The sequence below is a fragment of the Camellia sinensis genome, chromosome 4 (genome assembly GCF_055761805.1).
Source record: "Camellia sinensis isolate YWXY chromosome 4, ASM5576180v1, whole genome shotgun sequence".
Classification (NCBI taxonomy): Eukaryota; Viridiplantae; Streptophyta; class Magnoliopsida; order Ericales; family Theaceae; genus Camellia; species Camellia sinensis.
The window spans coordinates 15,264,949-15,337,037 of record NC_138964.1 but is presented as its reverse complement, the minus strand read 5'-3'; the positions used below and the strand labels follow the sequence as shown (position 1 = coordinate 15,337,037).

General features: G+C 36.6%; 1 protein-coding gene, 2 long non-coding RNA genes and 1 other non-coding gene across 4 annotated transcripts in view; 1 reads left to right on the top strand and 3 right to left on the bottom strand.

Moving 5' to 3' along the window:
* Nucleotides 1–8,112, bottom strand: part of LOC145824499 (uncharacterized) — a 13,069-nt gene extending 4,957 nt beyond the window's left edge. Inside the window, exon 1 of the long non-coding RNA XR_014366063.1 lies at nt 7,641–8,112. This is a non-coding gene — a long non-coding RNA (uncharacterized LOC145824499). The remainder of the gene's footprint in view (nt 1–7,640) is intronic.
* A 3,074-nt stretch (nt 8,113–11,186) lies between these two features.
* Nucleotides 11,187–13,967, top strand: LOC114315201 (uncharacterized). The gene is made up of 3 exons (XR_003647694.2): nt 11,187–11,514; nt 13,081–13,116; nt 13,698–13,967. It is a non-coding gene; the product is annotated as an uncharacterized LOC114315201 (long non-coding RNA).
* Nucleotides 13,968–27,651: 13,684 nt separating this feature from the next.
* LOC114317291 (protein PSK SIMULATOR 1) lies at nt 27,652–36,078 on the bottom strand. Its single transcript, XR_014366062.1, has 13 exons — nt 35,763–36,078; nt 34,983–35,432; nt 33,919–34,244; nt 33,704–33,796; nt 33,523–33,613; nt 32,997–33,093; nt 31,259–31,356; nt 30,458–30,527; nt 29,467–29,570; nt 29,072–29,188; nt 28,743–28,819; nt 28,558–28,602; nt 27,652–28,451 (listed from the first exon to the last, which is right to left on the bottom strand). It is a non-coding gene; the product is annotated as a protein PSK SIMULATOR 1 (transcript).
* Nucleotides 36,079–44,209: 8,131 nt separating this feature from the next.
* On the bottom strand, nt 44,210–45,439 carry LOC114317311 (F-box protein At5g07610-like). The gene has a single exon (XM_028264017.2). It carries the CDS (start codon nt 45,437–45,439, stop codon nt 44,210–44,212), a length of 1,230 nt encoding a protein of 409 aa, XP_028119818.2.
* Nucleotides 45,440–72,089: the final 26,650 nt, after the last annotated feature.

Below are 72,089 nucleotides of genomic sequence, written 5' to 3'. Positions count from 1 at the left end.
TGGGCATCAATTCGGCGTCACCACTATTTCAGAATTACAAGTTTCCCTTCAAAGCTTACGACGCCAAAAAAATCGACGACGAAGAGAATGCTGAGCCAAAAAAGACTTAGATATTAAAAATCATATTATTATACTTTTGAATTTGTCCAAAGCTAGTGCTTCGAATTCGGAGTCTTTGAGTTGGCCAATCGTGATATCAACGAAGGGCGCTCTGAATTCGGAGGTTTATTCGGCCCAAACATAGTATCCACGAAGGGCGCTCTAAATTTAGAGTCTTCAAGTTGGCCAATCGTGATATCCACAAAGGGCACTCCGAGTTCGGAGGCTTATTCGGCCTAAACATGATATCCACGAAGGGCGCTCCGAATTCAGAGTCTTTGAGTTGGCTAATCGTGATATTTACGAAGGGCACTTCGAATTCGTAGGCTTATTCGACCCAAACATGATATCTACAAAGGGCGATTTGAATTCGGAGTCTGTGTTAGCCAATCGTGATATCCACAAAGGGTGCTCCGAATTTGAAGGCTTTTTCAGCCCAAACGTGATATCCATGAAGGGCACTCCAAATTTGGAGTCTGTGTTGGCCAATCGTGATATTCACGAAGGGCACTCCGAATTTGAAGGCTTTTTCGGCCCAAACGTGATATCCACAAAGGGCGCTCCAAATTCGGAGTCTTTGAGTTGGCCAATTGTGATATCCACGAAGGGTGCTCCGAATTCGGAGGCTTATTCGGCCCAAACGTGATATCCACGGAGGGTGCTCCGAATTTGGAGTCTTTGTGTTGGCCAACCGTGATATCCACGAAGGGCGCTCCAAATTCGGAAGTTTTTTCATTATTCAACCATTATTAACAAGACGACAATAAAAAGAAGAATGCATTATGAAATTTGTAGATGGGTACATGTTAGCATAACAACAAAAACTAGAAACAACTAGCACGTCGTACAGGTTGGCTTAATGATAAAATTTACGCAAATGTGTGAAATCTCAGGGTCGTAGTAAACTTTTGCCAACCATGTCTGAAAGCTGATACGCTCCTATTCCGACAATTGAATCAATCTGATAAGGGTCATCCCAATTGGGGCCTAATTTACCGTCTGCCAAATTTTTAGTAAAATGAAGCACTTTTTGAGGACCAATCCTCCAGGTGTATAACGACACAATTGTATGCGCTGGTTATATGACTTGGCAAGCTGCTGCTGATACCACGCCATGCACGCAAGAGCACGATCTCGGTGTTCTTCAATCAAATTCAGATCTAGGGCCAACATCATGTCATTACGGCCTGTGTCAAAAACCTTGGATTTCAGTGTGGGCAGGCCGATTTCAAGAGGGATAATTGCCTGTGTCTCAAAACACAGAGCAAACGGCGTTTCCCCAGTAGATCGCCTCGGAGTAGTGTGATGAGCCCACAATACACTCAGCAATTCTTCAACCCACCTGCCTTTAGCTTTTTCCAATCGTTTCTTGATGTTGTCCAGGATCACTTTATTGGAGGCCTCAGCCTGACCGTTGCTTTGTGGGTATGCCGATGAGGAAAAGTAAGGCCGGATACCATACGTGTTGCATAATTCCCGATAGACGCCGTAATCGAATTGGGTGCCGTTATCGGAGACAAGAGCTCTCGGTATGCCGAATTGTGTTATGATGTTTTTCCATACAAAACATTTAACATCGACATCTCGAATATGTGTTAATGCCTTTGCTTCAACCCACTTTGTAAAATAATCTGTTACGATGATCAGGAATTGCTTGTTCCCTAGAGCCTGCGGCAATGGTCTGACGATATCGAGTCCGTATTGAGCGAACGGCCAAGGACTAGTAATGGAGTTTAATTCTTCGGCTGGTAAATGAGTTAAAGAGGAAAACTTTTGGCATTGTTCGCACTTCTTTACATAGTTTTCAGCATCTGATCGCATGGTCAGCCAATAATACCCATGCGTTACGGTTCGGTGGGCCAATGAGCACCCTCCAGAATAGGCACCGCAGCTACCTTCATGTATTTTGACTAAAAGTTCCTCAACTTATCTGGGTGGACACATTCCAGGTACGGCCCAGAGAGAGATTTTTTGTGAAGCTTTCCCTGCAGGTCCAGATAGTATCGCAAGGCTTTGTTTCGCAGCTTGTGGGCTTTCTTCTTGTCCATTGAGAGCTGTTCTGAGGAAAGAAATACAATGATAAGGTCCATTCAACTTGGTCCTGGTTCAATGATGTTAATCTGAGCTGGTTCCGAAGAGATGATGCTCGGCTCTGGGATGAATCCTATCTCGATTGTTTGTTTAATTTCTAAGTTAATAGCGGAGGCTAGGCAAATAAGGGCATCTACATGCGTATTTTGATCCCGGGTTATTTGATTTAACTCGTGGTGGTCGAATCTTGTGAGCAAGGAATTTTCTGTTTTTACATAGACAGCCATGCGGTCATTTTTAGCTGCATACTCCCCTTTCAATTGGTTGATGACTAATTTTGAGTCACAGAAAACAAGCAACCGCTGTGCACCAAGGTGAAGTGTGTTACGAAGGCCGGTTAGCAATGCTTTGTATTCGGCCTCATTATTTGATGCATTAAAGCCCTGTTTGATCGCCTGCTCGATTATTGCCCTTTAAGGAGTCATGATTACTACGCCTGCCCCACTGCCACATTGGTTGGATGATCCGTCACAGTATATCTACCAAATGTCTACAATATATATTCGCCAGTTGGGTTTTGGTTGCACTTGATCGGGCTTGAGGTCGGTATGGCATCCCGTGAACTTGGCTACAAAGTCGGCGAGTACTTGCCCCTTGATGGCAGTCTTAGGAAAAATTGGATATCATATTGGCCGAGTTTCAGAGCCCATTTCGAGACTCGCCTCGATGCTTCTGTGCTACGGAGTGCTGACCGGAAGGGATAGTCAGTTAATACCCTTATGGTGTGAGCCTGAAAATAGTGTATCAATTTTTTTACAGCCACCACGAAAACAAGAATGACCTTTTCCATTAGTAGATATCGCGTTTCGACGTCGACCATGGCCTTGCTTACATAGTAAATTGGTCGCTATTCTCTGAGTTTTTCTTTTAGTAGCACGACGCTGACTGTCGGGTCAGATACCGCCAAATACAAGATAAGCGGATCGCTTGCCGATAGAGTTACCAAGAGTGGTACTGATTAGAGATAAGTTTTCAAGCCGTCCAGCATGACTTGGTACTTGGGAGTCCATTCAAATGCTTTGCCCTGCCAAAGTGTATGAAAAAATTGTCGGTAGTGATCTGAGGAACGGCTGATAAACCTATTTAGGACAGCGGCCATCCCCATTAACTTCTAAACTTCTTTGACCGACCGAGGGGAGCCGAGTTCTAGAATTGCTGTGATCTGCCTCGGATTGGCCTCTATTCTGCGATGGTTGACAATATAGCCAAGGAATTTGCCGGATCCGATGTTGAATACGGATTTCGAGGCGTTCAGTTTCATCTTGTACTTTCAGAGAATACCGAAGGTCTTTGCTAAATCAGCTAGATGGGCATTCTTTTCCTTGGATTTCACCACCATGTCATCGATGTATACTTTCATGGTACGGCCGAGTTATTCCTTGAACATAGTGGTAACCAGTCTTTGGTAAGTTGCCCCCACATTCTTTAGTCCGAAGGACATGACCTTGTAGCAATAGGTTTCCCTTGGAGTGAGGAATGCAGTCTTTTCTTGATCTTTCGGATGCATGGCAATTTGGTGATAACCCCTGTAGGCATCCAAGAAGCTCATGTGCTGATGATGTGTTATTGCGTCCACAAGTTGGTCGATTCCTGGAAGAGGAAAACAATCCTTTGGACAAGCCCTATTCAAATCTGCGAAATAGATACAAATGCGCCAAGATCCATTTTTTTTCTTTATAACCACGGTATTGGACAGCCATGTGCGATAAGTGACTTCACGAATTGTCTCGGCATCAAGCAATCTGTCAACTTCATCAACAACGGCCGATGCATGCTTCGCGGCTAACCGCCGAATTTTCTGAATGATTGGTTTGACTTTTGGGTCAACACTTAAACGATACTAGGCCACGATTGGATCCACCCTCGGCATCTCATACGGTGTCCACGCAAACACGTCAAGGTTGCCGAGTAAGAAGGATACCAGCTCACGTCTATCAACTTCGCTCAAATAGGTGTCGATCATGAAGAATTTGTCAGGACTTCCCTTGATTTTGATCCGATCGAGGTCTTCGACTGCCTTTTCGATGGGGATTTTCCCAATGTCCTCGAGGCTCTCTCGATCTGGTATTTCAATCAAGTTTACTTCCAGTTCCTTTGGCCTCTTTGTAGCAACAATAAGATAGTTTGCCTGTGCCGATTTCTGAGAACTCTGAATTTGCTCGATGCCATACTCAGTTGGAAAGTGGAGTAGTTGATGGTAGCTGCTCGGCACAGCCTGCATGGTATGCAACCAAGTCTTTCCCATGATAAGATTATATGGTGATAGGAGTTTGACGACTAGAAATTCTACGTCTATTGATCTGGTACCCGCTCGTACTGGTAGTGTGATCTTACCCAAGGGATACTCAGGCTTGGCGTTGAAGCCGAACAATAGGTAATCGGCCGGCAAAAAATCCGAATCAATGTAGCCGAGTTTAACAAACTTCTTGTAATACATTATTTCTGAAGTGCTTCCCTGATCGATGAGAACATGCTCAACTGCGAATCTGTTCACGCATAGCTCGACGGCGAGGGGATCGACGTGCAAGAGAGTTACTCCATCTTGGTCAGCGTCATCGAAGCTAATCCTCCCAGTTTCATGGGGCCGTTTGGCTGGTGTGATCAACCTAGGCAGGCTATGTTACAACTGAACTGTATGTACCTCAGCTGACGATGGTAGGTTGTTTATCATGTGAATTACGCCAAGTGGAGGTGAATCTAGCCGTAGGGCTAGCGTGTTCGATGGATTGTTCTTCGGACGTGTTACGCCAGCTGACTGTCTTGTACCAACTCTTCTAGGTGGTCCTTCAGTGCCTAACAGCTGTCGGTATCATAGCCATAGTCCTTGTGATATTCGCACCGCTTATCCCTTCTCCTTGTATCAGGAGGCCCCATCATTTTGGACGGCCTTTTAAAGAATGAGAGACATTGGACTTTGGATAAGATCTTGCTGATTAGCTCTGCCAATTCCGTATACTTCTTGTCTGAACATCTTGTGCGCTTGCTATCCACTTGATATTGTTCGTTTGATCAGTGCGAACACTAATCGCTTGAACGGCGCGAATCACGCCTTTTGTCTCGTATAGCCTGAGTCCGAGGTTCGAGGCTCCTTAATGGCACGACGCTTATCGGCTGAACAAGACTAGATAGAGCCGACTTAACAACTTTTTGTCCGGTTTTGACCCGTAGGGCATTGTCTTTCACCTTACAATATTCTTCAACTTTCTTCATTAACGCCCAAACTGTTTTGGGGGGCCGTCTGGCCAATGAACTGCGAAGAGGACTTTTAGGATGTAATCCCATCTTAAAGGCGGTAATGGCCATGCAATCATTGCAGGTATCATCCACCAGGTTGAAACATTTCCAATAGCGCACCGAATACTCATGGAGGGCCTCTTCTGGTTTAATTTGCATTGCCCAGAGTGAGTCGACTTGCTTTAACTGAACTTCGTTGGTGATGAATCTCACCCTGAAGGATTTTTGGAGTTGATGAAAGCTTTTTATTGACACCGGCTCCAGTTTATAGTATCATCTGACAGCCAACGATCCCAGGCTACCTAGAAATATTCGACACATAACGGCTTCATCATCAGCATGCAACGTCATCGCTTGTTTATAATGATGAATATGGTCAGTGGGATATGATTTTCTGTCATATAGGGTGAACGTCGGTGCTTTGAACTTTTTAGGCAACACAGCCCTTGCGATGTGTCGCACGAAAGGGTCATGCCTGTCTTCTTCATCCAAATCATCATTTTTTTGCCCTTACATGTGCCGTACGTATGGACTTCTTTTGGATGAGCTGGATACATCGACTTGTCCCTTCTTTCTGGGTTCCTAGGATGGTGAGTCAAAATCACTGCCATTATCATGTTTCTGAAGTCAACGTCATCGATCATCCTTTTTTTCTGGGGATCGACCCCGGTCATGGCATGCGGTCTACTGAGATTTTGCTAGCTCCAGGGCCAATTCCTGGCGCAGGTGCTCATTCTCAGCCATCATATCTTCTAGACGCTGTTCATTTCGCTTTGCTTGATCCATGATTATCTGCATAGTCTCTTGTACAAAAGTTGAGGGTGATGTCTGAGCTACTGGGTCGAAGTTCAGGGCCTGTCGCGCGGTGATATTCTCCGGTCCAAGCATGTTTCTTGGAGTGATGTCATCTTTTGGCGTAACATCGTCAGCAACTACCGAAGGATCATCTGTTACGCCCGCTATGGATGCACTTGAGTATTCCTACAAACGGCGCCAATTGTGGAGAAGTGGTTTGGAAATACTCTAGAATCTAGTCAGACGTCTTTGATCTTCTGATTGTTAGCTAAAATAAGGATGAACACTCCGGTCGGGGTTGCCGGAATTAGCACTTCGACGGACAAGTTAGTATTCTCTCTAGTTTACTTCTATTTCAAGTTACTTCCTCTATTCTTACATACCTACTTTAGTTGACATCCCCCTCTTTTTATATTAGCACTGGGCCCGAGGGTCGGGCCCACTCTTGATCTCGCACGTAGTTACCTAGTTGGCCTTCCAGTTGAGTGTTGGCTTCTGTTCAGCTCCTTATACGGCCGATTCGTTTATTCAACTTTATCAGCCCTTGGTCAAGGCTGAATTACTTTGGTCGGATGTCGATCAAATGCCTTGGCCTCTTCCTAACTGATTTTATTCAGCCTCTACGATTGTCATAATCCAAAGGGAGTAACTCCAAATTGCAAACCTTCCTAAAACTCCTATCCTTGAACTTATCTGATATGACTTTACCGGGTATGTATAAGATCAAGCATGAGTCCCTTTCAACTTCTCCTCCAACCAAGCAAAGCACATCCACTACCTAATCCGGAGTAAACCTATCAGGGTACATACAAAACATCTCTGAAAATGCTGACACACCTAAGTAAAGATCGACAATGTATTTCACAAACCACTTAGAATAATCACTATCCATTTCATACACACCAAATTGGGGACACCATTGTCCATAATCCCTAATATAATGTAGATGACCTCCAAACTCTCCAAAATAGAGTATTTTGCCTATGTGAAAACGACAAGACATTGGCATTGACAACAATTTCTCTCGATTCAAATCATAGTATATCGAAGTTTCTGAGTTTTGAGAGGGCCAATGAATCCTACCATTCAAGAACACACCATTTTCAAAGACAATAGTATGAGTGTCGGCAAATCGTTCCCCAGACCCCATCCAAACCCTAGTTTCCGACGAATAGACATCAATTCGACAAAAAGGACCACGACAATCGAACTAACAGCAAGTACTTGATAGTGAATTGACACAAATGGATCAAAAGCCAAGTTCATGTAAACTGTAACATGTTTAGCATAACTTTGAGGTCTAGAAATGGTGGAAAATTGATTTGTAGTTGGATTATGAACATAGAAAAAAATATATTCGAAAAACATACTAGAAGAAGAACAAAGTAGCAAGCCATTACAGGACAGAGAGATTTTGATACCTGAGGGGTCGTTGACGAAATTGAGCGATTTCAGAGATTTCAAATTCTTCTTTTTGGTGCCATTTTTGGGGATTAGGGTTATGAAATTGAATTTGAAATAGGAGTGTCTGCGGAGGAAGAGAGAGGAAGCGGATTTTGGGGGAATCCATTAGAGATGGAATTGATGATTGGAGATGAGAGAACACCCTCTCTTGGAGATTGATTTGAATCGGAAGAGAGGTTTTGTTGGTAGATGAATGAGGATTTGTTTCAAGAGATCGTCGTCACCGATGACTTGTTTGGTGCTTAGAGTTGAGTTGTTCATTGCGGAAGACAAGTGTCGGTGTAGAGATGGCGGTGTCTCTTGCTGGCACCGTCGAAGGAAGCTATTCTGGGTGCAACGGTGCGGCGGTTGGTGCTCTTGCTTGTGGTAGAGAAAGCCATGGTGGTGTCGGAGGGTTTGAGGTTTGCACTTTTTTTTTTAAATATATATTTTTTTTCATTTTATTTTTTAATGAATTTTTTATAAAAATTTTCAAAAACTTTTTTTAGGTTTTTGAATTTACTCCAAACTTAATTTTTTTAATTCAAAAAATATTTTTTTAAAAAAATCCAAAACAATTAGGACTGTTTTGTTTCATTTTTAGAATTCTTTTAAAAGATGAAAAATTAATTTGATAAAAAAATTTAAAAAAATAAGAGCACTCGTCATTTTTATGTTATCTTTTTGAGAAAAAAAATTATTTTTAAAAAGTCAAAAATATAAATTTTATGTTTATATTTTTATTTTAAAAAAAATTATTTTATGTTCATTTTTATTTTTTCAAAAATTAGATTTTTTTCAAAAATTTGAAAATATAAATTTTATGTTTATTTTTTAAATTCAAATGACAGATTCAAAAATTTTTAAAAAATTGATACAATTGAAAAACAATTTACTAAAGACAACAATTCAAAAAAAAAAAAATCGTAAATTATTTAAGGAGCATTTACTAATAAATTATATATTCATGGCTTGTACATCATTTAGTCCTATACATATTGGTATGAACTTATAAGGTTATGTTTAGTTTATGGATTTGAAGAGAGATTTAGAAATAGAAATGAAAAAGATGTGTAAAACATAGGTAGAATGTAATTATATTTCATTTATATTTCACTTACTTTTTCTCATTCTTTTTCCAAATTTCCCTCTAAATCCATAAACTAAATACAGTCTAAGTCTCATCTCCCGTTAAAATCTCCCAAATAAAATATACATACATTTGGAAACATAATAAAATAAAGTAATATTAGAAACCCATACATTTGTCCAATAAATTCAATCACAATGATGTGACAATGGAATTGGACCCTCAATAATGGGATGTGTAATAAATCAAAAGTTGACACCTATCCTGACATATCCTTGTGGGTAGAATTGTGAAAATTTTTTAAGGCATCTCAAACATTTTCTAATAAGATAATAGTGCACACATTATAATGATGTCCCATTGTCCGATTGTCACATTTTAAGAATGACACATTTTACAAAAAAAATTAATAAGATAATAGTGCACAAATTAAAATGATGTCACATTATCACATTTTAAAAATAATATATTCATCAAAAGTTTAATAAGACAATAATACACAAATATGTCATTGTCATATTTTAAAAAGAATAAAAGGACCTCACAGTGTATCTTTCCAAATTCAATAGGACTTAATAATTTAAAAGAAAAAAAAAAAATCATATGACTTTCCAAAATATACTTTTTTGGGGGACTTTTGAATAAATTTTCCGAATGAACCCAAACACCCAAAAGCCTTGAAGTTGGGCTGAGAATTATCTAATTAATTCTACAGTTATGCTAATAAATCCTCAAGTTGTTGTATGGCTAGTTGTAAGGCTTCTTGTTTTATAGTTATAAGTCTATTTATTTTGTGGTTTTCAAACTATAATGTATTAGAGATATACCGGAGGCTAATGATAACAGAAATTGATATCTTAATATCGGATCTTCTAATTCTTGTATAAGCTCAGTACTGGATCTAATTTTAATTCTAAGTTTTTCTTCTAAAAGCATAAAATTTTGATTTTAAAATTTTTATATGAAAAATATTTCCTTGATATTTCTACTCAGGTTGCTCTTCTTATATTCTAAAATTCTTTTTTCTTATTTGGTAAAACTATTTTTAGGCAATGTTTGCTTTCATTACATGTACTCCCACCTTGAAACTAAGCCTCGTTTAATATAGTATATATTTATTTTTCATTCCTTACCTTTTCCTTTCTGCCTACACTTTACTCTCAATGCCAAACCACGGCTCACATGAGTTCTTCAGCTAAGGTCACTCAGTAATGAAATAGAAAACAATAGGTACTATGAAGGTTCAAAGCATGTAATATTAATGAGCAAGCAAAATTCTATAAACTTAGTTTTTTTCCAAAAAGAAAATAAATTTTAGAACAAAAGAGTTACTCTTTTGAAATATTTAGGGAAAAAGAGAGACTACTCACACTTCATATTAATATGTAATATACTTACAAAGATTATGTTACAGACTTTGAGATTCTAAAAGACTTAAACACTTAGAATTTTTGAGAGTCTAAGAAGTTGGAGAAAATTTTTGCAAAGAAGAGTGAAGGGAAATTTTTCATTGCTTTTTCCGTTGGCATGAATACCAATTTTTACAATATAATAGAAGGATAAAAACAAAAACCCAAAACCTAGACTTAATGCCTATTTCAAACTTATGGCTAAACTTTTTACAAAAGTCTAAAAACCTAGTCAAGCCTAGTCATAGGCTTTTCAAAAATTTCTACATATAATGACATATATTAAATACAAGGACTTTGTGCACAATTATATTGTGACGACCCTATCATGTATAGTAATTAGCACTTAATTAATTAAGGAAATTTGAATTTTAATTGTCAATTATTCGAATTTAATTTGAAATTTATGAAAACTTTGGAGACTGGTTCATATATAATTTTATTGAGGATTTATTTTGGAATTAGAAGTTGAAAGCCTACATGGCTTAAGAAAATATAATTGGTGAATTGAATTATTTTTAATTTCGAGTATCGGACCGTATGGTAGTTTTATTAAATATTCAATTCATATTTATAAAACTGAGATTTGATTAATTGGGTTCGAATTGGAATTAATTAAGTTATGAAAATTGGGAATTAAGGTCATTATGAATTAAATTTCTTTATGAGGCATTCAATTAAGGTATTCATTGAGTATCTAATTTATTGGCGAAGATTTTAAAGTTTAATTTGAAATTGAAGACCTTAATGATTCAAGAAACCAAAATTTAGGATGGAAATAAAATTAATGATTCAAGAAACCAAAATTTAGGATGGAAATAAAATTAATTTAATAATTGGAGCATTTTGGGATATTGATTAAAATCTAACTCGGATTGATAAATTTAGTTATGATTGATTGGAACTTAATTGAAGTCAATTAGACTAATTAAGCTATGTAGAAAATTTATCGATCACGATTAAGTATGGTTAATTGTGGTTTAATTGAGTTAAAGTGTAATTGGTGTGCCAAACTAATCCTAATTAATTAAGTTGATGTACAATTAGTAAATTAAGTTAATTCTAAATAATTACATAATTAAGAAGAAGTGTTAGGACAATGGAGAAGAATATAGAATTCTTTTGCTAGAGGGTGCGTTTGGCTATATGTGAGGAGAGAGAGAGAGAGAGTGAGTGCTCAATTTGTCGTTGGTTGGAACTTTATAGAGAGAGAAAACCGTACGGAGAGAGGAAGAAGGAGATTCTGGAGAAGTGAAATCAAGAAGAAGAGAAGGAAGATAGGAAGAACAAAGAAGAAGGTGGTTTTGTGGGATACTAAAATTGAAGTTAAAAATTATAAAAATTCATTCTAAGGTAAGAAATTTCATCCCCTTTCTAGTGTTGTTTACTTAATCTAGACAAAAATTTATTCAAGGTAGATTTTGAGAAGATTAAAAATAAAGATTTGGGGATTAATCATAAATTCATAGAAATTGGATTTGTATGTTAAATCAAGTTAGGTTGAAAAACATCAGTTGTGATTCTTTTAATTTGTTAAATTTGGGTTCAATTTAGAGAATTATTCTTGAATTAAGTTCTATAAATTACATGTAACAAGGGATTATTAAAAATTTGACCCATGCAAATGAGTTAGTTAATGATTATGGAAATCAACTTAGAAATTAGTTATTTTGGGTTTGATTTTGCATATCTTATATGAATTTGAGTCTTATTTTTACATGCATGTAATTTGGAGAAATTAAAGAATTAATTCATGAACATGGTTAAGGTTAATCAATATGGAAATAATTATAGTTCTTCAATTGAGTTTGGGTTTGGAAATCTTGATATATATGAGATGTAAATTTACATGCATCATAGATTTCTTGGAATTGATTTCATGTTTTGGTGAAATAAGAACTAAGCTTTGGAAAATTATGAATTTATAAACAAATGAGTTCAATTTTTAAATTAAAGGAGTTTTGATGTAAATGATTTAAAATTGATCATATTTCTTGATTATTTAAGAGTTGTATGTTTTTAGATAAGTCATGTATGAACCCAAGTCATGAAATTATTTTGAAAGCTCAATTCAAGTTTTAGAATTTGTGAGCTTGGAATTGGGCTTGATATGAAGAGCATGAATTGAGTTGAATTTGATGGATTTGAAGTTTGTATGTACATGCATGTAAAAGATTGTCATGAGTTTGCATATTTGATTACAAACATGCATTTTATGATGAATTGAAGGTTATTTGGCACACACAAGCATGATAATGTTGAATTTCATGAAGTTGATCATCAATTGTACTATTTAAATTGAAAATAAAGCCTACATTTTACATGCATGTATATTTCAAAATGATATGGAAATTAATCTGCATAAGCTTTGAAGTTATGAAGTGAGTTTGATATGATTCAAGTTTATGAGATGGATTTATGTAAATTTGATATTCAAATCTTGTAAAATTGACCCTTATATTCATGTTACAAGTTATATGGTAGAAATATGAGTCTCATGGTATTAATTACATTGGTTGGAACCAAGTTTTGAAGCTCAAACATAATTTGGAAAACCCAGAATTCGATATGTCCACTCGAGCATGGAGAGTCCCACTAGAGCGTTCCCTATTTTACTAGACTCCTCGCTCGAGCATCAAAAGTCTCGCTCAAGTGTAATTTGCAAGTAATTAGTACTTTTGCAGACCAAAGGGGTCCGCTCGAGCGGCCGAAGTTACGCTCGAGCAGAGAGTCCTGTTTTAGAAATTTTGAAAAGATGTTTTATGCTTCATTTTATGTTCTCTTTCATTTCAATGCACTCTTAGGCATGCACTAAACATTGTAAATGAATTAAAGAACATGAAAGGAGCCTAAGAATGTTAAACAAGTTAAAGAATAGAATGAATTATAATATGACCCAATGTGTTATGAATTATGTAGGGTCAAGTGCAGGGACGAATCAAGCACCAGAAAAATGTGAGTAATAACTCTGTATAGTTATGTTTAATTACACGTATTTTCTGACTGATATGATATGATCTGTTTTCTAAAATGCTATTTAATGAATTAAGAATGAATGTCCATTTTTTTGAAATGCATTTGTGGCATCCTTAGTTCACGTGGCCCTCGCCCAGGGGTAACAATACTGTGGCTTATATTCACGTGGCCTTTGCCCAGGGGTAACAATACCGAGGCCTATATTCACGTGGCCCTTGCCCGGGGGAAACAATACCATGGCTACTTGCGCACAAGATATGGACTTTTATGGTCGTCAGTACCGACTATACATGTAGGTCTCAGGACCAAGTTGATATGATTGCTAATGGGTATACCACGTATGATCTTATGCAAAATCTGAATATGAATATGAATATGAACATGTATCTGAATCTATTTCTGATTTGAAATCTGAATATGCATCAGACTCTGTTTTCGATAAGAATATGTTTCTGATATAAACTCTGATTTCTTGCTCTGTGATGGACATCATTCACTAAAACCCTTTACTCTGTTATTATTCACTGGGCTCTAGCTCACTGTATTATTTATGTATGTAGGTGATCAGGCACGTGATCAGGCTTAGAGGCACCTGCCTGGAATCTGTTTTTGTCAGCCAACCTATGTGCCTCCCGTGGAGGTTCCGGATATGTCAAATGGCTATGGCTATGTGATTTAAAGTTTAAGTTTTGTTTTCTTGTTTGGTTAAACAAGTCTTTGTTTATTTTGTAAATAGGGCTATGTCCCTTTTTGTCTAATCTGTATATATATGATGACGTAAGAATGATGTGTAAATACGTATATAAAAAGTTTCAAATTTTTATGTCTCATATAAGTCTGCACAGCTCAATGGATGTTGTATTCTTGTTATTTGCTACTGCTAGCCCCTAAAAATATGTTAATATGTCTTAGAGGCCTTTGGTAATCTCAAGATTACTGGTCGGTTATGATGCTAAACTTATAGGGGCGGGTTTGGGTCGTGACATATATGCATATTTTTGACAAACTTACTACTACTCTAAACATAGATAAAAACAAATAAAGGGTTAGGATAATGATGTTGGGTACTGCTTTGGGCCCCATCGCACATCATTCAATTCTCTCATCTTGATAAAATTCTGATACCATAATTTGTTACAAGACACGTGTAAGGATTCTTACAGCTTTTCTTTAATGGAGCAGGGTAGGGGTCATCTGCTCTATTAAAGTAGTAAGTGAAGGAGAAGCCTTACTATTGACAGACTCAAATAATTACAGACACAAATAATTACAATAGTTGTTGTCGTTTTTTGGAGTGAATTTTGCTGATCGTTGAAGAGAGGCCTTATCTTCTATAGATTTTGTCTTTTTCTTCCGAGTATCTTGAAGCCAATAATTGATGTAGACATATGGATACTTGGATGATAGAGTGAACCTTCAAGGCTGATCTTCTGTAGAAAAAATTACAAAAATTCAAGGCTGATTTTATTTTCTCTTTTTTTTTTCACCCATACATTCTATCTGAAAGATCTTCAAGATCTGTTGTTGAGAGTTCCTATTAACTGGTTTATTCTCCTATTGGTTACCTTCTTCTTCCATTACTGGTGAATCATGAGAGACACTATGCTGATAGTTAGGGTACTAGCTTTCATCCACAAATGTTTCTTTGCTGAAAGGAAAACTTGGAATAGCTAAGTTACAGTATATCTTCTGATTTCTATCTTCGCAGACGAGATTACCATAGCTTCCATTATATGCTAATAAAGTATTACTAGCAAATTTCATCCATTATTGAGTTGATCTCTGAGTGAACTTTCTGCATAGTGTAGACACCCCATTTTTGACCGTCCTCAAGACTTGGACGTCACCGTTTGAACACTCGGTGATCATCCATGTTTGTGTTCGTTTGGAGTTCCTGGAGGTCTCGGCTACGCGCGCCTTGCCTCAGGATCTCCGAACTCGACTGTTTAGTGTCTGGTTTTGCACCAAACACTTGTGTTTTGCCTTGGAGGGGCAGGGAATGCCTTGTGAGGCATCCCCACACACCACCGGCCATGGCCAGAGGCCACCGGCTGGTTTTTGTTTCCATTGGCAATCTATTTTGCCGGTCGGCACTTTTTGTTGCCGGTCGGCACTCACTTTTGCCAAAATGGCATCTTTGGCCGGCCGACTACTGTGCATCTGCTTTTGCAAATATTTTATCATAGCTGTCTTGCTTTTGGCTCCCCTCCATACACGTGTATGGAGGGATCTCTCTCTTTAGAAGCTTGTCTTGTAAGCTTTACAAGACAAAAGGCTCTATAAGAGAGAGCCTTCTCTCTTGCCTTAAGGGTTAGACACTTGAAACACCTTAGATATTTTTTAGACAGCCATTTTTAGGGTTTTGAGTTCTAGGGTTAGAATCCATACACTTTCTATCTCTATATCTCCCTCTTGTGTGTGTTAAATTGTGTTTGTGTCTTACTATTGCACACAAACACATAGTGTTTCACCTTCACTTAGCTACTGAGGTTCTAAGAGGTTGGTTTTGAAGTTTTGGAGCTGTTTTCAAGCCAAGGAGGGCTGTTGGAGCATCATTTGTGAAGGTGGTCTACAAGGGTGAGAAACTTCCCTTATATTCCCCATTTTTGCATTGCTTTTCTACCTGTCTTAAAATCGTTTTTGAACTTAGTGTATAATATAAAAAAGTTCTATTTTTTAGCCCTCTTGACTGTTTATTAAGAGTGTTTTGTGGTTTGGAGGTGTTTGACCCCTCTTAGGCCTTGAAAGGCCCCATTTTGTGCTATTTTGAGCAAGCTTTGAGACTTTGGTGTTTGGGCCTCTTCACCATTGAAATCTTGAGGGATTTCAGTGGTGGACATGGTACCTTGAAGTCTCCAAAAGGGGAGGGCCACCCCCTCTGCTTGTTGTCCTTGAAAGGGACCCTTTTTGGCCTCTTGAGAGAGCATCATGTTAGAGTGTGTATTGATCATGTCTTGGTTGTTTTCCATGCTTATTATACCATGATATAACCTTGTTGTGTGTTGGTTTTGGTACACCATGCATGCTTAGCATACCTACCATGTAATGCCATGTTATTGCCTTAATATGCCTTAGGTTGTTAGCCTTTGTTCTAGCATGTTTTAGGCTTAGCCTTGTGAAGGTTTTGTACTCATTTTGCCATGTTTAAGGTCTGTCCTAGGTTGTTTGGGTCGGATTTGGCATGCTTAGTATAGCTCCTTTGCATTCCGGCTTGTTGGCCTTAAGTGTATGAATGTATAGCATGACATTCTTGCATTGATTTAGTGGTTTGGAACTATCCACCATGTCATTTCAGTCCCCTTTGCATGCCTATATGTTTGCCTTGGATGTCTCCTTAATGCTTTGAAAACTTGTGTAGCATGTTCCATGTTTTGGCCATTGTACATGCCTTTGAATTTGAGCCACTTAGATGCCATCTAGAGGGTCCCCTTTGCATGGTCTAGGTCTGCCTTAAACCTATTTTAAGTCCCCTTAGCCTTGTGAGGCTTGGTTGGCTTGGTCATGGTTCAAGCCCCTTTGACTTGCTTCAAGCACTTGGGCCATTTGTCGCATGTTTAGCTTGACTTGTTGCTTGGTTTGGCACCATATTTTAACATGATTTTCAATGCTTCCCTTGCATGCCATATGTCCATGATTACCTTCTTTCAAATGTGTTTGAGAGTTGTCCCATTTGTGCCTAAGTTTTGGCTCCTTTAACATGTGCATGTGTGTATGTGTTTAGTCCTTTATTTTGGTCACTTTGGCCACTGTTTTAGGCCTATTTAGAGTTGCCTAAATCATGTATAAGTCCACCTTTCCATCAATTTGCATTGCCTCATGTTTGCTTGTATGCTTGCATAAGTGTCTTGCCATGCCATGTTGCATCCTTAGCTTGTATGCCTAGGTTGCATTGCATCTTGCATGCATGCCTTATTCCTTGACTTGGTGATAGGAATTGGGCCTTGGTTTGTTTGTTTGGTTTGCATTTCATTTGACATGAAAGTTGCACACTTGATTCTTTGGGCCGTCATGCATGGAAATGCGTGATTGGCGGTCCGAGAATCGAGACACATGCCCCTTTGAGTCACAAACATGATAGGGGACATGATTGGTGCATACATTGCTTGAATTGTATTGCCATGCAAGTTCTGTCCTCTGCTGCTGTGAGTTGCAGGTTCTGCAGGCACTCTTTGCCGACCGGCAGTGTACATTGCCGACCGGCAGTAATTCACCAGCCGATGGATTAATTTTGTGCCGGTGACCACCATTCACTGCCGGTGGTAATTCTACTCAGCCGGTGGTGATTCCCAGTATCCAGAGAAACATCTCTGAGGTTTTGGTAGCCTCCAGAGGAGCAGAACAGAGAAAACAGAGGCAGACTATGCATGGCCGTGCACTTCCGAGTGGAGTGCGCTGCATCTGGCTCTCCTCCCGAGGCGGTTTACTGCTTTTCCTAGCTTAATTAGTTTGTTAGCTGATTAGGAAATTTGTAATATTTAATTAGCTTGCGTAGTTAATTAATTTGTATTATTTATTTGGTCCCTCCGGGCGAGGGCAAATCTATAATAAGTGTGTGTGAGTGGTGTGTATGTCTTCCAATCCCCACTTTTTTCTTCCCTTTTATTTACCTGCTTTGATGATTAGTATTAGGGCATGTTTAAATTAGTATACCTCATGCAATGCATGCGTGCATTCATACATCTGTCCTGCATACACCAGGCTCGGTACATCATGCTAACTGCATTTGTATTTCAAATTCCAAATTGAATACGTGCATCAATTGGTTGCATTTCACATGCCATGTTTAGGTTAGCCGAGCCTACTCTAATTGCATCTTGCATGTGTTGCATTAGTCAACTTGACATGAACTAGGACATGCATGTTTGCTAACTAGTTTGTTGTTTTGGCACGGAGTACGATGTAAGTATTTTCGCTTTAGCATATTGCATGCGTGTGAATGTTGCCATGATAATGTGCTTACCATGTGGCTAAGTGCTTATATGAGATAAACTGTTTGAATGCCCGTGGGTGAAGGTTGGATTGTTTGAATTGGAAAAACTCGTTGAAATCCGTGTTTTAGCCTACTTGCGAGTAGCAAATTCCAAAGCACTTTTCAAAACAAACGGATATGCAATGTTTGTTTCCAAATTAGGCAATCTAATCTATATTTGTTTGCTGTGTGCATAACATAGTAATTCTAGGCTAACAAATGGAATAAGAACATATAACGTTTTCAAAAAAAAGATATCACGGTTAGTAGAGGCCGATCTTCGGATCGGGCGAGAGGGGGTGCTCATAGCTGACCTTCCCCAATCGTACCCTAGCTCCCGAGCCGAGGCAACTCTGGTGATGACGGACATGTGGCCTTCGGCACCGAGTCAGGGTTTCCTAAATTCCCCCATTAAAAATATTTAGGTGGCGACTCTGTATCTGGAAAAATAGTCCATGTTTGGCACTTCTTTCCTAAAATTTGTTTTCTCAAAACGATTTGTCAGATTTGGACTCTTTGGTTCAAGATTAAGAACCGTGACACAAATCGAGTCCGAACTGTAGTTGAATCGAGTTTTTTCTGCAAATTTGATTACACAAGAGATCTCAACTAAATTTGGCTTGGGTATGACAGGGTAATTGAATGGTAAATATGTATTGTCAGATTGTGCTTGGCAATATTGACTAAAAGGTTGAGAATCAACTAGGTTGACTAATTCTAAAGAGTTCATATCTTCTTCAACAAGTTTATCTTTTAAGGGGTATTTAGTATGAAATTGTTCTAACTGCTGTGTAAGCTGTTTATTTTCTGCTTCTAAACATTTTATGTCAAAATTAGCCTTAGTTTCTGTCTCACGTATTTGTAGTTTAAGATCTAATAGTTAAGTGTAATTCTTTGTTTTCTATACTATAATCTTCTCGCATTTCATCGTTACTTTCTAATGTTATCTTGTGTGCCATATTCAATTTTTCTAGACAAACTATACAATATGTTATACTGCATAATAAACATTGAGCTCTCTTACTTTTAGCGGGAAATCAATTATAATAACTGCATCTAGTAGTATCAAATCCTAGTCCTATCTGAAAATTATGCTGGCATTCAGTATCTACATTACATTCTATCATAAAGAAATTATCTTATGAAGGAGGTATTCCTATTTCTTAGTTAAGTTCTTCTAAAAGATTGTCTATGTCTGTATCAATTTCTAAATCACTATCTGAACTTATGGCTTCTATTTGGTATCCATAATCACTGACTATGCTATAGACTTCTGAATCATCACTGTTTATGCTAACTATATATTCTTCTAAATCTTCTATAATGTGTAGTCTTTCAATCTGTTTATTAGTATTAGGCCTTTGTCTTTTTGGGCAGTTTTTTACAAAATGATTGGGTTCTCCACATATAAAACAATTGCATTTTTTACTATTAGGTTTTCTAACATATCTCTGTTTTCTTTTATCTTTCTCTTCTTTAGGTAGTCACTTATAATTTAGCCTATTAAAAGTTTTACTTTTTCTAATCAATTTTTGTTTTCTCCATGGTTTTCTATATTTTTTCTTCCAATATTTTTCTTTTCTATATTTTTCATATTTTTTTTTATATTTTTTCTTATTATATTTTTCTTCATATTGCTAAGAAGTATATATTATGCTGCTACAAAAACTATAGTTTTGTTTTTTTAAATCTTTCTGTATTTTAACTTCTATACATTTTTCTCTAAGTTTTCAAAATGTGAAAACTATTCTAGATCCTATCCCTAAAGCTACTCTTATGCTTACTTCTCCTGATGCTAATCTTGCTGGTAAGTTTGCATAATAAATTGACCATTTATTTTCTCTCTCTCTCTCTCTCTCTCTCTCTCTCTCTCTCTCTTCCTAACTCTCCTGGTAATTTCCTAAAATATTTATTTCCTATTTCTTCATCAAAACTTTTTCCAGTTCTAGCTGCTATGGCTAAATATTCATTGCTAACGGGTATAACATATTTCCAACTTCCTAATGTTACCTGATCTAACTCGGTTAATGCTATGCTTTGAGTGTAATCATTTCTTCTAGAAAGGTCGTATCCTATAATCATTTCTTTTATAAAACTAGTAAAATTCCATGGATTATCTCCTAGCCCTTTAAGCTGTCTAATTGTCTCTTCATATTTTCTTTTAAAAGTTAAATATATATTAAAAGCTGAATCTCCTAAAAGTGTTTTCATATATTCCCACATATCAGTTGATTCAAAGGGATTATTCATCCATGCCTTTACCACATCTTTTTTCCATTTTTCTATCACTTCTTGCCATATCTGATGATCGAATCTAGCTAGGTCTAAAAAGGTTCCTTGGTTGGTTACTGGTTGTAATTGTATTCTCATATCTGGTTGTCTATGCTTTCCATGAAACCTATACGTTTTATTCGGATCTACTTTACTACGTCCTGTATTGCTTAATGGTCTTCTTCCTCCTACTTCATAATGCATTGGTTTTACTGGATCTTCTACCGTATGTTGTGGGTTGCTAGTTCCTATGCTTTCCATTGTTTGAGTGTTCATATAAAAAGTGTCTTCTAGGTTAGTTTGTTTTGGTATTTTAAATATTTTGCTAGGATGTATTTTGTCTTCTAAAAGATCATCTACATATTCGGTATGGAACTCTTGATCTAAAAATGACACTGCTTCATCATGGGTATCTTCCCTAGCTATATATTCATAGTATCTAGTATCTAATATCTTATTCATATCACTTAGGGTGAAATTTTCCAAATCTATCTCATCAATATTATATATCTTATTTTGTGATATTGATTTTTCTTCTGTTATTACATAAAGCTGATTTATATCACTATGATTATCTTGATTTTCTTCCCTATCTATACTACTAAATTCATTATCTTCAGATTTTTCTGGTGCTACATATGTGTATTGAGTAAATCTTACTGCATGGCTTCCATCTGTTTTTTAATATAATAAATTATCTTGAGGGACTAACCTATTTTGTCCTAGAAAATCTCCTAAATTCCAATCTAGTGCTGTATTATCTTCAGAATTATATTTTTTAGCTGATAGTACCTTTATTCCTTTTGCGCCTAACATCTTAACTATTTGATCATTTGTAAGTCTATAATGGGTATTGCTTTCTGAGACTGCTAAGCCTAAAATCATGTGCAAACTAATAAATTCTTTTCTCCCTTTTTCATTTTATATCCTCTGCTTTTTATTCCTATTTTTATCTTCTTATGAAAGGTCAAAGTTGGTAAAAGGAAATATGGTGTAAAATAAACTATTCCTTCCTTCGAATTCATATCTAATTCATAGCTGCCTAAAATACTTTGTCCTCTATCATTAAATCTATCATCATAAAGACATACAAAAACTTTAGCTCCTAAATTTTCTCTAGTTAAAGCCCTATCACAACTAATCCTAAGTGAGTCATTTTGAGGTGTTCATTTACAACATATTTATAACTTTCTCTATTTATTAAATTTAGCTCTATTTTTTCATCTTCTTGCGTTACACTAATCATTTGTTCACCATAATATTTAAATAAATATTGTTTTTTATGAATTTTTCCTAGCTTATATACATATTTAGCTGGAATTAATTCTACTTTTTCATTTTTAAATTTTTCTATTTACTGTTCTACATCTATAAATTCTTCTACTTTAACATCTTCATTCTCACTACCCTTTTTACTGCTACTTCATTTTACTAGATGTTTAAACATTTTTATTTTCTATAAGTTCTACAAACAATTTTCTTTGGTAATTTAAGCTTTTCAAAATATTTAGTTATATCTTTTTCGTTTATCCAAGATTGGGCTTTACTTGCTTGTCGTTCTATTCCTTTTCCTTTTTGAAGTATTAGTCTTTCTTACAAAGCTAAACGATTTTCTAAACTATGTAGTTATTCTGATAATTCTTCAAATGTTTCACACAACCGAATAAGAAATAAGATTTCTATATTATTTTGTCTTACAAATATTTTATCTGACTGATTTATTCCTTAATAGCTACTAATTCCCTTTGTGTTATTATGAAAGTCTTCTGCTTGTTTTAAAATAATCTGGTAGTCTCTATTAGCCTTTTTATTACTACTCATAAATTAAGATCTTATTAGTTGTTCTAAAATTTCTAATTTCTGTTTTAAATTATCTTTAATTTGATTGATCTGTTCTATTTGTCTAGCTATTTGATTTATCTGATTATGAATTTTATTTCAATTAATTGCTTAAATTCTAATTCTATTTGCTTTGAGCTATTAACATTTATGGCTGAAATTAGAGTTTCTATTTCTAGCTTGGTTGGGAATTTTTATAAATTTAAATCTATTCATTTTTGTAGGATTGAACAACACTGATCTTGGATTTAATCTAATTTTTTGTCTTGATCTTTAATTATACTGCGAGTATTACGAAGATGATCTATAGATGAAGTAAAAAGATTACTGATTTTATCTACGTCCTTTTTAATATTTTTTTGCAAAATTAATCTGATGATCTATAATACTATTTAGCTGAGAATTATGTTCACTACGGAGTGATGTGTAAAAGTACCTTCAAAATTACAACGAAATTTATTTTTATCAATATTAAGACGATGGTTATGATTGCTAAGTTCTAAATCTAAATATTCTACTCTTTTCAAACATAAAATTAAATCCGACTTTAAAATTATTAAAAGCTACTATGAAATTTATAACTAAATTGTTCAAAAATAAAAACTACTCTATTTCCGTAAGCAAATGCATAAACTAACTTAAACTGTCCTAAAATCGAGCACTGCTCTGATACTTTTTTTTGGGGGGGGGGGGAGTTAGTGGTTTACCACTATTTTGAAGTTGGGCTGAGAATTATCTAATTAATTCTACAGTTATGCTAATAAATCCTCAAGCTGTTTTATGGCTAACTGTAAAGCTTCTTGTTTTATTGTTATTTGTCTATTTATTTGTGTGGTTTTCAAACTATAATGTACTAGAGATTTATTGGAGGCTAATGATAACAGAAATTGATATCTTAGTTTTTGATCTTCTAATTCTTGTAAAAACTCAGTACTGGATCTGATTTTAATTCTAAGTTTTTCTTCTAAAAGTATAAAATTTTGATTCTAAAATTTTTATATGAAAAATATTTCCTTGTTATTTCTACTCAGGTTGCTCTCCCTGTATTCTAAAATTCTTTTTCTTATTTGGTAAAACTATTTTTAGGCAATGTTTGCTTTCATTACATGTACTCCCACCTTAAAACTAAGCTTCGTTTAACATAGCATATTTTTATTTTCCATTCCTTACCTTTCCCTTTCTACCTACAATTTACCCTCAATGCCAAACCACGACTCACATAGGTTCTTTAGCTAAGGTCACTCAGTAATGAAATAGAAAACAATAGATACTATGAAGGTTCAAAGCATGTAATATTAATGAGCAAGCAAGCATTCCATAAATTTGATTTTTTCCCAAAAAGAAAATAAATTTTAGAACAGAAGAGTTACCCTTTTGAAATATCTAAAGAAAAAGAGCGACTACTCACACTTCATATTAATATGTAATATACTTACAAAGATTAACTCCGCTAGGGTTGTTAACAACTCTGTCGATCCCAAGCCCGAGTTAAGGAGGAGAGTTGTGTGTTAGATAGCCGACAGCTAACACATAAAAAAAGTCGCTCGGATCCCTTATGACAATTAATCCTACTTTGAATCATTTAAATGCTAGGTCGTTACCCTTAAGTGACACGTTGCGCCTACCTCTGGGTGTTTCGAAAAGTGAGCAAGGGACGCCGCATCAACGCCTGGGTGCGGTGAAAAATGGGCAAAGGTTCCTGCGTTTTCCTAGACGAGCGCGGATAAAGAAACTAGTCCAAGACTACAGGTTTAGGGTAACCACTTGGAATATAGGAACCTTAACTGGTAAGACGATGGAATTAGTAGATGTTATGATTATAAGGAGAGTTAGTATAGCTTGCGTACAAGAAACTATGTGGACGGGTGAGAAAGCTAGGCAAATTGAGGATACCGATTTTAAACTGTATTATAGTGGTAAGGATAGACGTAGGAATGGGCTAGGAATCTTAATTACCAAGGGTCTTGTAGAAAATGTAGTGGCGGTCATTAGGAAAGGAGATAGGATTATGTTAGTTAAACTAGTTATTGGAGGGAATATAATAAACGTTATTAGTGCATACGCCCCTCAAGTAAGATTAGATGATCAGACTAAGAGGGATTTTTGGGAGCAAATGGATGAGATCTTGTAGGAGATACCCATAGGAGAGAACCTGGTTATAGGTAGAGATTTTAATGGCCATATAGGCATAGATAAACTAGGCTATGAAAGGGTGCATGGTGGATACGGTTTTGGTGATAGAAATGAGGTTGGAGAGAGTATCTTAAATTTTGCGTTGACTTCTGACCTGGTGGTGGCCAATACTATGTTTAAAAAGAGGGAGGAGCATTTGATAACCTTTAAGTGTGGGTCAATTAAGAGCCAAATAGATTACTTCTTAGTGAGAAAAGTAGACTGCCTTAAATGCAATGATTGTAAGGTGATTCCTGAAGAAAATCTGACCTCTCAACATAGGGTTTTGGTACTAGATTTATGTTTTAGAGGGCAATACCAAGCTAGGAAGGATGGTGAGCGTCGTAGGACGAGATAGTAGGACCTAAAAAGGGATAAATTAGAAATATTTAAGAATAAAATGGATAAGGAAGGTACTTGGGACTTGGAAGATGATGCTAACACTATGTGGAACTCGATGGCCAATTGTATGAGGAGAATCTTAAGGGAAGTGCTTGGAGAGTCGAAAGGAATGGGACCCAGCTCTAGGGAAACTTGGTGATGGAGGGAAGAGGTTCAAGCAGTAGTTAAGGAAAAAAAAGAGTGCTTTAAAAAGTGACAAAAGGATAGAACTAAGGAAAACCTTAAGAGCTATAGATTGGCTAATAAGGAGGTCAAGAAAGTAGTGAGACAGGCTAAGTTGAAAGTTTATGATGACCTATACACTAGACTAGATAGTAAGGAAGGAGAGAAGAGAGTATACAAATTTGCTAAGATACGGGAGAGGAAAATAAAAGATTTTAATCAAGTTAAGTGCATCAAAAGTGAAGATTCTAAGGTATTGGTGAAGGATGAAGAGATTAAGGAAATATGGAAGAACTATTTTGAGAAACTATTAAATGAGGAACGTGGAGCTACGGCAATAGAGGAAGAAACATCCAGTAATATGATTAACCAAGACTATAGGTTCGATCGCAGGATTAGAAACTTTGAAGTGGAAATTGCACTTAAGAAGATGAAATCCAATAGGGCTTTAGGACCGAATGATATCCCCATTGAAGCTTGGAAATGTTTGGGTAAAAAAGGGGTTACTTGGTTGACTAGGTTGTTTAGCAAAATTTTATTGACTAGGAACATGCCAGATGAGTGGAGGAAGAGCATTTTAGTGCCAATCTATAAGAATAAAGGAGATGTCCAGAATTGCAACAACTATAGAGGAATCAAACTAATGTGTCATATAATGAAAGTGTGGAAGAGGGTGATAGAACGCCAATTACGAGATATAACAGAGTGTCAAAGAATCAATTTGGGTTTATGCCTGGCAGGTCAATAATGGAAGCGATACATCTTTTGAGGAGAGTTATAGAAAAACATAGAGAAAAGAAAAGAGACATTCATATGGTGTTTATCGACCTTGAGAAAGCATATGATAGAGTGCCCCGGGATATAATATGGTAGGTGTTAGCGAAGAAAGGCATGACAAAAGGTTACATTGATGTGATTAGGGACATGTATGAAGGAGTGGTGACCACTATTAGATCACCTGCTAGAGAAACAAATGAATTTCCTATCACTGTAGGGTTACACCAAGGATCTACCTTAAGTCCTTACCTTTTTGCTTTAGTTATAGATGAGTTGACGAGAAATATCCAAGATGACGTACCATGGTGCATGCTTTTTGCAAACGATATATTGCTAGTAGATAAGACTAGAGAAAGAGTTAATACAAAGTTGAGGACTTGGAGAAAAGCTCTTGCATCTAAAGGTTTCCGGATAAGCAGAACTAAGACAGAGTACATGGAGTATAAATTTAGTAACAGTAACAATGAAAGTAGAGGAGAAGTGAAGATTGAGAATCAAGAACTGCCTAAGAGTGAACATTTTCGTTATTTAGGGTTGATTATCACAACAGCAGGGGAGATTGATGCGGATGTGGCCTATAGGATTAAGGCAAGATGGTGTAAATGGAGAACTGCGTCTAGGGTACTGTGCGATAGACGAATACCCACTAGACTTAAAGGTAAGTTCTATAGAACGGCTATTAGACCGGCGATGTTGTATGGGACAGAGTGTTGGGCAACTAAGAAACAACATGTAGATAAGATGAGTGTGGCTGAGATGAGAATGCTAAGGTGGATGTGTGGCAAGACTAGACAAGACATAATTAGGAATTAGTGTATTCAGAAATGGGTAGGAGTAGCACCGATAGAAGATAAGTTGAGAAAGAATCGATTAAGATGGTTTGGTCATATTCAACGGAGACCAACAGAGGCAGTAGTAAAGAGATGCGACGCTGTAACGGTAAATGAAAGTGTTAGGGGACGAGGTAGGCCTGAATTAATGTTGGTTAGTGTTGTGAATAGAGATATGGATCTACTTAATTTGACTAACGAAATGGCCTTTGATAGGGCCGAGTGGAGAAGAATGATTCATATAGCTGACCCCATTTGATGAGACTTAAGGCTTGGTTTGATTTGGTTTGGTTATACTTACAAAGATTATGTTACAGACTTTGAGATTCTGAAAGACTTAAACACTTAGAATTTTTTAGAGTCTGAGAAGTTGGAGAAAATTTTTGCAAAGAAGAGTGAAGGAAAATTTTTCATTGCTTCTTCCGTTGGCATAAATGCCAATTTATACAATATAATAGAAGGATAAAAACAAAAACCCAAGACCTAGACTTAATGCCTATTCCAAACTTACGGCTAAACTTTTTACAAAAGTCTAAAAACCTAGTCAAGCCTAGTCATAGGCTTTTCAAAAATTTATACATATAATGACATATATTAAATACAAGGACTTTGTGCACAATTATAAGCATATTTTTGACGAACTTTCTACTACTCTAAACATAGATAAAAACAAATAAAGGGTTAAGATAATGATGTCGGGTACTGCTTTGGACCCCATCGCACATCATTCAATCCTCTCATCTTGATAAAATTCTCCTTTTCCATTAAATATAGTAAACAATGCTATAAGAAAGCTCCTTAACTGGGAAATGGTTTTTTGCTTCTGATTGCCCTCTACTCTTGCTCAATCTGTGGTGCTTTATTAGCCTGTTTTTTGTAGGGGTGAGAATGGTCCGGATTGAACCGGATTGAGATAAAATCAAGATCAATCCGTTATCTACAGTTCCTGAAAAATTAGAACCAATCCAATCCGTTTAAATCATGGAACCAATCGGAACCAATCCATTTAAATACGAATTGGATCGGTTTAAGACCACGGATTCACATAATTAAATAACAAAAATATATATATATATATATATAACACTTTAATTTTATAAAAATATAAACATGGCGCTATATTAGTTCTACAATAGCAATATGTTTTTCTATAATAGTGACATACTGTTATAGAATTTAAACAACCATAAGAAAACTAGTTTCATCATAAATATTTAGACCATTACAAATTAAAACTAAAAACTAATAAACAAAAGTAATAAAATAAGATATTATACGGTTTTAAGTTTGAGTTTAGATTTTATATAGAATAAGAGAAGATACTATGGGGGAGGATGTATAATAAAAATATAGACTATTTGTATACTGTCCGGATCAGTTCCAACCCGGAACTATGGGATTCAATCCGGAACTAATTCGTGGACTACGGATTTTTAATTCTTCAATCCGGAACCGAACCGTGGATTCAAAAAACCAATCCAAACCTATCGAATTGGATTGAACTGGATCGGATTACGAATTTCACGAATTCCTTGCTCAGCCCTAGTTTTTTGCATGGAATCGAAGTCCTGACTCTTACTTAATCCTTTTCTCCACTTTCTATTGTGTCCGGTACCATCTCTTGGTCCTCAATACTTTGCTTAGATGATGAGGCACTATTGGCCAATTGCTCGGAATGCTGATTTGTCTCTTTGAAGGATGTGTCACTTGAGGCTTTGATGGGCAATCTCTTCTCACTACCATTTGCGCTAACCTTGGATTCTTTTATCAGATGGTTAAGCCACACCAATAGCTCAAGAATACAAGCTTCGGTCCTTTCCCTGTCTGCGTGGTGAAATGTCTCAATTCGAATCACTTCAATTGGTCCAGCTGGCTTCCGATTTGATTCTGACCTGTACTCATAAGAGCCCATATTTTATTTCAGCCTATAGAATATTTCAACAATCCCAGTGGAGAAATAAATGAAAATATGAATAAAAGCCAAATTTCTTTACTCACCCCGTATTTGCCCACTCTCCAACCCAACCAAATCCATGATGGTCTCTAAATTCAAAATTTTGCAACCAAACGCAACAAAAATGAGAATCAGAAGAATGCGAAAGGGAAATACAAGTACAAATACAAATACAAAAACATTATCGCCGAAAGGAAATAAATGTTTGCAAGGAGATTGGTTATCCTACTTTGCTGTGTTTATGGCAGTGGGAACAAGCCAGCTCAATGTTTTTTCCATCTCATCTTTAATTTCTGTAGCAGTGAGCTGCACACAAACAAGAAATACTATATGAAACACAAAGATAACAACAGAGAATGTCATTCAAAGCATTACTTGGAGTTGGAGCTTAAAATTTTCAATGATCTAGCTGCTACAATGAAAAATGCTGAAAAATCACCCTTTGCTTCAGTATATGAATTTCCTTTTATTTTCATATATTTTTATAAGAAATTGAATCGATCACTTGAGAAAATGAGGACAAGAAAAATAATAATAGAAGCAACATCAGAAGAGTACCCCTTCTTTTACATGAGAAGACTGAAGTTTGGACCGCAAAGTTGATCTCATACTTGGTGGAAGGTTCTTGTATAATGTTTCCCTTAAATGGGAAGGCATAGAACTGCATCGGGCTACCTAATCATGTCAGAAAATAATTCAGTAAAAAGGACCTAACACATGGTTTAAGGTAATGCAAACCAAAAAAAGAAAAAAAAAAAAAAAACGAAACAAAACGAAAAAAGATAGCTTCAGAACATATAGAAAGTGCACTGCTAAATTCAATATATAACAACTACTGTAAGTTAATATAAGCAGTGTCTAGAAAACCTCACCAAAATTATCAATCAATACGAAAAGAAATCTAGGATGCAAAGTTACAGAGATGTCAAATATGAAGAGAGAGGTATACTCACAATTGTGTCAATCTGGATTACAATGTTCGCATAATGCAATGAAAGACCAGCAGGTCCCAATCTTTGTTGATTGGCCAGAGATCCTTCTGATGGTTTATCACCATCTGCAGGTCATCCATTAGGAAGGCATTATCACAAGTTTAAAAACACTCAGAAATTGTTGAATGAATTCCTAAAGTTGGTAGGCCATCTGGCATCACGTTTGTCTAATGTTGTTCATCATCCCAAGAAAAGTATACAGTTATACATACAAACTGTCAATTAATTAAAAAAAAAAGAAGTAAATAAGCCTGTTTGTTATGTTCGATTCTAGGCTTGTAGAGATTGACTCAACAGCTTCCAAAAGGCGCTCATATTGGATGGTGATATGAGCAAGGACAAAGCAAATTCATATGCTCTTCATAGTTGAATCTTTTTGTTTGGCACAGACTCTACACAAGGTGTATACGAAAAGTTTACTCCAAAAAGACAACAAAATCATCTAGGCATCTACAGGGATGTACAACTCCTCTAAGAAGTCAGCAAAGTGAGGAGAAATGAAAATTCTAAGCCACAAAAATGAGACAAAAACAGTACCTTCAGACTCAAAATAGACTTCTGACTGTTAGATCACCACTAGTCCCAAAGTATATGCTTTTAAAAAATAGGCCCAACAATGTATATCAAGCTAACACTCCCCCTCATGCATGACCCATTTCCTCCATCTCTTTTGAAAACCCTCCTAGACGCTAGTAGAAAATTGCTACCATTACTATCACCACCACATTTTCTTCCCAGATGAAAAACTTGCTATGTAATTAATGAAAAAAAGAGAAAGTACAATGCAATTTTGCATATAGAACCTTTGACACAGTACACACAATTCTATTCTTTTCTAATGACTTCAGAAATTACATGAGAATAAAATAAGGTTAAATTAAACAGTCATGCATCATGGTGACAACAAATAGACTTGCTCTTTAACATGTAATGATGTAAAATAAATGCATACCAGCATTGCCAAAGATGTTATGCATCTCCCGATTCAAAAAGAGGACAATATCAACAAGTTTCTCCATGACCTGTATTCCACAATATTGGATTACTTTTCTAAAATGTACTTAAATTTAATTTTTTTTTCCCTAACAGCAACTGGTTGTGTCTGAGCAAAATAAGTAAATCATTTCACACAAGGAAAATCAGTGAGATGTAATAGGAAAATGATAGCTTTAAGCAGAAGTTCAAGAGTGAAATGGATAGGCCAAATCAGTAATATCTATTGCTAGGGAAAAGAACTATATACATAATAGTACCAGAAATAGAAAATAAAAGAGCCATCAAAGAAACTGTAAATACGTATAATTAGTTTGTACAAAATACATTCACCACACAATAGCTCATGTACTCTATCCTAGACTGTTTGGTACTTTTCATTTAGGATGTCCCAAAATTGTTCTCACTTTGAAAAGTCAAGGAATATGATTTATAGCTTCCTAAAATAATCCTTAGGTAAATGTGAAAGCATTTAATAGTGTGATTAGAAGAAAAGCTCCAGAAACCGATACTTAATTGTAACTGTAACATCTAATAATTTACACACAAAACTACTACCCCACTCCATTGGGAGTGGAAACCACATCTACTCTCCATGTGAGTGGGGAGTACTTTAGTGTGTAAATTAAGGGATGTTCCTAGAAGTGTTGTTTGTCATAGATGAAAATAAATTTAATATTTGTCACCTTAAGAAGTCAGGTTTTCAAAGATGGACAAACAAATTGGAAAGAGGGAGTATGCAATTAATTCCAACAGCTACCTCTTCCAAACTCCTGGACCAGAGTGACTTTTTCTTCAAGCTTTTCAATAGTTTCCTTTGGCTTTTTAAATCAGCCCTCAAAATTGCAAGGTTATCACCTGAGGATAAAAGAAAAATATTGGCTTACAGTTAATTTATTGATAAAGATACTCTTGAAGAAATTAAACTTTAATTGATAACTAAAAACGCCAACCAAATGCATAATCAATGACTTTGTCATGAATTCTATGGAAGTTTCAACAATTTCATCAAGATTAATCACATCATAAGATAAACATCAACATGATCCCTATAAAGTATAGAGTGGAACTTTAAAAAGTCATACATAAAACAGTAATTATACCTGCAAAATAAAACAAATAATGGAAATAGCACGACTCCACAAAATTACACAGTGCAAAGGTACCACCTGTACTCAACTAACAACAGAGATGTCGTAAACTGACATATAGTATGGATTATTTGATACATAATCAGACAGATACTGGAACCCATTAAAAATATGTAAAGAAACACTTCAGCTGAACCTGACTAGCTTTCTACATACACAAATTGCAGGTAACATTGATAGCATTTTCATTGTTCTCTCAGTTTCTGCATGCATATAAGGGGGTCTATGCCTTAAATCAAACAACGAGACTCAAGAAGAAAATAAAGAGGTGTTAGCACTGTAGAGGTATTCAGCAGTGGGTTGGCATTTCTCCACATGGTCGGAAGATCATATGGTGGTGAGACTTTATTTGTATTTTGTTGTTGCTCAAGTTTTGGGCATGTAAAAGTTTGGTTCACCCATTCTTTGGAAATATTATTGTGTAACATTATTATTTTGGTGATAGTGAAGATATCAAATTTGCCCCGTGGTTGTCTCCTTTACACTGGAGGGTTCTCCTCATAAATTTGGTGCCTTGGTTGGTTGCCTGTTATTCTCTATTTTTATTTGTTTACTTGATTAGTTTTATTGAGTACTACGCATATTATTATTGTCTTGATTAATCTTGACCAGGTGGTTGAAATTATTTGGCCTATTCTTGTATCCTTTGATTCACACTTGATAGTGGTTGGAGCGTTTCCCCAACATATGCAACCTAATAAAGAAAATCCGAAGGATTTTTTATGCTTTCAAGATGTCAACATCCGTCACACACACACACACACACAAACACATATATATACTTCTTTGCAAGCTAATTAAGTGGCAGAAAAACCAACACAAAGTTGTCATCATCTAACATAACATTAGGTCTGGCAATAGGAATTCCATATGGAGATTAAGAACCAGATATCAGAACGTAAGTGTAGACTTTCATATTGTTTCATATGAGTGCAACTTTGGAAACTGAAGTATAATTTGCATTTATGAGAGCAATCCTTCTCCATATTGAGGCTCAACATTTATATTACTATGCTTCCTGCCTGCAATAAGGTAGCATGTTGTTGCTTCAACTAAAGAATGCATGCAGGCTGTTTTTTCTTTTTTAATGTACAATCTCAAGATCTTAGGACATGGAGACTCAGCTAAGTTATCATATCCAACTTCTACTCATCTGAGTTTCTGGGCAAAGTGCTAATTAGACATAAGTGCTTACACCCATTTATGTGATACAGGAACTTTAGAAGGTATATTCTGAAATTTCAGACAGATTATGTATATTTTCCTTCGTAACTTCATTATACAACTGGTAACTGTTCAATAGAAGACACATACTGAACGGTATGTAGATATGGATAGTGAAATCACCTCTTTGAGTCGAATATGGATTATCATCTTCTTGACGCTTAAGCTGAGAATCTTGCTCAAAGAAACGGTCCAATGCCTGCAACTCCTGGTACAACTCCTGTGGCCCAAAGAACTTTAGTATTTTCCTTCCAAAGTGTGAAACACCCAAGGCCCATTTACAACAAAAAGAATAGGATTTATGTTTTTGGAATTCTTTATACACGTTCATTCATGTATTAACATTATCTTAAAAACTGAAATATTGTCACGTAATTCATTTCCACAATTGGATTTATGTTTCACTTAGCTGTTTTGAATCAGTAAATATTATTTATAGAGATTGGATTTTGTTTTATTCAGATTTTGTCATTTAGTGGTAGATGGTAATTCTATTGTTATGACATGGATTGTAGGCCTAGATGTACCTTGGGCTAAGCCCCAATGGTCCACGGCCGGTCATGACCAAGACCAGTAATGGGGCTCTTATACAACTAATATTATGAACATTTGGAATTAGAATCTTTTTGTAATAAATGATGATACTCACAGCCGTGTATTGAACCAAGGTCATTAATTTCTGAATCATCTGGTCTGCTTCTTCACGCAACTGATTATGAGGGGCACGTTGTTTACTGCGTCTGGAAAATAAAATACGCAATCAGAAAAAAAAAACATGGTAAACATTAAATAGATAAGTTCAATAGCAAAACAGTAATGCCATAACTTACTTCTCAAAGTAAAGGTCCAAGTTGTGCCACTGAGGATCTTTACAACGATTTCCAAAACGAACTACTTCTCCTGAAAAAATTTTCAACTCTTCCCTGTAGTAAATAATCAAATTTGCTATCTTAGAAAAACAATAGATAATACAGCAATAATCATTTAGAGTAAGCTTAACTGAAGCAACTATTGTAAACCTTTTATTTCCTTCTCTCATACTGACCTCTTATCAGTGGCAAAAATAGTTAAGAGTTCATTTATGTCATTTGACACTAACTGTTGAACACCTTCTGAAGTAAGCACCACTTCTTTCAACTGTCGCATGCTCCGTTTTGAAAGGGACTGCATAAGACTGGAACCCTTAACAATTGTGTTAGCAACCTCAAATGATAAAATTTTAAGTTCATTGCCTTTAGTTGTCACCCCAGAAACAAAGCCACTGCTTGGATTCAAACTAGTCATACTGCTTCCAAGTGTATCCAAGACTTCAACAGCCTTCCCAAGGCCACGATTACGAGCTTTGCCTAAGCGTGAACTCCCTTCTGAAACCTGCAACACTGCAGCACTTAGTAGGGGTTTTACAAATATAATCTAATCAAAGCAATTAATCTTAACTGTTTGCCATGATCTACAAATAGATTGTAGGTGTGTGTCTTGACAGCATACTTCTATTCACTATGTAAAATGACGTGGCCATCCTCAACACTTTCACCCTATTAATATAACCACAGAATATCACTGTGCAAGCATGTCACTCCTATGGATTTTAAGTTTTTACCTCGAACCTACTCTAATTCTTTTATTTTCATGAAAATCTCTATTCTTTATATTTTAAGAAGAAAACTAAAATCAGTTCATCAGTGTGGGATGACTCAAGAATTTATTTCCATGTCATCAGAAGCGGGGGAGGGGGGGGGGGGGGGAGGGGGGGGGGTGGAATGATATGTCCCATTTAGGTCTCGCTTGAGAAAGAACTTGAAAAAAAATTTAAACATTGTTTATCTTGTCAACTGGGAAAGGGTTCTGAACCAAACATTGGCATATGTACAACATGACCTCTTCCTGTTAGAATGTAGGAAGGACAATATAGCATTGGTATGGTTGAATAAAAGCAATCCAATCAGTTAACACAGTTCAGTATTGGCTAATATTAAATAATCCATAATAAATGTATAAAACAGCTAACCAATTGAAGCTACATGAAGAAATTATTTTACAGATTCTCAAGCAAAACCACAGTCGGGGAGAATAAAAAAAGAAGGAAATGGAAAGTATGTTTGTATTAACCTTTGCGGCCTTTGCCTGCTTAGACCTCATTGATCTAGATTTCTGTGATAGAGACCTCGGAAAACGTGGAATTCCATCATAAAAATCATCCTCATTGCTCCTATATCCATCTGAACCCTTCTCATGAAATGAACTTGATTCTTTCAATGGCTTCTCCACGCTGCTATCGTGCACTTGCAGAGGAGTGGAATTACTCAGCAAATTTGATTTAATCTCATTTTCCGAGTTTGATTTAACCCCGTTTGGTTGATACTCTGAACGACCAGACCCATAATAATCAACACGACCGTTGCTATTTGAGAACCTATTATGAGGAATAGAATTCTTCGAACTACGCCCTCCCATTGTTCGTCTCCTAAACAGAGGTTGTTCAATTCACATTCAAGTTTCACATATGAATTGGTCTTCAACTAGTCCTAGTTGCATTCAACATAGTATTGCCCCCAATCACTGTTACCAAAACAATAATTGCAACCCATCAACAAGAAGTTTCAACAATAGTATTGCCCTTCCAGCCCATTAACAAGAAATTTCAATTTGCCCAAATCCATAAGAGAAGATATTTAAAAAAAAAAAAAAATTAAAAATACATAGCAAGCTACTTAATTAAGAAACATGTATAAGATGGATATGTAGAGATCAAAAGCATGCTGATATGAATATATGAGATTATATATACATAGATATACCCATATATGTAAAGTAATAGAGAATACAAAGATCAATTCAGCAACTAGATCCTGAAATTAAGAGACCATATCATAATAGAAATCAAATTACCTTGTTAGCTATTGATTTCTAAGTGAACATAGACAGAAGTGAGATAATCTGTACACACACAAAAACATGTATGTATATATATTTACATGAGAAAGAGAGACGATCAAGAGAGAGAGAAGGGGGTGAGAAATGAGTTCTGGGTTCAGGTAAAAGTGGAAGAAAGAGAGAGAGAGAGAGAGAGAGAGAGAGAGAGAGACCTGGGAGACGGTCAATGGAATCGAAAGTCAATGACGACACCAATTCCGACCCCCCGCCAAAATACAAAACTATTCTCTTTTGTTTTTTTTTCTTTTAACAGAAAAAAATATATAGTGCCATTTTGGCAACTTAACAAAAAGCCAGCGTTTTGAGCATTGCAACAAAAACGCCAGCCATGCAAAAACGCCAAGAAGCCCGTTTGGAAAGACCAAAAACGCAACACCCAAATTTACCAAACTATCCTTAGAATATTTTAATTAATTAATTTAAAAATTAAAAAGTGAGGATATTTTAGTCATTTTAGAGTGATGTGACACTTTTAAAAAATATTAAATCAAAAATCAAAAATTAAAAAAGTCAACTTTTTACTAACTTCCCAAATCACTTCTAAAAAAGCTAAAAAATTTGATAAAAAACCAAAAGCTAACTTTTTATCAACTTGATATCACGGTATCCGTGAACTCAAATTATAGAGTAATGGATTGTTAGTCTAATTTAACTTAATTTATAGAAAGGGATCTATTACTAAATCTAATATCAAGATATTAGTGAATCTCATCGATCTTCCTAATAAGATTAAAATTTTGATCGAAAACACGTGAAATTTTTATAAAAAAAATCACTCAAAATTATATTTCGCACCCTCAAATGTCAAACTCGACTCTGGCCACCATCCCGGTGGTCTACAAAACTACTATTCAGAGCCCAACATTTTGTTATAACTATTTTTCTAATTAAGAAAGAATATCGCATGAAATTAAAATAATAAAAAATAAATAAACTGAGTTTTATTTTCTTTTACTATTTTCACACGAACAAAATTTGAAATCACGTTATCAATTGACAGCTTTTATTATTATTATTTTTTAGATATTTGTGTTAAATTATATGATACAATTTCTGTTTATAATTTATTAAATAAAAATAAATTAAATAAATTATTTAAAAAATATTATGTAAAATTTGAGGGAGGGGTGTTTTTGAAACTACGTTAATCTACGTGGCTTACAACTTGTTTTATTTTTAGAGTTGATATCAGTTACTTGGTACATATTACAATTTATTAAGTGAAAATAATTTAAATAAATTAAAGAAACTCATTTAAAATTGTGAAATTGATGCTTTTGTATTTTAATTTTTACTTTCTGATTATCTGTTGTCCCAAATAGATCCCTTGAATTGTATCAAAAATTAAAGTATTTTATTTTTTTACCACTCTCATTCTAAATAAATGAAAGAAATTTTATAATTTTTTATTTATCTTTTCATCACTTTTATCTTAATCAAACTTAAATTATAAACAAATAAACATAACAATAATAGAACATTCTTAGGTGGGAGATGTTTGTTGTCAAAGTCAACAAAGGAGGCCAAATAAAAAAATCAAAAACCACATATGATTGTCATGTCATGCTTAGGCAACTAATAAATTATATTAAACCAAACCGGTCTGAACCGGAGAATTGGTCAATTTTCTAAGCAAAGGAGCAGAGCCTCGTGCAATCACATTCTTTATTTTGTCCAACTTGAAACCATGTTGGCTTTGTGGATCAGGGCAAAAATATAAAGTAACAAAAAATAAAAAATGCTCTTCACTAATTATTGCATCAGCAAGCATATAGGACCGCTTGTTTTCAAAAATATAATAATGGAAATTCGTAATGTGAGGATTGATAGTGAAGAAATTAAATAAAATTATATTTATTTTGATGATAGTTATTGATGTAGGAATTGTTAAATTATTTTGATATAAAATAATAAAAAAATAAAAAATACAAGAACATTAAACATTAATGTTTCAAAAAAAATGCCCAACATGAAAAAAATAAAATAAAAATAAATAAAACTATGATGTTTACTTAACAAAAAATTAAATATTAATGTTCAAAAAAAAAATACCCAAAATGTAAAAAATAAAAAAAAATAATTAAAAAAATAATCTGGCAAACTATTGTCTAATACCAAATTTCAAGCCTCCATCCTAATCGCCTCCTCAAGGTTCATCCTAATTTGGAGGGGATTATAAATTCCTTCTCCATTTTCCAAAACAAACACAACATTAGTAGATCTCACTTCCATCTCAATCTCAATCCCCCCTCTATCTCTTAAAATAAACGGGGTCATAATGCATTATAGTGGTGTTTGTATAAGATTATTTAGTATAATTTTTGCTTACAATTTATTAAGTATAAATATCTTAAGGAAAGGGAAAAAAATTAATTATTTATAAGCTAAGAGATGAGTACTATTATTAACTTTTATTTTCTGATTATCCACTTACAACCTACAATAAGTTGCATCACATTGATCTATTGCTACTTTTTCTTAATGTATGCTTATTCATTAAATCATGTTTAGAATTTTTTATATTTTGAATTTCTCACATCATCTAATGATTGGAAATACATCAAATTTGGAGCATGAAAATGAAGAATTTGAAAATAGATGATCATTGACTATACTTTTTATATTTAAATAGTAAATTTTACTTTTTATTATTGTAAATAAAATTTGTGAGGCCTATTTTGATAAATAGGTTAAAAGTTAATTTTTTAGCTTTTTTTTAAAAAAAATGTAACAAAAATAGAGAGGTAATATGACCAAAAAAACTAAAAATCTAACTTTTTTACTTTTAACCCAGTTACCATATATTTATTATTTTAGATATGATTTTGTATATGGAGGCTTTTTCTCGACTTTTAGATAATTGAAAAAAATTAATTAAATCTTTATGGTTATGGCCTTTAAATATCATTTCAATACTAATTTAAAATAATATTTTAACATTCAAGATAAAGTATATTACACAACAATGATAGAGACCACTAATTTTGGAGTTCTAGAAAGACATAACACTCAATAAAAAAAAAGAAAAAAAATACAACACCAAGTCAAAACATCAAATCATTCATGGTGGGGCCTACTGCCACATCATTAGTGATGACACTAATTAGTGCTTTCACTCATTTTCCCTCAACATATTACTGCTTCCATTTTGGAATGAAAGTTGGTTATGTTTTTATTATTTGCCTTAAAATGGAACTCTCAGTAGAAGAAGTTTTGGTTTTCATTTTGATATTTTACCAATAAGATTTCAAATTTCAAATTTGTTAGTGGTAAAGGTATCATCTTATAGCAAAACCATTTTGTCAGGTAACTAAATGCAATAACCCTCAAATAGGTTTCAATTTCACATTCCTAAGCAAACAAATTAATTCTATTATATAAAGTGTACCCCTCATTTGAAGCAAGCACTATCTCGTTTTTTTCTCTTTCTTTGTTCCCAAGAATGCCCTAAAGGTCTCCTCCAATAAATGTTAAATGGTTTTTCACATTTATCAAATTACCTAAATCGTTAACGTTTTCTCATTAATCACACCACACAAAAAAATTGAATGTAAAATTGCAAATGTATCGTATTTAGGGGTGGGTGCGGGTCGGTTGCGGCCATGAAACCTCAAATCCGCCATCCGTCCGTCAGATTCGCAGATTGGAGAAAATCAATCCGCATCCGTCCGCCAATCCGGCGGATGTGGATTGAGCGGTTTGGCGGTTTGGCGGATGAATGCGAATCGGTTTGGCGGTTTAAAATTTTATAAATTTTCAACATAATTCAACTTGTGCACTTTCTCAAAAAAAAAGAAAAGAAAGTATTACAGTTCACGACTCAAAAAAATATTACAATTATTGCATGCTTCATCCAAAGCAAGAAAGTTTGAAACTTTAGAATATCACAATTACTGCATGTCTCATCCATATACTACAATCACAGCATACCTCATCCACATAAAGTATTACAATTTATGATTCTTAAAATATAAAAATAATTTCAAACCACCAAAATCATGAACAGAGTAGTAGTAGAGATTGTATGTCTCTGTATTGTTACATCTATATCTGTTTTTTAAAACAAAAACCAACCAGCATATATCATATTTTCTATTTATTATTTTTAGAGATAGATTTAAAAACAAAAAAATATAGATAAATAATGCGCTTATTTTTTTAATTCAAAAAAGATATTCAAGTTGAAATTTTTTTTTCAATAGAATATTTAAACTCTTTTTTAATTGAAAACACAAACAGAATATTTAAACAAACTGAAAACACAAAGTCTGATAAATTACTATGGGTGCTCGCGGTTTGGCGGTTCGGTTGCGGCCAAAGAAATCTCAAATCCGCCATCCGTCCGCCAGTTTGGCGGATTAGAAAAAATCAATCCACAACCATTCGCTCGTCATCACGTATCCGTCCAAAATGCGGCGGACCGGTTCGGTTCGGTCGGTTTTGGCGGATCGGTATATCCGCTGCTCACCCCTAATCGTATTTGCACCCATAGCTAGTCCGTCTCCCAAGTCCTAGATAGATGACACCAAATATATATAGAGAATGAGAGTTGTAAAACAAAAGGAAAAAAGATGTAATGTATTCCCAGTCATTTTTTTCATTTCTCTTTCCAAATCGCTCATCAAATCCCTCAACCAAATACAGCATTAGGTTCTCACCTGCAGATCAATTGAGAACACTAGCAGCATTGAAAAGTAAAAAAAGAAGAAACCTAATCCCCTGAATCATCTTCTCTGCAATTGGGAGACCACAATGATATACCACTTGATAATGGTCCGTGTAGAGGGTGAATTTAAGCTCTTGTAGAATGAAATGAACACCTGTGATGTTGTGATCAACTCTACAAAACACACACAAACGGTAAACACCTTGGGCTGGTTATTGGAAGGCCATTAGGCCCTCCGATGCTGAAGTTAATGTCAGAAGTAAATTACAAAGAGTATGCTTGCAAAAAGCTTAGAGTAATCAGTAGTTAATTCTCACATGCCTTTCCAAAACTGGAGAGTAATATAGGTATGATGCATTTATACACATGGCTAATCAATCTGGTTCTATATAAATCTCTTCACAAATTTAAATTCAAATTCAAAATTCAAACACAATATTAATCAATCTGGCTATTTAATGTGACATATCATGCACTTCTCAAGCAACACATAACATGTAGCCCCCCAACAAGATATCTATCCACACAAACATAAAGAATCTTCATGATTCCAATTTGCATGAAAAGTACACTGCTATTGAAATAAACCCTTGTGGAACTTCAAATTTTCTGCAAAAAGAAAATAGAAAATGCTATGAAAGTTGAAATACATTCCCATTTGATAGCCAAAGAGGCTCCTTTGGCTCAGGAGGATGCACACTCACTATTTCCAGCTGATCCACAACCCTAGAATTGAAAGGCTCACAAATCTATTTTACTTGATGCATAGATGTTTTTGTAAAAAAAAAAAATTTATTCGAGTATATTAAAATTTATGAGTATCTTTTTTTGACAGTAATATTTTATTTATAGAGATAAATCAAAAATGATATGCCAACATGCATCAATACCTAAAAACAATCAATTCCAGTGAAAAACAATACACCAACTAGTATGGAACTTGTACCCGTGAGGGCTAGCTTGAATGGTAAGTCGCCAAAAAAACAACCAAGTGGTTTTAGGTTCAAGTCCCTCATCACCCGATATGTGAAGCTTGTGGGTGGTCACACATATCTAGAATTTTATCCCATCTCTCACCGAAAGTGGGATCAGGGGTTCCTCATCACATATATAAAAATAAAAATAAAAACTGGTATGAAATCCATAACTATGTTCAAGCCATGAATCAGTAAGCTCATAACACAAGCAGTAATGCATATTGCTTTCACCAATAAAATGATTTTCAAGAAGACAAAAAGGAAAGAAAAAAAGGAATACAACCTATAGAAGGGTAAAGTACGAACATACCACAGAGAAAAATAAAACAAACTGATCAAACCAGTGTTTTTGTTTGCCAACAAGTTTCATCAATTGAAGATAACCAAACCACCAAAAAAAAGAACTCCTTGAGTCTTGATTTCAAGTTCACAGTAATTCTGATGAGGCTGCTGATTTAGTGCTCTAATACCTACAAAATTGGTAGTTTAGGATGATTTTAAGTTTCAGGTTCTCCTTGCAATAGCTAAAATTGATAGTTTAGCCCCATCACATGGAGTCTTCATTTCAACATCTACATTTATTTTCAGTTCCAGACTTCACTTTATCAAAATGGATAGTTTAGACTTCAACAATGTAATATAATTCTACAAATAGAATGAGGAAGATAATATATGTAAAAAGAGTTAGCCCTTGCAATACATGAAGCTACATTAGGCTTCATGTGAGGGGGCTGCTGATTGAGTGCACAAGCTCCCGTGTGCAGCAGTGTCTGAGAGAGGTAACAGGTAGTCAGTCATACATCAAGTCACCAAGGGCATGACTCAAACCCGTGCCACAAGGCTTGGGGTGGATAGTACTTGCCACAACGCCATCGCACCAAGTCACAACCACACACTAATTAAGGACCAAGAAACAATGAGAATGAAGAAATAGGTAATGCGCATTGTAGCGTTTGGATGAGGCCAAAATTTAATCCAATATGAGACATCAATTATTATTTGCATTCAATTTCAAACATGGGTTGCACTAAGGTAGTTTTTGACTAGAAACCAAATTCTTTAAGTTTTGGTTTTTGATAAGTACCAATTTCTTGAAAAACTGATAAGAGACATAAATCTCTTCCTAGCAGAAATGATTGCTAATCAAAACAATTCTTCTATTTTAATATGACTTGAAAACGAAATTCTGCTATAATGCGAAATTCAACCACTTAAAATGAGATCTTCATTGACAGACACCAGCTTTGCCAAAATAAAGGAATCCACGTTGAAAGACATAAATTAGTCAGCATCTCTACTACATATTGGTTGAGTACTAGAACTCGTGGAAGCAAAAAGAATAATGAACAAGGTAATATACACACTAAAGGACAATTAATGTGCTCAACTACCTAACGCTGGCAGTCTCTCCGACAGCACTACCACCATTAAAGTTGCACGCCTTCTCTATATTTAATGAGTGATACACTCTCTACTAGTGACGAAGGACAGCTTAGTATGCATTAAAACAAGGAAAACAGGGCTACGGCTTGTAAAATAATGGATTCCAAGAGATAAGTTTGGATTATGATGGTTAAGCTCTGTTCGACAGATAGGAATGAACAAAAATTAAACAAATAGGAAAATAAAAGAAGAGAAAAGTACCTTGCTCCATAGGGGCAGCTCGAGTTCAGTACCTGAGTCAGTAGAAGAATTCTACACTCATGCTTTAACCAGGAAAAGCTTTCATTGCAACTCCAAAATCGTGTTACAGCAAGGGGCCTTTTTTATAGATACTAGAAAACTCTAAAGACATTAAAACTTCCTAAAATTGCCCCATCCAATACACAAATCATAAAAGATTCAAAATCCAGTAGGAAAAAGTTTTTTTTTAAATAAATATGTAAGTTGGACTGCAATCTAAGAAAGGAATCCTAACTACCATAAAAAAAGATACTCATAAAATAGGATGCTTAGCCAATATAGAAACAAGTATACAAAAAGAATATAAATTTTTGTGAACTCACAATGTTCTTGACCAAAATAAGAAACAAAAAAGCAGAAAGGGAAATCCAGACAACCGTAATAACTTCAAAAAGGAATCCCTCAAGCATGAAAAAACGGTCTCCATGCAAAAATAAATAAAGCGACGGGCATACTATTACCATCCACAAGGGGACAACATTTACTAGACCAACAGACTATCACAGATAACCTTCTCAAGACTGAGAATTACAAAGCATCCTATACCCTATTATAAGTCTTCAACTTGTGTAGCTTCATTATCACTTATTTCTTCTTGGTGATTATTGGCCAGATATGTTTCTAGATATATTTCATTCACTCATCAATAATACTTTGGCAGCCACCAATAGTAAAGTGAATGTAGGTTTTTAATTGGTCACAGCATTGGCAGGCAGATGCATCATTTCATCACCATGCAAAAGTTTTGTTTTACATTCTTACTTAGAAACTCAATAAGCTCAAACATGAAGTAAAATCAATCATATTAGAACTGACACATTGTTGATGTTACAAAACCATTTCATTGCAAAAGCCATATACAAATTTATCCAACGGGAAATAAAATCAATCTAACATATCCGAAATGACACATAATTCATTTCAATGCAAAAGGCATAAATAAACTTACAACTATCGAAACTACTACACCAACAGAGGGGGAAAACATTCTTATGTACAAGGAAGAGAAGACTAGGAATGAAACAAATGAAAACAAGGAAATGGAGACGACACTAACGATTCTGCAAAGAATACAATCAAACACGAAATATGGTCTCGATGCATGGATGGACTGTAAACCACGGGCGAACTCGTACATAGTCAATATCACCAAGGCTCAGATTCAAATCGCAAATCTTCCTAAAAGTCTCGTCCTTGAAGTTGTAGGATATGACTTTGCCAGGTACGTACAAGACCAAACACGAATCACCTTCAAGGTCTCCAGCAAGGAAGCAAAGCACATTGAATGTATAACCCCTAGACGGCCAACCAGCCTGCTCACGATACATCTCTGGAAAATCCGGCACAGCCAATTTTAGGTCAATATGGTACCTGACAAACCATTTGGAATAGTCGGTCTCCAACTCGAACACATGAAAATGACGAGAGCAATTTTTAGTAAACTCAATTAACTGTAGACAACCTCCAGACTCCGCAAAATACAGTAGGTCCTTTGTGAGATCACAATGAGGCATTCGAAATGGGAGCAGTTTATCTTGATTAACATCATAATAGATTGATCTTAGTGAGTGACAAGTAGGCCAATGAATCTTACCGTTAAGAAAGACTCCATTTTCAAATACTATAAGCGTTGAGTAAGCATATGACACCTCGGAAAACGTCCATGTTTGGGTTTGGGAGGAATATATGGCGATTTGAAAATCAGGGCCGCGCCATCTTTTGGAACGGACAGCAACTACCTTGTAGTGAAATGAAACAGAAGGATCAAAAGCTAAATTCATTGAAACTAAAAAGTTTCTGTCATCCCCATTGGTGGGCCTAGGGATGGTGGAGAAGTATTTGGTGGTGGGGTTGAGGACGTAGTAACGAGTGTCACTGTAATCTAAAGTGAAGCAGGATGAAGAACAGAGGAACAACCCATTACAGGACTGGGAAATCTTGACCCCGTTGGGGTCATTAACGAAATCGAAGGATCGAGTAGAATTGGAAGGAAGCAACGAAATGTGATTGAAACTGATAGAGTGAGATGAGGGAGTGGAGTAGCGTCTGAGGAAGAAGGAGGAAGGAGAAATTGGGGGAAGCCAGTCTCGAAGGACGTAGCGATCGGAGATGAGAGAAAGCCATCTCTTTGAAACACGCTTGAAAGCGAAGAGAGGCTTGGCGGGAAGTCGAATTAAGATCTGTTTGAGAAGATCGTCGTTGTTGATGACTCTTTCGGCGGAGGTGAGAGTGGTGGGGGTGGTGGTGGTTGAAGGGGAGGAGATGCGGCGGCGCTGAGGGCGGTGGAGGAGGGCAGAGGAAGACATGGCGGCGGCGGAGGAAGCAGAAGAGGAGGAGGAGGAGGTTGTGGGGACGAAGAAGATGGAAACGAGGGTTCCATATATAGAGAGAGAATTAACTGAATGTATAGAGTAGACTAGTTACGATTCTCTTTTTGTTTTCTTTTCTGGCAAATGGCAATGCCATCTATTTCACACGCACAGATCAGCTCCGATAAATATATCTCGTTGTTGGTGTGCTGTGCTGTGCTGTGTTTTATTGCGAGCCGTTGCGCTATCTCTTCCCTCCTTCCTCAAACTCATTCCTTTTTGTAAATTTTTTTTTCATATCTCACTACAATATATATATATATATATATATATTAAATTATAAATACTAAAAATCTTTTAAATTATGTCACATAACCAATTGGTACACTAATTGATACATATAACATTATTCATGTTGAATAATACTATATGTATTAATTGATATACTAACTAGTGTATCAATTGATAGTGTGACATAATTTAAGAAATTTTTAAAATTTGTAATGTGATTAATGAGTGGAGTCAATAATAATGTTATAAATAGTGTTGGTATACTAGTTAGTACACTAATTGGTGTATATAGCACCATTGTATTCATGTTTGAGAGCTCTAATGCAACTCTAATGAAGTGGAGGAGAATACCCATGTGAAAGTGGGGTCCATACTCCTCTCTCTAGAAAAATGGCTGAGAGCATTAAAAGTAGTGCTTTAATAGCACCACTAATGATGTGGTAGTGGACTATGTCTTTTTTTTTTTTTTAGGTATTCTTAATGTATTAGTGCTATTAGTGGTCTTTTTTTCGTGGTATGAATCATTATTGCTCTCTCTATCTCTTTTTACTATCTCTATTCCACCTCACTAGAACTCTATTTAGAACTCTCAAATTAGACCTATGTATCATTACTTTTGTTTAAAATATGAATTATTCTTATAATTTTAAAAATTATATCTCATCTCTTGAAATTCTAATTTCATAAAAAATGACTATTTTTAATAATATATCATTAAGTTCATTTAATAAGATTAAAAATATATTTCAATTAATAGTTTCAATAATTTTATTAATATATAAAAAAGCAGTTAAAATTTTTATTTTTTTAATTAATTCTATCGAGTGAAAAAAAAAAATTAAAAATTGAAATCACGAGCACAACTCGTATTTTAACCATTTTGTTAGCCAACTAAATGCAATAGCCCTCAAATAGGTTTCGATAAAGGGGTCTTTTCCAAATATAGGCAACCTACTAACTTATTTTTTAAACTAAGTTTAGTTTGGTCCAAATTTTCAGAATAAATTGAAGTGTCCTTATAAAGCACGCTTTTAGTATATTTTTGGTTCAGGCACACAAAATGTATAAAATTATAAAAGCGTGGTTACAAATCACGCTTTTAATTAAGAAAACGTTGTTCCTATTAGCATTTTGAAAGCGCAATTCATAAACACGCTTTCAAGAGAAAGCGTGGTTAGAAATCACACTTTTAAAGAAATCTTTTTTTAAAATAAAGCGTGGTTCGTAACCACACTTTTAAAAGTCCCTGAAATTAGTAAAAAATTGTTTTTTATTATTATTATTTTGATTGATTTCTCTTCAATTTACATTCTATAATTCACTCAGTCATCTTTTAGATCTCTATATATAAATTATTCATATAAAATATCGTATTGATAAACAATCTTAGCTACCAAATTTTATTATTTTAATATTTAAAAATAAATTATGTAATTTTGAAATTATGTTTCTCATCCATTTTTTTTTTATAAAAATGATAAAATTATATATACGATTATCAGATCAATTTGATATTTACATAAATAATTTATATATAAATTTTTTAAAAAATAAACAGGATGGATTGTCTAAAAAGTAGTGATTAAGAGCTCTAAAGCTAGAATTCTGATTTAAGTTGTAATGATGTGGCATAAAAAAATAAAAAGAAAACCACAAACAAGCAAGCATAAACATCATATCAAAGATTATTAGACTAAGATTTTACCATTGAATCAATGATCACCGCTTATGACTTTAAAAATATAAAAGTAAAAAAAAATATGAAAAAATATAAATTAAATATTTGCTTAATTTACCTAATTATTTTGTTTTTTTTAATTTTTATTTAAATTTATAATTCAAATATAATAAACAACAAATAAAAATTAAAAAATTAAAAATTAAAAAATAAGAAGAAAATAATGGCCTCGAGACATACACTCTCCCCAGAGAACATTTTGTGCAGTTTCAAAGAGATTTTGTCGGGGCTTTTCCCAAACTAAGCCCCTATACTAATTTATTTCCCAAACTAAGCCTATTTTCATGGAATTTTCAAAACTAAATATTTGTTGTTCCCTTAAATATTTGTTGCCAAGAAATATTTAAATAAAACTTCACACAGCATATACAAAGTATCTAATTTGCTAATTACTACTACGAACAGGAAAACAAAATAAAGGTATGACTATAACACTTATAACACTTCAGAACGACGTACCTAGTTCAAACATAAGTATCCCACAAAAATAATTTGTGAAAATATTCAACATAACACAATACATAAAATAAAGCGACGAGTAGTTATATAGACAAATATTAGACAAACCTTTCACAAACTCATTGTCGAAAGAGTTACTTTAACGCACACAATACATAATTATGGATAACCTAATATAATTTAGTAGACAGATAGACGCCTAATCCTTGCTCAAATCAACAATCTCAGAGTCCGAACAATCTGAGAGCTCAGGGTTAGAGATAAGTGCAGGATCCTCCTTGACAGCCTTGATAGCCTCACCATTTGGTGTTGTTCTGTTCTTCTTGGCATCCGACTTAAGTATAGATAGTTTCATATCGCGAGCTAACCTATGGCACATTTGAGAAATCTCACGTCGAAGTCTTTCACATAGTCGATCAACATTATCTGGATCTTCCTTTTGAATCTCAACTGAACGTGCTTTCGGCACCTTCAGTCGATTTTCCCGACATAATCTTTCCATTTGCATGCGCTCTATAAATAGTGCGGGCCATTTCAGAAATGTAGCGTCTGCTAAACCATATCCTGTTTGATTAATATATGGATCCTCCACGAAACCATATGGATCTCGATAGTACTTGGGCATGACAAAATGTCGCTTCCCAAACCTATCATGATAAGCACAAGAGGCATTCAACAAAGGAAACGGTGTTTCAACTTCAGCATTGCCACTTCCCATTTCCGTTCCTCTTCCTCATCGTGAACTCTCACCTCTACGATTCTTACCCCCTTCCGTGAATGTATACTCCAATTGATTTTTTCTCAATAAATGAATGATAGTTTCCTAGGGAGAACTAAGTGGAAAGGTTGTGTGTTTATCATCACTCTTTCAGTCCTTTATATAGTTGTTTGTCAACACTATTGCTATGTGGTCGTATTAATGTGATTAATAATTCAAATCTGAAATGTGAGGAAAAAACAAAGCATCTAAGTCGCGCTGCACAAAATCACATGCCATTAAAAATCCACATATTTATGAGTAATAAACAATCAATGTTAAACACGCTCCACACAATCAGTACTTCAATCGTCATTCGAAGGTGACTACTCACTTTTTAAAAAAAAAGACCAATCATCCGTACGCTGTTTACTGTGACCATGTGAACTTGGCCATTCCATTGAGTCCTTTAATTTATTACATCTGTTAAAGTCACTGTATCACTGCATGACTGAGAAATGTTGGACGTATCATTGCGACGACTTTGACGAGACTACTCACTGTATGAAAAAAGCAAGAGGTCGTACCATAGCTACTATGCCCATGTGAACTTTGGTAATTCATAATGGGATAAGGGGGTGTCAGAACAAAACAACAAAGCAATTAGACCCTTTGTGTTTAAAAAGTCACCGTATGCAGCTTCAAATAGATTCATGAACCTTGAAGAGAAAATATTATAGAGTTGGAATGTATTGAAGATTAATTTGTAGTAGAGTAATTATAGATGGGTTTTTCGATGTATAGAACTTGAAAGTGTTACAGATAAAAGCTAGCCTAGTATGCAGACAAGAACAACACCGACTTAAATCAACACATAGTTAACTTGAAATTAAATTGGTTAAATTTCTCCAATTAAATTAAATTAAATTTGTAAGGTAAAAAGTGAAATTAAACTATTGTATAATGAAAAATAAATTGAATTATATTTGTAAGTGGAAAAGTGAAATTAAATTTCTAAGCGGATTTGGACTTTGCTTAAAACCTTCAGATATGCACTGAGTAGTCAATAAAAGTCGAAGTGACAACTCCTATAAAGTTAATGCATAGTTGTTTAGGTCATAAAGGTTGACGTGACAACTCTTTTATAATAATTTGAAACATACAGCTACCATGTGAACTTCCTTTAGAGTTTATAAGACATGAATACTTGCGTCCATCTCCATTTTGAATTTGTGCATGTTACAACAACTGTGTATATGTGGTATAAATATTGCATCATACCACAACACAATTTTTATAGATATATCGATTGATATCATCATGAGATATACTGTGGTTGATCTATATTCAACAATTGGTCGCCATTGGGTTGCAGATGGAGATGAATTTCAATACCCATTAAATCCAAATTTGCGTTACTCACATGCCGCCGTCAATACCATGAGAGCTGAGTGGGAATTTCGCATAACTCAAGCAAATGTTCTTGTTGAGCTATGTCGTGAAGTTAATATTAAATTTCCTCGCCGGTTAGCTGTACGTATGCCAATTGACACTCCACAGTTGTTGCAAAGGGCATTGCATCGTATCCGCGACGAAGTTAATCGCATGACCCAACGTTTGCAAAGGTCCGAACTAATGAAGACTACAAATGAGCGTGTCAAAGATGGGTTAATGGATGATGCGCATCAGTACTTCACCTGGAGCATGGATGCTATGTATGAATCTGATATTGAGATGTCAGATAATGATGCTAATGGATGAAATTATTTGGATAAATGACCAAACCATTTATCTTGTAATAGATTTGTAATGCTAATCCACGACTTATCAATGAAGGGAGAAATTTCAATAGTTTTTGAATAGTTCTTGTAATTCTACAAATAACAATTACCTTTGCTTTCTCTCCGTTATTGTTATTTTGAAGAACGCTAATTGAACTAGGATTTCATGATTTTATCCATTATTGAAGTGGAATATAATGATGATACTGAATGAACTTGGTTGCATGTATGACCAAACATTTTCATTCATTGTAATGGCTTTGCAATGCTTATACATGAGTTATCAATAGGAAGAGAAATTCGTAACGAATCTTGACATGTGTACTTACAAATGTAGCAATTTCATAAACTTCAGCTTCACATAACAAATAGTTGAAATACATCTGTAAACTAGATGAATAACAACATTGTCTTACACCCCAATAACGAAGATACGACACAACATACAAACATATATGAAAGATAAAGGTGTTTGATTTCTCATTCCTCATCTGACATGTAGTAGTCAAAGAGATATTTGTCATTGTTTAAGACATTATTTCGCTCAATCACTGTCAATTCTCTGTTGCTTGTTTCTGCCATTTTGGTGGCTAGCTGAAGCATGAAATGTCGACATCTCCATATCAACATTCTGTTATTCTCCTTCTTAATTCTGGTAACTGTTTTTCATAGTCACTCATATTTTGTCTAGCCATGGTCAATGAACGACGATGAGGTACCAGTGCCCCAAAGTTACGTAGATCATTAAACAATCCTTCTTGCTCCGTTACCTTGAACGCCCATTCTGCTCGGATACCAGCATAATAATCCTTCAGACTCGAGTACTTTTCGCTCCTATAGTCATAAGTAAATGGAGATAGTAACCACACTTTTGGATTTCTTTGATGGCATGAACTTCCTGCACCTCTTGAAGACATTGTTCATAAAATAAAAATAATAATAATAATTGTAGATATATTACTATTGTTATGACTTGAACAAACATCATACTGGGGGTAGCGATATTTATAGATATGCAATAGAGATGACATGGTGATGATAATTAAGATGTTGGGGCACTGTGGAAGAAGTGATACCCATGATATTATTTTATCTTATTCATTTCATGCAATCCTGAGTAATATGTTGTCCGTGACTTTATGTACCCATGATGTAGTCACTTTGGCAGACTTAATCGCCATTCAATTCATTATAGTTTCTTTTCTGATACCCCTCATCCCATTATGACAAGCTCAAGTAACATGGCTTGTTTTGGTGTCGTAGTGAGTAGTCGCATCAGACATGCACTTGCAGACAAAAATTACAATTTCGTAAAGTTAGAAACGAAAACAGAAAATGAACGGACGTGGTTGTCAGATAAAATAATAATTGTGGGTCGTCTTTTTCACAATGCAATCCCTTCATATTCGAGTAACAAGTTATCAAATTAATCAGTAACAGTAAGTTGTCACATCGCCACAGTAAACTGTTTTCTGATGCTTTCTTTTTTAATACAGTAAGCCGTCACTTTGAACTAACGATTTCAGTACAAATTGGTGTTTGCAAAAAATTATAAATTAAATCATAAAATGAAATGGAGGCTTTAATTTTCTTTGTTTTAAAGCAATACTGTTCATAAACAACTATGAAACAGAGTGCAAGTAAATACACAACCTTCCAACTCACTTCGACCTACAAAACTATTGTTGATTTTTTCACCAAAACAATGTTCAAAACAAAACAAAACAAAACAAAACAATACAATAAAATGGCCACCTGATATGTAAAGAAGATTGGCACTGCAGCCTATATTTTATCTTATTTTCACTTTACGAAATTTCACAGTCATCCCATTTTCTCCTCTTTGTATTTTCTGCTTCTTTTTGTATTTGGTAAATCACACTTACTTCCTTGAGATTTTTGTCAAATACAGAAATCTCTTCTATAATTTTAATAATTACAGAAGTCTGCCCTACTTTAACTGACAATATCAAGATTCTCTCATTTTTGTATTGTTGTCCACCCAACTAACCGAAGCTGCTGATGTCATCAAAAATAAATACTGAAATGACCATAATACCCTCAAGTGTCTTGAAATGCCCATGAGCTAAGTTACATGAGATAAAACCAAAATTATTTTCTCAGTCGCAGACAGCACTGTAAAACACACCCACAGTCAAGTACCTAGATGTAGAACATGTACCTCAGTCAAAACCTTATGTTGCTTGGGGTTCTTCGAATACTGAGGGAAGTAAAGTTGAAATACAATCTCAAACCGGCCATGAGAATGAGTCATCCATAGTCAAGTAAGAAGATGTAGAGCATGTACCTTAGTCAAAAACTTCTGCTACTTGGGGTTCTTCGAATATTGAGGGAAGTAAAGTTGAAATACAATTTCAAACCAGGCATGAGAATGAGTCACCCACTAATATCTTGAGTTGTAATAAAAATAGTGACTCCAATGGTGGCAACGAGTGGGCTGTTAACAAAAATCAGATTTTGGAGAACAACACAACGTCAAAGACAAATGGCTGAGGGTCCAGTAGAGGGGGTTCAAGGTCTTCGAGTGAAGAGGGCCACAGTAAAGTTGAATTACAGTCGCAAACAGGATGGCAGAAAGATTCACCAGGCGATTCCTGGAAGAAGTCGAGTAAGAACGATGACCATAGTGATGATGGGAAGGAAGGAATGTGAGGTTGGCAAATTACAAAATTTGAGAGCTAGAGAAATTGTTTATTATTAAAGACGGAATACTGGTTTCATTCAAAATTACAGAGAAGCTCAATTCTGTTTCACAAATAAAAAATTTCTTCTTCATGATTGAACGTCCATTAATTAAGAACCTGTTCAGTACTAGATGAACCTGTTCTGCAAGCTCGTAACCCAGTTGACATGTGGGTAGAAGTGATAATTGGGGGTCAAGGCTTACGGTATCCAAAGCAAGTGGTTGGTTCAATTGGGGAGCTCAAACGGTCAAGTAAGAAGATGTAGAGCATGTACCTCAGTCAAAAACTTCTACTACTTGGGGTTCTTCGAATACTGAGGGGAGTAAAGTTGAAATACAATTTCAAACCAGACATGAGAATGAGTCACCCACTAATATCTGGACTTGTAATAAAAATAGCGAGTCCAATGGTGGCAACGAATGGGCTATTGACAAAAATCAGATTTTGGGGAATGACATAATGTCAAAGGCAAATGGCTGAGGGTCCAGCAGAGGGGGTTCGGGTTCTTCGAGTGAAAAGGGCCACAGTGATGATAGGAAGGAAGGAATGTGGGGTTGGCAAATTACAGAATTTGAGAGCTATAGAAACAATCTCATTTGCAAGTTGTTGGTCCAGTTGGGGGGTTAATCTATTCTATTATTAAAGGGAAACACTAATTTTGGTGTCATGAAGCCTGGCTTACAATTTTTTTTTTCTATTTTTCCTAAAATGACCATAACTTGTTAAATAATCTATTATTTTAAAACTTATATCAATTTGTAATTAAGGGTCAAATCGTACATTACTAACTCAGTAAATAACTTCCACTTTTCCACTTCCCACATTTTAGAAACTGTTGTGTAGTTCCACGTTTCACCATCTTCTCTCTCTTTTTTTTTTTATATTTTAAATTTATAACAAACTGCTGTGTAAGTTCCACAATTCATCATCTTCACTCTATACAAAAAATAAATTTTGTTTCTTTTTTTTTTTTTTTTTTGGAGAAAGACTATTCAAGTATTTAAGAACTTTTTTCTTTCTTTCTGTTTTTTTTTTATTTAATTTTTTTTTTTTTGGTGTGGAAAAAGACTATTGAAGAACATTGCAATCTTATAGTTTTGTTGCAAATTGATAGAGTGGTTGTTCAAAATATATATCTACTGCTCATCTTGCACGGTAAGTGTAATATTGTTAATTATAATTTTTATCTTCTTTATTAAAAAGTTTTATTATGTGATAAGGTTTTTTTTGGGGGAAAAAGCAGAGTATAAAAAATTTGTGTATTTGTTTTCTTAATGTTGTATGTGTGTGTGTGAGCGCGTTGTTTAAAAAAATCAATGTTCTTAAAATTTCTATTATATTATCAGGTTCTGTACCTTTTTTTTGGGTACTTTTCTTTAATCTTAAATTTTTGTGTGTGTGTGTGTTTAAAAAAAAAAAGTGTTCTTAAATTTTCCGTTATGTTATCAAATTCTTTGGGAAAAAAGTACAGAATAAGAAATAAAATTTATTTATTTATTGTGTTTTTTGTAAAGAAATAATTCATTGTTCTAAAAAAAATTAAAAAAAAACTGTTTAAAAAATTATATAGTTTATTATTATAAAACGAAAATCCATATGGTACCAAATGCAGCACAACTTCAATCTCTTATGTATATAATCATCCTGTTTAAACCCATTGTGACATCATGATTTGAATATTTGAAGTATTTAGGAAAGCCTCAGAATAAGTAAGAATAAAAAATTATAAAATTCTTTTTTGGAATAAATAAATATAGTACACTTACATCTGTACAAGTTTAATTTACAAAAACTATAAATAAAAAATACTATACACTCCATATCACACCCTGTAATGCCCGAACTTGTCCCCTAGTCCCATAACCCCGACTGTGGACCTCCCTCCTCGGTCTTCTGCCATAGACTCTCTGAATATGTGGCCCCCCCAATCGCAAATGTGGATCCTGTGGTGCTCCCCCCTGCATGTGGCCCTCTAGCGATTGCCTATGGAGCCTGTGACTGTGACCCTTCATCTCCTGCCTGTGCTGCCTCTAATCCTCCCTCTGGCCCAATAGCGAATACTGCTGTGAGCTGTAAAACTCCCTCATCTGGTGCAACTGTATCATGATCTGCAACTGGACCTCGACCTCTGCCTCTGCTCGCACCCTGACCTCGGTCGTAACGTCCGCCACGACCATAACCTCAGCCTCTCCCTCGCGCTTTGGGGGGAGGGGGGCCTCAATATGGACCTCATCCTGAGCGTGGGAGATGTCAGTGAGAATTACATCATGTGTAGTCGTGGTCGCGGTCGAACTAGTCCCCGCAAAAGTAGGTGTATATAGTGTGGGAATATGTACATGTATCAACTCTAACACTACACATACCTGAACTGTGTGGTGGTGGTAACTGGGTGGGTGGGGTAACAACCTCATGCATGTATCGGGGAGGGGTCCAATCAAGGTCAGCTACATAAGGTATGCGAGTATGCTGGGTAGGATGTACATGGAAGGAATCTGGAGATATGTATGGGGTAGCATGCGGTGGGGTCACTGATGTCCAAGGACCTGATGTGGCCGGCGCTGAAGTGGAAGGCACTGACGTGGACGACACTGATGTGTCTGGAGTAGCTGCTACACTCTGTACACCGTAGTGGCCAAAATGTAGACGATCCCTTCGATGGGCATGCTGGATCGCCTTGTACAATAAGTATCAGATCTCTCCAACCGCCTGCAAGGCATGCTGTCCATTACGTCTCAGTAAGGCGCCCTCAGCCAAGTGATATGACCTCCCAGCTTCAACCAGCTGAACAAAAATTCGGACGTATTAGGCTACAGTTGACTGAAAGTAAATCAATTATGATCTTAATAATTATCTGACACATACTATGATACTCACCAATGCCTCAAGAGAAGGCCCAACTCCCTGATATCCAGACTCAGACAGGTGGCTCGAATTACCGACTAGTAAACGTGTATGTCACCGATACCACAACAAGTAAGGATCGGACGACGGGAGTACCTCATCGCTCCAGTCAGCCTGTACGATAGTGTCTCGATGGGCATCCCACTGCTGTATATACTGCATGTAAAACAAACTCCAGTCAGTGCCAGCTTGGCCACGCCTATCAGTCGCATGCAACCGCCACTCGGTGTCGAACCGGTTTGGCACGAACTGGACCCGACCAAACTGTCGAAGGACACGATCAGGGAGATGCCACTCAACCACGTTAAAACAAATAAGTGGCACTATCGCCAAAGACTACTCCCGACCTAGTCGGCAGTAGTCTGGGAGCATACTAAGGACCCCAGCATAAGGTTGCCATATAAACTACAACAACAACAAGTACATTAAAATTTGCTCGTGAACTCAAAACATATACAATGAACAAGACAACTAAAATGCAATAAATTTCATATCTCGCCCTCGATCATCCGGTCAAACTGGTCTCTATAAATGACGACTACGTGGGTCGATACGACCTCGTGGCCGAAGTCAACCCTCTACCGGTTACCTCGAGGTCCGGGTGGCAACTGCATGTCTCCCTAGCCCATGGGAAGCTCCCTAGGAGCAACCACTTGCCGCCTAAACAGGGCAATGCGAATGAATCTCTCCCACGCCCAAATCTGCAATAGTTTGAACCCAATTACAATACTGATATATGTCATACAGCATGAATTGACATGTACTAAAATTCTTACTAACCTGTAGCAAGACAAATGGTCCTTCGATCTCCTTCGCACCCACCTAAGCTGCTCGACACAGCATCCTATACAAGGATGTGAAAGTCGCGCCACCCCAGCTGTACTCGCCGATCTCGTCGGTGTCTCTCAGCAATGGCAAGCACATAAGCTTGAGCAGGTTCTGTGACTTATCAGGAAGAAGTAACCCCCAATAAGCCACAAAATATATGCTCGGGTATGCTGCTGTACCAACTCATCTGGAGCTTGCTCTGGAAGAGGACCAAAATGCTCGGCCAGCCACCTTACCCTCAGTCTACCTGCTTGTAAGTCTGGAGGTGTAGGTCCTACTCCCAATAGCTCACCACATAAAGCTATCCACTGGTCCCTCGTAAATGATGGGTCAATACCAATAACTGCTCGACCGTCAATCCGTAGACCATATAGGACAGATACGTCCTGCAATGTGACCGTGGCCTCTCCGATTGGGAAATGGAATGTATGAGTCTTTGTGCACCACCTCTCGGCCAGAGTAGTGATGAGTGGGTGGTCCAGTCTAATATGACCGATACGGTAGACACCATAGAATCCTGCACGTAGTATATACTGCAGGACTCTATGGTCCAACAGATGCTCCCACAAGCCAGAATCTGCCCGGCGGCATGTCAACGTTGTACGTGCCTCCTCTTACATAACAGAATGACTAGTTTAAATAATAGCATTATTACGTAAGATAGAACAAAATGAAGGGTATTTTAGTTGTAAGCGTAAAATCCAACAAATGTTATTACATACCAGATGCTCCCATATACTGTCGGCCCGATGTGGATGAATGAGAAGTGGGACCTCCTCGGGTAGTGTGCCATGAAACCTCTACAAGTGAAATACTAGATCATAACAATAAAACTCTCATTTAATCATAACAAAAAAACTCTAATTATTCCATAGATTACGATTTGTAAAAGGAAAGTATGCTCAGCTATTTCAAAATTTAAATTTGTGTAATACTATATATGGAAGCAATTCACTAAAATGTAATTAATTTTTATTTCAAAAAACTCTATTGGTTAACTGTAATTTAACTATATCAATTAAACTCTAATTATTCCATACATGATGACTTCTAAAAGAAAAATGTACTCAGTTATTTTAAAATTATAAATTTGTGTGCCACTAATATGGAAGCAATTCACTAAAATCTAATTATAATCATAAAAAAAACTCTAATTATTCCATAATTTATGATTTTTAAATATATATATATATATATATATTTCTATTTTAAGATTTAAAATTATGTATCATTAAATATGATAAACAATTCAACAGAACCTACTGTTATCTATGCTATAACTAATACAGAAATCTTTTTCAAAATAATTTTAGGATCTCAGTTACATAAGCTTAATAATGACCATGAACATAGTGCAGTAACATGTGGATAGTTTTTCTACATAAATATTTGTTAAAAAATTGAATGAGAAAATTTTGTTTCAAAAATAGATTCATGATTACATTTATGGCATATTTGACAAAACTTAATTATTGATTTTGTAATGCTAAAAGTTTCAATAAAGTATAAAATTTTTAAATTACATAAATTTATTCATAAATTGTAAATGTGAAAAATGCTTGGAGCATTTGAAAATATTAAATTTATTCATAAATATTAAATTTTCAAATGGCAGAAGAACTATTTGATCAAGTATAGAATTTTGTAATACATATTTTCAATCAAGTACACAATAAAAAACTTAGGCCTATGTGGTATAGTTAAATTTTTTTGCATACATATTTAGTTTAATTTATTTTCTTAGTATATTAGTTATAAATTTTTTTATAATATAAAACAATTACAATATATAAAGAATTAAAAATTAAAAATGATCTATTTAGAGTTCAAATTAAGAAAATGACTTTAGGGTTTGCAAAATGTTCAATCGGTCTAACCTCTAAAACATTAGTAAATATAATTAATTAATAGTTTAACATGGGGTCATTTACATTACAAGTTAAAAATTCACATGTGTTGTCCAATTACAATCGCACAATTAAAAAGCACAACCATTTCATAATTTCACAATTCACGAAACTCGTGTAAGCATTACATAGTCTTCATCGACCAAGCCGCACTGGACATGTTCGCCTGTCATGACCTGTCTATTGGCACTCACTGCAATAAGCGGTCAAACGCCTATCTGATATATCTATCTCATTCAGAATACAGGACATAAATTTACGACCCTATTTTACTTCTCGCAGATGAAGTACATTAGGCATTGAGGTCCACTACGGATCATCCCAATAATCTTGATGTGGTATTGGATTAAATTTAATTTCCCAAACGCTCATGTATACAGGAAGCCTATATACTGGATCAACGTACTCGAATGGATTGTCACATATTCAGACATAACAGCGAGCATATGGGAACATGGATAGTGTTTTATCTCGTATTTGCCACAACTGCACGTGGGTTGATTGATGCACATAATCTGTGTATTGCGACCTCGTCCATGGCGAAAAGATGTTTGCACCTCAAATACGCGGCGGGGCCTATCAGACAATATTGATAGAAACTAATCAAGTTCATATTTTTAGGTGTAATTAACTTCACAACATAATAAGCACAATTTAGTTTACATTACAAACTAACATGTCGTACAGTATCAACTGGAAAGTATTTCCCCTTGCGATGCCCTCCTCGATAGTTTTTTGCATCTCTCTAGGGTACTGGAACTCATTCCGTGCATCTATTTCTCCTTAGGCTCCCATCTCGTCAAAATATTTTACGAGCCGTCGAAATGTAAACTCAACCATAGCTGAGATAAGTAAGTTCCTTGCACCTTTCAAGACACTGTTGAAGCACTCTGCTTCATTGCTAGTCAATACCCCCCACCGATATCCACCGTCATATGCAAGGGCCCACTCCACAGGATTCATCTTGCGGACCCAATTGATGGCATCTTGGTCAATAGCCTGTATCTGTTCTAAGTAAGCATTACACTTTCGTTGTTGATGAGCACTCCCAGCTTTCCATAGAAGTTGTTTCAGCTCCTTATTTTTAAACTTTGTGTTAAAGTTACTACAAACATGTCGAAGGCAATGCCGATGATATCCAACAAATTGGAGCGAGGGATTCAGCCAATGCCACCTCATAACAACTAAAATACTCTCAGCTCGATCAGATATCAAAGTCACTCCCTGTTGGTCCATGACAATATGTTCCCTGATATTTGAAATGAAGAACGGCCAAGACTCCAAACCCTCCTTGTCGACAACAGTGAATGCAAGCGGTAATACTTGGCCATTGACAGTGATGATTGTTACTACAAGCAACACACCAGTGTATTTCCCGTAAAAGAATATACCATCAATGGTTATAACAGGCCTACAATATCTGAACCCATCGATAACGGGTTTGAAAGACCAGAAAATAAAGTGGAAGACGAGCATAATGGTTGTACCTCCGATATATCTATGCATCCATTGAACGATGGTGCCAGGATTAGATGTTTGCAATGCATGCATGAATTTAGGCAACTGCTTATATGATTCATCCCAATCCCCGAATGCCATTCTAATTGCCTTTGACCTTGCATGCCACGCCTTCTTGTATGATATACTGTAGTTCATGGTCTTTTTGATATCTTCGATGACATTCTTAATTAGCATATGAGGTTCATTCTGCATACGACAGTCAAATATGAGTTGGATTATTTGGGTGTGAACACTATAAAAAAACATATATATTTATATATATATATATATATAAATTTATTTTTTATACTCACCACAACTTATCCCAAAAGATGAGAAGCAATGTAACTAGAGTCAATATTAGTGTGGTCCCTATTCATTCGTGTGTGTAAACAATGGTGAGGACCCATATATTGCTTTATTTCAAAAAGACCATGTTTCTTATTAAGAGATGCGCGCAACCACAAACTGCAATCATGCTTGCAAACAGACACCCAAAGGTCTTGCTTGGAGGTTACGACCTTATACTCTCTATTATTTATTGTGTGGTACAATTTCATAGTATGTACAAGTTACTTCTTATCGACAAAAACCATCCCTTTGTCTAACTCTGCATTTTCAGCGTTCCAGATCCAGTTACGGGGAACGACATCACGGCTACTCATGTCAAAATCACCACACATGTGAATGTTCTCATAGAAAGGGATTTTAGGTCTAGGTGGAATGGGCACATTTTCAGGGTCAACGGGGCCGTTGACATCATCTTCTTCATCATCATCATCATCTGATCCGGCCAATAAATTTTCTTCATCACACATTTCATTTTCATCATCATCTAGGGCGACACCAGGACCATACATGTCTGTAGACGCGCCCTTGGGCTTCATGTTACAGTTCGGACTCAATGTCACGGTTCTTAATCTGATCTCACAATGTGCGATGTGAGATTGATAAATCACCAAATAGTCCAAATCCGGCAAATCGTTTTGGAAAACTGATTTTTGTAAAGAAGTGTCAAACATGAACTGCTTTGCCAGATACAGAGTCGCCACCTAAATATTTTGTTTTGGGAGAATTTAGGAAACCCTGACTCGTGCCTAAGGCCGCGTGTCCGTCATTACCAAAGTTGTCTCAGCTCGAGAACTTGGGTACGATTGGGGCAGGTCATGCAATGAGCACTCCCGCTCGCCCGATCAAAGATCTGCCTGTACTAAGCATGATATCTTGTTTTTGAAAACACATGCGTTCTTATTCCGGTTATTAGCTAGTATTACTAAGTGATGCGCACAACACACAAGTATAGACTAGATCGCCTAATTTGGAACAAAGCATCGCATATTTGTTTGTTTGAAAACGGTTTGAAGTTTGCTACTCACAAGTAGGCTAAAATGCGGATTTCGATGAATTGTTCTAATTCAACCTTCACCCACAAGCATTCAGGCAGTTATATCATATAAGCAATTAGCCTTATGACAAACATGTTATTATGGAAAAACTCACACTCATGCAAGATGCTAAAGCATAAACACTCACAGTGTACTCCAAGCCAAAACAAGAAACTAGTTAGAAATCATGCATGATCTTAGTTCATGTTAAAATGGCTAATGCATCGCATGCAAAGTGCAACTAGAATAGGCTCGGCTAATCTAAAATGGCATATGAGATACGACAATTCGATACATGTATTCAAATTGGAATTGAAATACAATGCAGTTAGTATGATACGCCGAGCCTGGTGCATGCAATACAGATGAATGGTGCAAACATGCATAGCATAAGGATGCTAATTGAAATATGCCCTAAAACTAACCACTGAAAGCAGATAAGTAAAAGGGAGAAAGAAGTGGGGGTTAGAAGACATGCATCACACATACGCACGCTTATTACATAATTGCGCCCTCTCGACGGAGGGACCGAAAGAATAATACAAACCATCTAATTAACTAACTAACAAGCTAATTAATTATTACACAACTCTTAACTAATTAAACAAATTAATTAATCTATGAAAACAGTAAAACAGCCTTGGGAAGAGGGACGAATGCATGCTCGGTCGGCTTCACCCGAAAATCCATCGCCATGCCTCATGTTGCTTCTGTTTGCACTGCTCTGTACCTCTGAAAATTGTGCCAACTTCTATGACACTGTTGAACCACCTCATGTACACTGTGGGAGCTCATCGACCAAATGGAAAGGCCATCGGCCAAGAGATGAAGGTCATCGACCAAAAATAAGGCTCTCGGCCAGACATTGTTAGCCAATCGGCACTGAATATGGTCAATCGACCATTTGTTCCTGCTGACTGCTCCTTCTACTGCAACAAAGGACAAACAGAGCATGGCAATGCATTTGCAAGAAAATGTTTGCAACCATACCCCTTATCATGTTTAAGACTCAAAGGAGTGTAGTTCTCGACCCTCGGGCCACCAATCACGTATTCCAATGCATGATGGCCAAAGGAGCCAAGTGTGCAATTCAATATCAAATGAAATGTACAAAACACATAAGGGGCCCCAACCTCTACCATGCTTGATCAAGAGGCAAGGGATGCATACATAATGCAATGCAAACATGCAAGCATGATGCGAACAACTCAAGCATGCAACAAGTATGCAACAAGATCATGCAATGCATCTAATATGCAATAGGCATACGACCTAAACATGTAAACATGCATGGCATGCAACAACATGTAAAATGAAGCAAACATGCAACAACATGCAAAAATGGACTTAAACTAAAGTGGACAACTCTTAAACATGCCAAAATCAGTGGCCAAAACGCTATGGAAATAAAGACAAAGGTACATACAAACATGCATGCCAATTGGCCTATCACCTAAGCATAGGAGAGCAACTTTCAAGAACACTTAAAAGGGGACAAATATGAACATGTGACATACATTGTAAGCTTTGAAATCGTGTTAGGAAGGTGCCAAACCAACCAAACAAAGCAAGCAAGTCATGTGAAAAGGCTTAAAGCTTGAAACTAGCCAAGGGACTCAAACCAAGGCTATGCAAAATCTGAAGCAAATGACAAGTACAATCCAAAACAATCCTAGATCATGCCAAAATGAGCCTAAGACATGCAAGGACCAAAGCCAAAATAAGCTAGAACAAAGGGCCGAAAGCATGAGGCATGCAAGGCTACAAAAGAGGTGTTACACTACACCTATCAAAACCAAACATGGCATGACATAAACCAATAAAAACAGAGTTATGGCATGGTAAAACAAGACCAAAAACCCACTTAGATGGCATCCAAATGACCTGAGCATGGAGGCATGCACAATGGTCCATTCACGAGGCATAAAACATCAACTCTTTAAAGCATTAAAGGAGTGATAAGTGCAAGTATATGAGCATACTATATGGACTGAAATAACATAACAAGTGATGCCAAATCACTTAAATGGCCCAAGTAAAGCATGCTAGTGACTTGGACACTCAAAGCTAACAAGCTAGATTGCATGGTTGCTATACGAAGCATGGCATATATGATCAAGACAGTGCAAAATAGAGCTTTAGCATGTTAAAACAAGGCTAAAAACTTCTTGGAGTTGAGACAAAATCATGCTAGAATGACATGTTACAACATGATGCATATTAAGGCAAATAAGGGGATTGTAAGACAAGTACATGTAGCATACATGGTATGTCCAAACCAAGTCAAAACAGTGTTATATCATGGAAAAACAAAGCCTAATACATACTGAAATGAAGTTAAAACAAGCCAAGCAAACATGCTACCAATATAAGCCATTTATACTAGCATACAAGACAAGAAGGAGAGGGGATGACCCTCTCCTATTTAAGACCTCAAAACCACATTTCCACTACTGAAAATCCTTTGGATTTCAGTGGTAGAAAGGTCATGCAAAGCTAAGAACAAGGGCCAAAAGGAATGGCCTAAAACAAGGCCTAAGAGGGGAGAAACAACCCCAAACCAAAAAGTGATCTTAAACAAAGATCTAAAGCATAAAAAATAGAACTTATTGTAGTTTAGAGTTAAGCTTAAAACAATAAGTAAGAAGGTCTAAAAGCTTAAGCAAGAAAGGGATATTAAAAGCAAGAATGCTCACCCTTGAAGAACACTTTCAAGAATAAAGCTCCAGCAGGTTTTCCAAGCTCAAACCAACCCAAGAACTCTGAAATCAACCTCAAGGGACCTCAGCTCCAAGAGGATGGTGTTCTAGTGTGTGTTTGTGTACAATAGTAAGACAATACTACACTTTTGAGTATAAAACAAGGTTAAACAAAGAAGAATAGATACAAAAGTATATATATCTCTCAAGACTCAATTTTCTGAACCCTTGAGGATGGAGGAAATGGTTCTCTCTTATAGAGAACCAAAAGCAAAGCTTCTTGAGGAAGCTAAGCAAAGGGGCAAATCCCTCCATACACGTGTATGGAGGGGGTGAATTGTACATGCCAGCTGTGACAGCTGGCATAAAATATCTGCATAAAGCAGATGAACAGGGTTCGGCCAGAAAACATGGCCGATCGACTAAAAGGAGTGCCGATCGTCCAAAACTTTTGACCGATGGTAAGAAAACAAGGCCGATGGCTTCATGCCTTAGCTAGTGGGTTGAGGGAATGGCCAACAAGCCACTCTCTTCCCTCAGAAGCAAAAACACAAGTGTTTGGTCCACAACCAAGCACAAAACAGTCAAGTTAAGAGATCTTGAGGCAAGGCGCGCTGCCGAGACCTCCGAGAACTCAAAACGAACACGAGCATGGATGATCATCGAGTGTTCAAACGATGACGTCCAAGTCTTGAGGACGGTCAAAAATGGGGTGTTTACAGTTGCCCCTCTTTGACAGAACTCGAAAGTCATAAGATGACGGGAGTGAATGTCAAAAGCTAGAGACGACCCATTTTTGGCGAGGCCGAAGACTTAGACAAGCATACAAGATAGCAAGATATGTGCCCGTAGGCTGGGGCAAGATGCAAGTGACGTGCACGATACCGAGCATAACTTATGATCATGCAAAGAAAGCTGTAACGAAGTAAAACATGCAACAGCATAACATGCAACAGTTTTAAGCAAGCGAATACAAATCCAACTACATTACATGCAGAAAGGATGTAAGAGAATTATACAATTCTCGCTACGTCTCACACGGAGAATACAATACCGTCCGGTTCGCCTGGTCTCACCAGCTTCAAATGAACCGTACATACAATATCGTGCCTACAAAAGAAAGAAACTTAACAGGTACAATATCGTTAGAAACATGCATAGCAATGCAAGTGAAAAGTGCGTGGCAACGCGAGTGAAGTGTGCATAACAATGCAATGCACTAACAAGTGCACGTAAGGTGCGCAAGATAGCGCTAATGATACTATGCAATGCACAAAACAGTGCGATGCAATGCACTAACAAGTGCAGGTAAGGTGCGGAAGATAGCGCGATGAAATGCAATGCACTAACAGGTGCATATGAGGTGCGCAAAATAGCGCGATGCGCAAAATAGCGAGAATGTAATGCAATGCACTAACAGATGCATATGAGGTGCGCAAAATAGCGTGGTGCGCGAAATAGTGCGAATGAAATGCAATGCCCTAATAGGTGCATATGAGGTACACAAAATAGCGCGATGCGCAAAATAGCACGAATGAAATGCAATGCACTAACAGGTGCATATGATGTGCGCAAAATAGCGCGATGCGCAAAATAGCGCGAATGAAATACAATGCACTAATAGATGTATATGATGTACGCAAAATAGCGCGATGCACAAAATAACGCGAATGATGCAAAATGCAATGCACTAACAGGAGCATATGATGTGCGCAAAATAGCGCGAATGAAATGTAATGCACTGACAGGTGCAGATGAGGTGCACAAAATAGCGCGATGTGCAAAATAGCGCAAATGAAATGCAATGCACTAACAGGTGCATATGAGGTGCGCAAAATAGTATGATGCACAAAATAGCGCGAATGAAATGCAATGCACTAACAAATGCATATGAGGTGCGCAAAATAGCGCGATGAAATACAATGCACTAACAAGTGCATATGAGGTGCGCAAAATAGCGCGATGCAATGATAGTATAGTAGATACAAAAAAAAAAAAAAGGGTGACATACTCCAACCATGCTGGAATCATGAGAGGAGGAAAAACAAACAATCAGGCACGCATACAATGCGACCTGAGTCAAATTCCAAACACGCTAAAATCGTGTGAGGAAAGGGACACTCGAACTACGCTGAAATCGTGAGAGGAGGTCTAGAACAACCCGCCCAGGCGCGTATACAACGCAACCTGAGATAAATTCCAAACACGCTGAAATCGTGTAAGGAATGGGGACACTTAAACCACGTTGAAATCGTGAGAGGAGGTCCGAAACAACCCGCCCAGGCGCGTATACAACGAAACCTGAGATAAATTCCAAACATGCTGAAATCGTGTAAGGAATGGGGACACTTAAACCACGCTGAAATCGTGGGAGGAGGTCCAAAACAACCCGCCCAGGCTCGTATACAACGCAACCTGAGATAAATTCCAAACACGCTGAAATCGTATAAGGAAAGGGACACTCAAACCACGTTGAAATCGTGAGAGGAGGTCCAGAACAACCCACCCAGGTGTGTTCAAAACACAACCTGAGATAAAATAAATAGGTACGAGACTGTTCCACAAATACACAAATGTAATGAAATTATGTGCTAGATACACAAAGTGAATGAGCGTGATAGATGCAAGTGCGACAGTGCATAACAATGCACAAGATACAGGCATAGCAATGCAAGTGAAAAGGTGCATAACAATGCACGTGAGAATACATAGCAATGTAAGTAAAGTGTGCATAACAATGCAACTGAAAGGGGACATAACAATGCAGGCAAAACTGTGCATAACAATGCAACTGAAACGTGCAAAACAATGCAGGCGAAATGTGCATGACAACGCAAGTAAAGAGTGCATGACAATGCAGGTGGATTGTGCATAACAATGTAACTGAAACGTACATTACAATACAGGCGAAACGTGCGTGACAACGCAAGTGAAGAGTGCATGACAATGCAGGTGGATTGTGCATAACAATGCAACTGAAATGTGTATAACAATACAGGTGAAACGTACGTGACAATGCAAGTAAAGAGTGCATGACAATGCAGGTGGATTGTGCATAACAATGCAACTGAAACGTGCATAACAATGCAGGTGAAACGTGCGTGACAACGCAAGTGAAGAGTGCATGACAATGCAGGTGGATTGTGCATAACAATGCAGGCGAAATGTGCGTGACAACGCAAGTGAAGAGTGCATGACAATGCAGGTGGATTGTGCATAACAATGCAATTGAAACGTGCATAACAATGCAACTAGAAGGTGCATGCATATCCTGTGCACAATAATCAATGCATATTCGGTGCAATATGCTTAGTGAAGAAATGTGCGTCTTGGTAAGACCGAGTTAGTTGTGACCTTCGATTTACCTCTCGAAGGGGTTACAATATATTTCAAAAGGATACACCTCGTGCATGCCAACTAACGATGAGCTACACATCGAAGACATGAGTTGAAACTTCCGCATAAACATTTTGAGCTGAAGAGTGGGTTCTTCTTGCATTTTCCTGATTATACTTCCAAACCGCAGTTACCACCTTTCTTTCCTGGCCATGTTCACAACTTTTCCTATTCTCCAACAAGGTAACAGACTAGGTTGGTTCAGTATCCAGAATTGAGGTGCATACCCGCTACCTCAACCTATGGGGCTTTCATACAGATTTCAAGCCGGGGATACACCCCTGGGTATTTAAACCAGACTTTAGTCTCGGAAATTCTAAACCTTTGTGTTCTAGGCAACAGCCATTCGAACTCTAGTTTCCACCGACGCAGTTGATCTCCTAGGAACTCATTGCAAACACAGCCAAGATGCCTCTGGCAGGAATTGGTACTCTGGGAGAGCACTTCTGATTTGCCATTCTGGCTCGAAACAGTCCACACAATATTTTGTTTACTTTGAACACACAGCTCGTACAGCACAGTGCTCATTCTGAACACACGGCTCGTAACACAGCACTCTGTTTATTTTGAACACACGGCTCACACAGGACACTGCTCATTCACATAGCCCATTCTGAACACACAGCCCACTCTGAACACTGCTCATTCTGAACACACAACCCATTATGAACACTATACTCTGTTCATTTTGAACACACAGGATGCAAAGAGGGAACTTGCAGAAGTCGAAACAAACTCAGATGCTCCGAATTTTCCCTCTTTTCTTTTGCTTTGAAGTCCAGAACCCATATAGCTTCAAATAAGTCCTGGCTCTACTGTTCTGACATGACCCGGGTTGAACCCTGCGGTTTTACGAAAGAACAAATCCTGTTTTGCACAAATGTAGAGAATGGCACAGCACTCTGAGCACAAGACAAAGCATTTTGAAATTTAAGAAATGTGTTCTTAACCGGGTATTGAGCCTAAGACTGATCACAACAAAAATGACTCAACAACGGAAAACAAAAGGTAAACAACCTAAACACATCTATTGACGCTCAAAACGACTCAAAACAAGAATTGAGACAAACAAAATAGAAGACACGACACTCAGACGTGTTCCAAAGGTGAGAGACCTCTCGATTGACGGGAAGCCTAGCTTCTTCGGGTATTGTTTCCCATCCTTTCTCATTTGTGATTCTCACATCACTCGGCCCTCAGGCTCTAGTTTTCTGAAAAATCCCTTTTCTCACTTTTTCTCTCATCGCACATCTCTCTATTCTTCAATCTCTCATTTTTTATCCCTCCCATGGGTGGTTGATGGATAAACAAGATGTTGCGAGCTCTTGCCCCTAGCATTCTGCTAGATTCTCTTCTTCTGCTCACAACAGTGAATTTTCCCTCAAAAGGGTTGCGCTACAACTGGGTGTGTAGCCAATCTACAGTTGATATCGGTTAACGATGCTCTGCTGGGGAGTTTGGACACAATCAGATGTGTCCCGACGAGGGAATGGAATATCTAGATCCATTCCAGTTCGTGCTTCGCACTTGGCTTGATACCTCGTTGCTTGGAGGATGTTGAGAGCTTTCAGCCCGTTTCTGTTAGCTTTCGCTGTGCCCTTTTCTGGCAGGTAGAGTGCCCTTTCTGGCAAGTGTGGTGACAATGGAAGAAAGACAAGACACCTGACTCAACTGTGCCCCTAGTTCATCACTTTGACCATTTTTGTTTTGGCTTTCTACTAAAATAATTTTGGTCAATATAAGAGTTAGAGTAACATGCTTGTTCAATTTTCTGATTTGAAATCATGCAAGTTAGGCTATGAGCACTGAAAACTTTCCTTTCTTGGGTCCAAGAAATTGTCCTTTTTGGAAAAAATTGGAATAATTTTTGAGAGAATTAGTCAACCTCAGTAAAAATTTTCAAAAATTATTTTTGCAAATGGCCACTGCTCAACGAGCACGGAACCTACCCTTGAGATGCACAACCTCAGATCCATAACAATGAAAAATTGCCCCTTGTCTGAACGACATTGTATGGCAATGGAAAATTGCCCCTTGTTTGAATAGCACCGCAGCGCACTGAACGGCAACGGAAAGTTGCCCCTTGTTTGAATAGCACCGCAGTACATTGCAATTAGTTCTCATGGTGACGATCACAACCGAACTCTCGGATACAGAGAAGACAAAGATGATCAAAACCATTACATGGACACAGTCGATTTAGAAGCGTTTACGGCTGGACTTCAGAATGATGTTGCCTACGTATCCCAAACATGGGAATCAAGCCTTACGTAGTTCAGGTTAAGGTACACTTGGGTATTAACCTCTCCTTTTATGCTCTAACTTTTGCCAAGGATGCCCTTTTGGGTTTTCAACCTTGCGAGCTTTGTTTTTCTTTTCTTTTCATTTCTTTTCTTCTTTTGTATTTTTTCTTTTTCTTTGCATTCTTGCTCTTTTCATTTTTGTTCTTTTCTTCTTTTTTCATTTGCTCTAACTTTTTCCTGGGTCGCCCTTCTGGGTTTTCGGCCCAGCGAGCCTCTCAAGAGTAAAAGTTGTAACTTGTCCATGTCAAATGGTTTTAGGATCTCGAAGCCATCTGAATCCAGGAGAGTGGCTGTTGTTCGCTGATGATGCAGAAGTCCATCCAATGGGGACTGAATTGTCCGTAGTGTTGTGGATAGGAACTCAATTGTCCTTTAGCAATACTCTCTTCTTTCCTCCCTTCTGGGATTTGGCATTCTTGCCGGTCTTCATCTTTGACTCTTCGAGCACATCTGACATTTTTGCCCCTAGTTCGAGGGGTGCTTCTAATCGAGCTTTGCAAGTTTCCTTTTGATGATGTCTGACCTTCTTGATCTGACTTTCTTGCCCCTAGTTCGTGGGCTGCTTCAAATCTGGCCACACAGGCCTCACATTATGGTTGACCGTTAAACATTCTGAATCTGAGTTCAAGGTTTGAAAGCCAGGGGTCGAGTCTCGGGGCTAAGAGTGATCCTAGGCTGCACAATCTCAAGAGCGATTCCACATAGGTCTTCGCAGGACGGCGCAAAACATTTTTTGAAATCTTTTAAGAAAGCGACAAATTGCTCGCACTGAAGACAAAGTAAAACCAATCTGGATCAAGCCAAGATCCTTCTCAGTACTCACGTTAACAAACATGATCTCATTCATTAAGGGCTTAGCATGCCTCTCTTTTTCTCAGTTGATCAAATTTTACAAAACCCGAGGAATTCCTTCCTTTTTGTTTTCACCACAGTGTTCAAAAAGTTTTGAAAAACTTAGGTCAATGCAATGACTTAAAGACACAAAAAAGTAGGTAAAAAGGCACTGTCATTTCATTCAAACTTCTAGCACAACTGGCGCAAGGCAGAAGCAAACACAAGAGTGTGAAAATTTACTGTTGTTTCATTCAAAATCTGGTGTAACTGGCTCCACGGCAGAAACAGACTCAAAAGAAAGCAAAAAGACAAACACAAAACAAAATAGTGATGTCCGAGGTAACACCCCTGGAATCACCTTACTTCTGTATAATAGGACTGACTCGATACAACAAGACAGACCCTAATCAAAAAGACTGACTCAAAACAATGAGACAGACTAGAAACAAAACAACAGAACTGACTCAATACCCAAGTTAGAAAGTAAAATAACCAGCATTCACAAATGCTCAAAACAGTGCGTGCCATACGCTACATCTGAGGTAAACTGAACGCCGCCCGCTGGTGGTTCATCCCCTGATCACATCACATTATCCTCCAAGTTCACTGATCCAGTGATAATAGACTTTGCTGAGCTTGGTGGGAGAATGACCTCGTTGTCAATCAAATCTTGTACTTCGTGGCAAAGACGGAAGCAATTGTCGGTGCTATGGCCGGTCTGTTGATGGTACGCGCAGTACTGGGAAGCGTCATGACCAGATGGAAGACAACTATGGAGAGGCCGAGGCCGAGGCTCGAGGGGTTTGAGATGCCCATTTTCAGTAAGGATTTGAAGAGCCTTAGACAAAGGCATATAGAGGGCATGGAAGACCCTGCGACCTCAGGGTAAATACTTCGAGGTTTGTGGATTTTTGCTGGATGAACTAGCAAAGGGGTCAGCAGGTGCTGGCTTGGCTTGTTGATCTTTCCCGGGTGTAGAATTAGGGTTGGAAGGAACAGTTCTGGTACGACGGCCCTGCTCTCGATTTTCCCCTTGGCTTGAATTGCCCTCGTTCTGAGTAACGAAAGTTTCATCCACAGTTTTTGCAACAACTGCGAGCACTTGTTGTTTGTTCAGTCCTCCGGCATTCAAAACCTCAACAGCTTGCAGAAGTTGTTCATAGTCTTATCCCTTGCCTCAACTTGGTCGAAGGTTTGGGTTGCTACATCAGTGCGAAGTCCTG

Excerpts from the sequence above, each read along its gene's own strand:
- LOC114317311 (XM_028264017.2), bottom strand. The coding sequence starts at position 45,439 with ATGTCTTCCTCTGCCCTCCTCCACCGCCCTCAGCGCCGCCGCATCTCC.